Source organism: Salvelinus sp. IW2-2015, linkage group LG10, assembly GCF_002910315.2.
Source record: "Salvelinus sp. IW2-2015 linkage group LG10, ASM291031v2, whole genome shotgun sequence".
In the NCBI taxonomy this organism is placed as follows: domain Eukaryota; kingdom Metazoa; phylum Chordata; class Actinopteri; order Salmoniformes; family Salmonidae; genus Salvelinus; species Salvelinus sp. IW2-2015.
Genome location: NC_036850.1, coordinates 5,832,784 through 5,904,872, shown reverse-complemented (window position 1 = coordinate 5,904,872; position 72,089 = coordinate 5,832,784). Strand labels below are relative to the sequence as shown.

The following is a 72,089-nucleotide window of genomic DNA, read 5'->3' as shown; positions in this document are numbered from 1 at the left end:
AGTTGTATTCCTTCACAATAAGAGATGTAGCATTGACTAGTTGTGTGGTTGTTTCAACAGCCACACAGATCAAAATCTGCTGTTTTCACTCTACAAACAGTGGCGTGTTTAAGCTTGAACAGCGAAAGGAGGTCCTTCAAGGTTAACCTGACATATTGTTCTTACAGTAAATGGGAAGGGGGTAGAGCGTAGTCACTGCAGGTGTTCAGACAGTGAAAMAAGGGGACTGAATAAGGGAGCGTGACGATTACAGTGGTGACTTCAACCCAAGGAGGGTTCCAGCAGTGACTGAATGAGTGGGTGGGTTAAGAACGGAGAATGGATAAGAGTTGGGTTTAAAAGCAGTTTACAACACAGGATGTTAGCTTAGGAGCAAAGAGTAGTATACTATATATCCCTCAAACTCAACTCTGGACCTCAAAGCCAGTTCCACTGCTTTGTTCCCCATTGTTCCCCTCGAAGCAGGCACTGTTTAGACCTGGGACATCAGGTGTGTGCAATTAATTATCAGGTAGAACAGAAAAAAACAGCAGGTTCCGGACCTCGTAGGGCAAGAGTTGAATACCCCTGCTACCTATAAAATGAGTGTATGTGTAGTGTGGGACTTGGTCTTTAATAATCCAGTGAGATTGTGAACTAAATGTTTGAGTAGGCCCTTTTATTCAATATCAAGAGTTGGATATATACTAGGGGTGAGAATGTTTAAACGTTAAAAAGATATTAGGCTTCTTTCTTAACGTTAAGGATCCCAACGGAAAAACAATGTTTATTTTATTTGTTCTACAAAATTAAAATCACAGTGCAGCTGGCTCGCCTGCTATTTCTCTTTCACTAATGGTGCAAGTGTGTGTTCAGCCTTCAGTCTGTTGCGTGTAGAATATCCTAGCCTATTCATTGGTGATAGGCCCTGCTTTACTGAAGTTGCGAGACATTACAAGCCAGGAAATTGCGAAATACAGCATTCCAGTGAGATACAGCTTTGATTGCTGGTAGCCCTAGTGCACGGTTCTGACAGTCTGCCTGGTAACCGACCTTCCTATACTGTGCCTCTCTCCGTCCCTCGCTAGCTAGCTATGAAAGAAGCGAGTGTTAATATTCTCGAAAGTAAGCCACCTAATCAGTCTCCTTCGTTCCAAGAATACTGGATTTTTGGAGTCRATTCCTAGATGAAAATGTGTTTTCTTTCTACTAAATGTCATGGTAAGTCACGGTATTTAGCAAACTAAAGTACTTTTTTGGAGAGAGTGGTTTGTGGGCAGGCAGCAGGCAGGCTTTTTTTGATTGACACCTCTAGTCACCTAGTGATGGACCTTAGTCAAACTTCAAAAGAAGCATTACTTTACAGATTTTCTTTACATTTTATTTCACCAGAYAGGCCAGTTGAGAACCAGTTCTCATTTACAACTGCGACTTGGCCAAGATAAAACAAAGCAGCGCGACAAAAACAACACAGAGTTACAAATGGGATAAACAAACGTACAGTCAATAACACAATAGAAAAATCTGTATACAGTGTGTGCAAATGAAGTAAGGAGGAAAGGCAATAAATAGGCCATAGTGGCAAAGGAATAACAATTTAGCAATTAACACTGGAGTGATAGATGTGCAGATGGGATGTGCAAGTAGAAATACTGGTGCAAAATAGCAGAAAAACTAAAACAAATATGGGGATGAGGTAGGTAGTTGGTTGGGCTATTTACAGATGGGCTGTGTACAGCTGCAGCAAATGGTAAGCTGCTCTGACAGCTAGTGAGGGAGATAAGTCTCCAGGTTCAGTGATTTTTGCAATTCGTTCCCGTCATTGGCAGCAGAGAACTGGAAGGAAAGGGGGCCAAAGTAGGTGTTGGCTTTGGGGATGACCAGTAAAATATACCTGCTGGAGCGTGTGCTACGGGTGGGTGTTGCTATGGTGACCAGTGAGCTGAGATAAGGCGGAGCTTTACCTAGCAAAGTCTTATAGATGACCTGGAGCCAGTGGGTTTGACGACGAATATGTAGCGAGAACCAGCCAACGAGAGCATACAGGTCGCAGTGGTGGGTAGTATATGGGGCTTTGGTGACAAAAAGGATGGCACTGTGATAGACTGCACCCAATTTGCTGAGTAGAGTGTTGAAGGCTATTTTGTAAATGACATCGCCGAAGTCAAGGATCGGTAGGATAGTCAGTTTTACGAGGATATGTTTGGCAGCATGAGTGAAGGAGGCTTTGTTGCGAAATAGGTAGCCGATTCTAGATTTAATTTTGGATTGGAGATGCTTAATATGAGTCTGGAAGGAGAGTTTACAGTCTAACCAGACACCTAGGTATTTGTAGTTGTCCACATATTCTAAGTCAGAACCGTTCAGAGTAGTGATGCTAGGCGGGCGGGCAGGTGCGGGCAGTGATCGGTTGAAGAGCATGCATTTAGTTTTACTTGCATTTAAGAGCAGTTGGAGGCCACGGAAGGAGTGTTGTATGGCACTGAAGCTCGTTTGAAGGTTTGTTAACACAGTATCCAAAGAAGGGCCAGAAGTATACAGAATGGTGTCGTCTGCGTAGAGGAGGATCAAAGAATCACCCGCAGCAAGAGCGACATCATTGATATATACAGAGAAGAGAGTCGGCCCGAGAATTAAACCCTGTGGCATCCCCATAGAGACTGCCAAAGGTCTGGACAACAGGCCCTCTGGTTTGACACACTGAACTCTATCTGAGAAGTAGTTAGTGAACCAGGCGAGGCAGTCATTAGTGAAACCAAGGCTGTTGAGTCTGCCGATAAGAACACGGTGATTGACAAGAGTCGAAAGCCTTGGCAAGGTCGATGAAGACGGCTGCACAGTACTGTTTTCTATCGATGGCGGTTAAAGTAAAATGCCCGTTCAGTGGCGCTTCGAAATTACTTTCTCAGATTGAACAGAAAACAATATTYCCATTTTTGCGTCATAGGTTAACCCTTACCAAACAGGATCTTTAGTTTGGCTTAAAAAGCCTCTCAACCAATCACAATGCTTGTTCACATGCATTTCATTATCCTTGTCAGATAAGCTAGGATACTAGATCTGTTGCACAGTATAGGCGTACAGAAGGAGGCCAAATAGTAATTTTCTATTACAATATTTTTTATAAAGATAGGCATTATATTGTAAGATTATAGGAGTAACTCTGGTAGGCCAAAAACATTCTACCTCACCTCAAGTTCAACTGTCAAGGGTTAGTTGGATTATAGGTGCGCACTGCCTTCTTATCATAGGCCTGCAGGCTAATAGCCACACCAAACCTTCACAAAAGTTTCTAAACTCCATTAATGTAATACTGTATCAAAAGTAAGTCACTCAAACTTTTATATGKAAAATACGAGCAGGATATTATATTGCAGCAAACACAGCATYAGTTGGAATTGAATTTGGCCAAAGAAAATTACACCGAATGAAACAAATCTCATAAAAGTTTTGAACAGCCTGCACTAGGCTACCTGGGGYGGCAGGTAGCCTAGTGGTCAGAGCGTTGGACTTGTAACCGAAAGGTTGCAAAATCGAATCACCGAGCTGACAAGGTAAAAAATCTGTCGTTCTGCCCCTTAATAAAACAAGGCAGTAAACCCACTGTTCCTAGGCCGTCATTGAAAATAAGAATTTGTTCTTAACCGACTTGCCTAGTTAAATAAAGGTCAAAAAATAAAAAAGGCCAATGCCTACYGTACCCAACAAATGACAGCAATAGGCCAATGCTATTAATTTAACAATAGGCCTACTTTGAACCCATCGTAAACTAAATCCGGAGCACACAATTAAAAAGGCAGATTGAAATTAATTTAACCAACAAAAATGTCTCAACAGAATTAAACAAAACACATTTAGCATTTTTAAAGAACTAGTTTAGATGAATAAATATGCATTACAATAACAATGATATACAGTAATGATAAAGTATTATAAATACGAGAAATTTAATTACATTTWAAAAAATTGCATCCTACCTGAATAGCGAGTTGCACAGTAGCTTGGATTTGGCCGCGCCAAAGTTCTTCCCATAATTGTCTACTACAATATTGAAACTATAGGCATAATCTCTATTACTTCAAAGAAAAATGACTATCTTCGCAATCAAAAGTAGCCCAAGGCTCCTTTCTCACTATTTCTCTCTCCTCAGTAGCACGCACTTAAGGCAACACGCAAGGAGTGAGAATGGTGCTGATGGTGAAATCAGGATGTACGATGTGCAATTCCGGACAATTTGACCGGCTACAATTGTATTTATTGGCTTCTAATTAATTTGAACGGAAACCTGCGGTAGATATAACTTAATCGCCCGGCCCTAGCGGTCATACATATGTAATCAGACTATTATTCCGCATTGTGGATTTGAAGTAGAATTTTATGATTTTTAAAAAATGGCAATTTAAACGCTACGCAAAATTGTCCGTTGTTCACAACCCTAACATATAAACTCAGCAAAAAAAGAAACGTCCCTTTTTCAGGACCCTGTCTTTCAAAGATAATTGTAAAAATCCAAAATAACTTCACAGATCTTCATTGTAAAGGGTTTAAACACTGTTTCCCATGCTTGTTCAATGAACCATAAACAATTAATGAACATGCACCTGTGAAACGGTCGTTAAGACACTAACAGCTTACAGACGGTAGGCAATTAAGGTCACAGTTATGAAAACTTAGGACACTAAAGAGGCCTTTCTACTGACTCTGAAAAACACCAAAAGAAAGATGCCCAGGATACCTGCTCATCTGCGTGAACGTGCCTTAGGCATGCTGCAAGGAGGCATGAGGACTGCAGATGTGGCCAGGGCAATAAATTGCAATGTCTGTACTGTGAGACGCTTAAGACAGCGCTACAGGGAGACGTGGCAGACCACGTGTAACAACACCTGCTCAGGACCGGTACATCCAAACCTGGATGGCAAAAACAACTGCACGAGGTACACCAGGAACGCACACTCTCTCCATCCGTGCTCAGACTGTCCGCAATAGGCTGAGAGGCTGGACAGAGCTTGTAGGCCTGTTGTAAGGCAGGTCCTCACCAGCAACAATGTCGCCTATGGGCACAAACCCACCGTCACTGGATCAGACAGGACTGGCAAAAAGTGCTCTTCACTGATGAGTCGCGGTTTTGTCTCACCAGGGGTGATGGCCGGATTTGCGTTTATCGTTGAAGGAATAAGCGTTACACCGAGGCCTGTACTCTGGAGCGGGATCGATTTGGAGGTGGAGGGTCCTTCATGGTCTGGGGCGGTGTGTCAGAGCATCATCGGACTGAGCTTGTTGTCATTGCTGGCAATCTCAACGCTGTGCGTTACAGGGAAGACATCCGCCTCCCTCATGTGATACCCTCCCTGCAGGCTCATCCTGACATGACGCTCCAGCATGACAATGCACCAGCCATACTGCTCGTTGTGTGCGAGATTTCCTGCAAGACACTGCAACAATGTCAGTGTTCTGCCAAGAGCCTGGATCTGAATCCTATTGAGCACATCTGGGACCTGATGGATTGGAGGGTGAGGGCTAGGGCCATTCCTCCCCAGAAATGTCCAGGAACTTGCAGACAATGTGCAGACAATGAGGAGGAGATGCACTGCAGTACTTAATGCAGCTGGTGGCCACACCAGATACTGATTGTTACTTTTGATTTTGACCCATCCCCCCTTTGTTCAGGCAAACATTATTCAATTTCTGTTAGTCACATGTCTGTGGAACTTGTTCAGTTTATGTCTCGGTTGTTGAATCTTGTTATGTTCATACAAATATTTACACATATTAAGTTTGCTGAAAATAAACGCAGTTGACAGTGAGAGGACTTTTTTTGTTGTTGCTGAGTTTAGCTGTTGATGCCAGGGACACACACACACAACAGCACTCATTCCACTGACACACCTAGGAGGCAAATGGGTTGATTTGTGACTGAGCAATAGCCTTATTTAAGGCAGAGGCCGTGCTCGACAGTATCAAAAGCTTGATGTATCATGGGTTAATTGTGACTGACTGATAAACAAATAATATTGAGTAGTTATTTATGATGCAAGGTGATTTGTAGATCAGTCAGTCTCGACTTGCCTTTAAAGTCGGCTGAAATTTCGAACGCACCCAGAGTTGTTTGAGAACATAAATTCTCCTGAGTCGCTGATCACCGACTGCACCAACTGACTGATTTGCAAATCATTTTGCATCCTAAATAACTACTCAGTTCTCAGGGTAAACTCCATTYAAAACGTCCACCCTTTCCCCTAACCTTGTGCTCCAGCAGGATGCAGCTGAGCACCATGAGGCAGGCGTCCACACCCAGCAACTCCAGGGGCAGGTGCAGGGGGAAGTCCACCATGGAGAAGCGAGAGTTGTCGGGCAGGGCRAAGGTGAGTGCCGGCTGCATCTCGTGGGGCAGCACCTCCACATCTACGCGCCGTTGGCCCGCCACGGGCACCGGGGAGCGCAGGAGGCGGTAGACCCAGGACTCGATCTCCCGCAGGTCAGCCAGCAGCTGGCTGCCCTTCTCCTCCACCAACAGGGCCCCCGTGAACACGCGCCACATGGTGTCCCTGATGGCAGAATGACAAGTCAGTCAACAAACTGACAGTTTAGATACACATGTAGAGGCCTCTGTTACATGCAGAGGGAAATGGTGTCCCTGACAGGAGACAGTCAACAAATCATATTACAATCATACTTCTCAACAGGTGATAAAAGCATATCCTGCGAGATAATCCACCCAATCAAACCGTACCGCAACACCACCTGTCCACATACATTATTCTAATATTAAGTGAGTGCTACATCATCAAAGCCTTTTAACTACATTTACACAGACAAAACAGCCTTCCCTCTGCATTCTACTGTACGTTGTCAATGTGTAATGAGCAAACAAGACGCCGATATGAGCCGCCGATATGTCGACAGCCCTCCACTCTGAACTTACACACCTGTACACACAACGTGGCGGCATCAAACCCTCTTTGCAATTGCCTGGCGTCTGTTGGCTAGGAAGGGAGATTAATCATTAGCTCGTCAGAGCTCGCCCCGGGCCGCCGCCCACTGCAGCTGCTCCCTGAAGGCAGTCAGAGACCTCAATCTGTCAGGCGAGCGCTGTGTGTGAATGTGTGTGCGCACGTCATAGACTTCAGGGAGTGTGTAAGTGTGACTGTGTGCGTGTTTGTCTGTGCGCCTGTGTGACTATGTGTGTGTGTGCGCCGCAGCAGCCCGCAACGCAGTAGATCCTCACAGTGTTATGTAAGGCAGCACGGCTAGGGCTCTAAAGTGTGCGCAATTTGGACGCATATACGACTAAATATTTTGCTGTACGACCTGGGGTTTTATTTTGGGAGCACCAGCGCGACTAAAAGAAAATCACAAATAAATAAATGTCTAACAGTATTTCACCGCAACACTTCTCTACACTGCTCAAATAAGACTGCCTCCTGCATCTGCTTGCTTCCAGTTCCCGAACCACACACACACACACACCAAGCTCCACAGCCGTTTTTTCTCTCTCAGCATGGTGTCAATTCATACACTCCACACTCCAAAACAAGAACGATGGCGCTTTCCAGGCTGTTTCTAAATATGAAACTACATGTCTTCTCTATTATACGATTACTTTGTGTATCTTGCCCTCTGCAAAACCCAAGTTAGTCTAAGGAAGCTGGCAATAATGCTAATGCTGATCGCTAACTAGCTAGCTAAAATGCCATTTAGCTAAAAGCTCATGCTAGGGCAAAGCAAACATTAGCTTTCATACAGGTTGTTACCAGTGGTGGTGTAGATCAGCATGTTGTTTGTGCAACGGCATGTTCTGAATCAGATAGCCTATTCTAAAATCTTTGTCCAAATGCAGCATCTAGTTAAATGTGATTAGGGTCCCCTGGGAAACACTGACCAACACGTTGGTTCCCACCCTGTCATAACTCCTAGCTGGCTTTTTAATTTGTTGTCATGCCAAACAACACCAACCATGGAATCATATAAATACTATTCAAAATTCTAACAGTTCACCCAAGTGTTTTGAACTATATCGCAAGTCAAATTACAAGATTCGGTTGAAAAATCACAATGATATTTTTTCCCCCCATATTATCGTGCGGCCCTAGTACCAACCTGGTAACTTTACCAGTATATGCAAACATTTGGTTGCACAGAAAGAAAGAAAAGGTGATATATTTTTCAGGAGCTGTGCTTCAAAAGTAAGTAGGATTTATATAGGCCCAATGCAGGCTATATCTGAATCAATTTACAAATCTATTTTTCTGGTGCTCCTAAGATTGATGTGGTGCTCCTAACTTTTTGAAGTTAGGAGCACAAGTGCTACCATTTTTTTAAATTGTATTTAAATCCCTGGGTCTCTCTCTCGGTCTTCGTCACCGCGCTATACACAGACCAGGGAAAATGTCACGACAGTGAGTGAGGTCTTCATTAACCCGAAGCAGAAGCATCTTTACAGCTCTATCTGTGCTTTACTCCCCTCTGCTTCTGATAGGGTACTGTTGTTTACCGACATCTGCTGCTACTACTACTACTACTACTACTACTACTACTACACACAGGAATTGGTTATGCTGTGCTTTTCATGGAGCTGAGCTACAATTGTTACTGGAGGGACAATTGTTACTATTGTCTGGGCAGACAATATTGTGGTGTTGATCGTTACATATCTCTAAGAAAACATAATAGAACTCGCAAAAATAATAAACATTATTGCATGTAAAACGAAATGCTTTGCATGGGAATGTCTCAATATCCTGTGTGCGTAAAGATGCATGCACACAATGTTCACGGATCTTCATCGATTGCCTTGCATGAACACCAGCTGACAGCAGCATGATAGGCCATGTGTGTGTGTGTGTGTGTGTGTGTGTGTGTGTGTGTGTGTGTGTGTGTGTGTGTGTGTGTGTGTCTTCGAGAGCAGGGGAACCACACATTTCCTGCAACATTTGTTAGGAGACCCCACAATAGGGGATAAGGCAAGGCCCTGCTGACTCACTGACGACACTACCACAAGTTTCTCACTGTCCAGTGTCCATTTCACTTCCAAGAATTGAATCCTCCGGCATTTCAGACCACAGTGTTGTTTTAAAATAGAATGAGTGGGGCAATTCTATCTTGTCCATTAAATATCATGAGGGTGGTTAGTACTGCGGTTGGAAGTGTTCTGGCCTGGGTAGTTTTAGGATAGTTTTAGCAACGTTGTGAATTTACTCAACTAAATCTCCTGAAAGAAATGGAAACCAGGGGGCTCCATCGTTTGATAAGCCTGGCACTATGCATAGGTCTCACCTCTGAGTTGCGCGGGCCAGGCCGGCACGCTGGGTCAACCTGTGGCTGCAGCAGTCCACCATTCTCTTAAGGATGTACAGGCACTCCCTAAAGGTGGAGAAAAAGGGGTAGTGGCTGATCATGCACAGCGAGGTCAGCGTGCTGTCGCGGTTCCGACTGACCATCTTGGCAGTGCTGCGTTTGTGCCGAGGGGACCTGCCGGCATTTGGCTCGCCACCGGGTGGTCCCGGCTCCGTGCCTGGCACAGGTGTGGTTGTTGTGTCAGCACTGGCAGGCGTCGGCAACGTGGAGGCAGTGGTGCAGCCACCGCTGCCATCGGAACCCTCGCTGGTCGCTTCCGCTGTCTGCGCCACCGTTCCACCGCTACCCGCCTTGTCACGGCGGTGCCCCCCTCGCTGGAAGGAGCGGTAGAAGTTGACGCAGATACCATAGCGCGTGATGCCCGAGTCTTTGTCAGTGAGTGCGAAGACGAAGGAGGCGTCGTCTCGCAGGCTGACCCGGCGCTGCCGGATGCTCTGGCATCCCTCAGGCTGACAGAAGAAGACCACGTCCGGGGACAGAGGGAAGTCTGGGTGGTCCTCCAGCGGGTAGCGACGGAGGAGCTGGGGGGTCTGGGATCCGCTGTCAGTGCTGGGCTGCCTGCAAGGTAGCATGGAGGGAGAATGGGCATTAGAAACAGTCTTGAATTTAAAAAAACAAAGGCCTAAAGATATAATGTGAGGTAGTAGAAATCAGTTATCTCCCAACCAACCCTATGAAGTCCTCACCTGGCTCCGACCACCACCAGGTAGTCCAGAAGACGGGGGCACATTTTCTTTTTCTCCATCTTTGATTGATGTCTTTAAGTCATGGCAACACAGACATTTTTCACCTCTCTGGTCAGTYAGCAGCTGTTCAATCACGAAGAGGCAGGGCTAGGTGTGGGWGGAGCATGCAGGACGTTAGTTGTCATTGTGGACACCTGAGAAAAGAAATGGGGAAACCTGCAAAACAAGAAAATKTAGTATGTTACGGTTATCAGCTTTATTCCTTCACTAAAGCCTTGTTCACACTGGTAGTTTGAAGTGACTCTCAACCTATTTTTTGGCACATCCAATTCAAATATTTCATTTTTCCTGCAGTCTGAACAGCCAAAAAGCACATGGAATGGGATATTTCAAGCCACATACAAATCTGAGTCCTGGCCATGCGATTTATTTGCCCTCAAGTGTTTTTTAGATCGTTATTTGGCATATTTTGTTGCTTTCTAGCTACTCTGTTGACAGTTTGACAAKAACATGTGGTAGCTAACTTGCTTGTTAATTGCTAACAAAAAAAATTGTGAATGTGCTTCAAAGCTGAACAGCTACCTAGCTAGGTAGTTGAATGCTGTGGTTAGCCAAAAAGGACTCGTTTTGAAAGTTAGCTTAGCTTGCTACATCACTTCTGAGTGATAGGAAGCACAATCACCACCACCAGTCAACCTACAACACTGCACACACCCGTCGTTACTATGACAACTAGCACAGCCACGTCAGCAAATGACTGAGGTCTGAATACACACAAATGCAATTTGATCACTTGTAACTTACTGTTTGAACAGGCAGCATTCCAAAACGGATTTGAAAAACAAAACTGATTTGAGCATTAAGGCCTGCAGTGTGAACAAGGCTAAAGTAGCAAGGGTAATTGTAAATGTTTTGAATGGAAATCTATTGCCTAAAACTGACGGTAAATTGAAAAATCAGCTAACCACACAAGGCTTATTTGTTTAACCATTTGTTTGTCATTCAAGCTCGTCTAGCTAATACTGCTATGACAACTTGAACACGTCTGTTAAAAATGACTAATTTGAGGTAGCGTGTGCCATGTAGTTTCACAGACTCTACAGAAAAGAGAGTTCCCACCCCACCTCAGCAGTGCGGACAATTACCATTGGTAATATGTCGCCCCCGGGCAAATATCTTAAGAATCTATGATCAGTTGTCTCTTTTTTGTAACCAACTTTTTAGTTAGTTAGCCTTTATGCATCATTACGATTACACYTTTAGTTTTGTTTGGGGCTGATGAAAAAGCAGCCAGTTTGTACAAATGGTTCTCTAYTCTATGCGAGTCCTTTTGAACCAGGTGTGTTTCTTGGAGCATTGCTATATCAACATGGTTTCTTGCTAGGATATCAGTTTCTTGCTAGGATAGCTTTTAATCACGGCAAGGCGACTGGAAACATGACCGAATACAAATAGTGTAGCTATTCCCTCCGCAAAGCAAACAAACAAGCAAAGCGTCAGTATAGAGACAAAGTAGAGTCACAATTCAACAGCTCAAACACGAGACGTATGTGGCAGGGTCTACAGACAATCATGGATTACAAAAGAAAAACCAGCCCCGTCGCGGACATCGACGTCTCGCTCCCAGACAAATTAAACAACTTCTTTGCTCCAACTCAATAATCAAGTTTACAGACGACACTACAGTGGTAGGCTTGATTACCAACAACGACAGGACGCCACAGGGAGTGGTGAGGCCCTCGGGAGTGTGGTGTCAGGAAAATAACCTCTCACTGAACGTCAACAAAACAAAGGAGATACAAATACCACCACTATTGTAAACATGTTTTGTCGATTCAGCTGCTCGATCCTTTGGGAAGAATAAACTTGTTTAAGCTTTCATAGTGTCCGTCAAGTTCTTACTCTGATAATTAGAACCTAGCACCACTTTTGCAGCTTCAAAATGACCAAACAAATATATTTTCATAATGAGCGAGACATAAGGTAATAGAGGAACACTTGGCATCCAGTTTTTGTAGTAACTAATGTGTAGTAACTGATTTTACAATAGCAAAATGGTTGTTAAAGGCCTTTGGAAGTTGCTTTATAATGCAACTTCCAGTGTGATTATGGCCTGCTGGAGGTCATTTTGCAGGGCTCTGGCAGTGCTCCTCCTTGCACAAAGGCGGAGGTAGCGGTCCTTCTGCTGGGTTGTTTTGCCCTCCTCCACGTCTCCTGATGTACTGGCCTGTCTCCTGGTAGCGCCTCCATGCTCTGGACACTACGCTGACAGACACAGCAAACCTTCTTGCCACAGCTCGCATTGATGTGCCATCCTGGATGAGCTGCACTACCTGAGCCACTTGTGTGGGTTGTAGACTCCCGTCTCATGCTACCACTAGAGTGAAAGCACCGCCAGCATTCAAAAATGACCAAAACATCAGCCAGGAAGCATAGGACTGAGAAGTGGTCTGTGGTCACCACCTGCAGAACCACTCCTTTATTGGGGGTGTCTTGCAAATTGCCTATAATTTCCACCTTTTGTCTATTCCATTTGCACAACAGCATGTGAAATTATTGTCAATCAGTGTTGCTTCCTAAGTGGACAGTTTGATTTCACAGAAGTTGTATTGACTTGGAGTTACATTGTGTTGTTTAAGTGTTCCCTTTATTTTTTGAGCATGGTATATATATATATATATATATATATATATATATATATATATATACACACACACAGTTGAAGTCGGAAGTTTACATACACTTAAGTTGGAGTCATTAAAACTCATTTTTCAACCACTCCACAAATTTCTTGTTAACAAACTATACTTTTGGCAAGTCAGTTAGGACATCTACTTTGTGCATGACACAAGTCATTTTTCCAACAATTGTTTATAAACAGATTATTTCACTTTAATTCACTGTATCACAATTCCAGTGGGTCAGAAGTTTACATACACTAAGTTGACTGTGCCTTTAAACAGCTTGGAAAAATCCAGAAAATGATGCCATGGCTTTAGAAGCTTCAGATAGGCTAATTGACATCATTTGAGTCAATTGGAGGTGTATTTCAAAGCCTACCTTCAAACTCAGTGCTTCTTTGCTTGACATCATGGGGGAAAAAAGAAAATAAATCAGCCAATTGTAGACCTGTACAAACAATAGTACACAAGTATAAACACCATGGGCCAAGCAGCCGTCATACCGCTCAGGAAGGCGACGCGTTCTGTCTCCTAGAGATTAACATACATTGGTGCGAAAAGTTTAAATCAATCCAGAACAACAGCAAAGGACCTTGTGAAGATGCTGGAGGAAACAGGTACAAAAGTATCTATATCCACAGTAAAACTAATCCTATAGTGACATAACCTGAAAGGCCGCTCAGCAAGGAAGAAGCCACTGCTCCAAAACCGCCATAAAAGAGCCAGACTACGTTTTGCAACTGCACATGAGGACAAAAGATTGTACTTTTGGTGAAATGTCCTCTGGTCTGATGAAAACAAAAAATAGAACTGTTTGGCCATAATGACCATCGTTATGTTTGGAGGAAAAAGGGGGAGGCTTGCAAGCCGAAGAACACCATCCCAACCGTGAAGCGCAGGGGTGGCAGCATCATGTTGGTGGGGTGCTTTGCTGCAGGAGGACTGGTGCACTTCACAAAATAGATGGCATCATGAGGCAGGAAATTATGTGGATATATTTAAGCAACATCTCAAGACATCAGTCAGGAAGATAAAGTTTGGTCGCAAATGGGTCTTCCAAATGGACAATGACCCCAAGCATCCCTCAGTTTACAATTGCTCATTCATCCCCCTCCTCTCCCCTGTAACTATTCCCAGGTCGTTGCTGCAAATGAGAACGTGTTCTCAGTCAACTTACCTGGTAAAATAACGGTAAAATAAATAAAATAAATAAATAAATACTTCCAAAGTTGTGGCAAAAATGGCTTAAGGAAAACAAGGTCAAGGAATTGAAGTGCCATCACAAGCCCTGACCTCAATCCTATAGAACATTTGTGGGCAAACTGAAAAGCGTATGCGAGCAAGGAGGCGTACAAACTGACTCAGTTACACCAGCTCTGTCAGTAGGAATGGGCCAAAATTCACCCAATTTATTGTGAGAAGCTTGTGAAAAGGCTACCCGAAAACGTTTGCCCAAGTTAAACAATTTTAAAGGCAAAGCTACCAAATACTAATTGAGTTATGTAAACTTCTGACACCCACTGGAATGTGATGAAAGAAATAAAAGCTGAAATAAATCATTCTCTCTACTATTTTTCTGACATTTCACATTCTTAAAAAATAAAGTGGTGATACTAACTGACCTAAAACAGAGAATTTTTACTTGGATTAAATGTCAGGAATTGTGAAAAACTGAGTCGAAATGTATTTGGCTAAGGTGTATGTAAACTTCCGACTTCAACTGTACACACATACATATATATATTAAAATAATAAAATCTTTGAGAACTAACAATGGTGACTGTTAGAGGCAAACTAACCAATAAAAAGGCAAGRTTCCGTGGCTATGTTATATCCTCATATGGCAGACCTACACTGCGGTGTGTGTGTGTGTGTGTGTCCTTCAGTTACCCCAGCGCACAGCCAGCGAATCTGGCAAAACCCTTCAGAAGTGGATGAGACATCAGCATGAGACACTCAGTCAACTGGGCGGGCGCAATCAAGCCTGCAAGGATTAGCCTTGCTCTAGAAACAAACAAAGAGCCCCAATATTCTATACTACCCTCATAAAGTACATTTCAGTTTCAAAACTATGATTTCTACAAACACCTGCCTAGTACATTTAGAAAGGGAAGAACTGTGAGATTCTGATAAAGGTGTCAGAAACAATAGGATTACTACAAAACCCAAAACTAAGATGTAAAAATTGTTTTGTTTGTGTCTTAATTAAGAGACAAGAGATTTGGAAGCCAATTACTGTTCAAAAGGACAAAAAAAAAATAAAAAAAATTGTTGTTGTTGATCTTTTACCTAATGGTGGCGCTCTAAACATGCGCAAATTCACATCGGGACACAGCCATTTTAAAACCGCAGGGCTTGTGCAACATGCCATGCCTTCATTTATATACAGTGCCTTCAGAAAGTATTCACACACCTTGACTTTTTCAATTTTTTGTTGTGTTTCAGCCTGAATTTAAAATKGATTAAATTGAGATTTTGTCACTGGCCTACACAGAATACCTCATAAAGTCAAAACGGAATTATGTTAAGACATTTTTACAAATTCAATAAGTATTCAACACCTTTGTTATGGCAAGCCTAAATAAGTTCAGGAGTGAAAATGTGCTTTAAAAAAAAAAATCTGCCACACTGTACTGTACTGTACTCTAATAACTTTAAACATGATTTTTGAATGACTACCTCATCTCTGTACCCCACACATATAATTATCTGTAAAGGTCCCTCAGTTGAGCAGTAAAATTTCAAACACAGATTAAACCACAAAGACCAGGGAGGTTTTCCAATGCCTAGCAAAGGGCATCTATCGCTAGATGAGTAAAATACCAAAAAAAGTAGACATTGAATATCCATTTGAGCATGGTGAAATTATAAATTACGCTGTGGATGGTGTATCAGTACACCTAGTAACTACAAAGATACAGGCGTCCTTCCTAGCTCAGTTGCCGGAAAAGAAGGAAACCGCTCAGGGATTTCACAATGAGGCCAATGGTGAYTTTAAAACAGTTACASRGTATATTGGCTGTGATAAGAGAAATCTGAGGGTGGATCAACAACATTGTAGTTACTCCACAAYACTAACCTAAATAACAGAGTGAAAAGAAGGAAGCCMGTACATAATACAAATATTTCAAAACATGCATAATATTTGCAAGGGACTRAAGTAAAACTGCAAAAAATGTGACAAAGAAATAAACTATGTCCTCAATACAAAGCGTTAGGTTTGGGGCAAATCCAGCACATCACTGAGTACTACTCTTCATATTTTCAACCAAGGTGGTGGCTGCATCAGGTTATGGGTATGCTAGTCATCGACAAGGACTAGTACATTTTTTAGGATTAAMAGAAACAGAAAAGAGCTAAGCACAGGCAAAATCCTAGAGGAAAACCTGGTTCAGTGTCCTTTAGTAGTGGTTTGTTTGTAGCAATTCGACCATGAAGGTCTGACTCACAGTCTCCTCTKAACAGCTGATGTTGAGATGTGTCTGTTACTTGAACTCTGAAGCATTTATTTGGGCTKCAATTTCTGAGGCTGKTAACTCTAATGAACTTATYCTCTGCAGCAGAGGTAACTCTGGGTCTTCCATTCCTGTGGCGGTCCTCATGAGAGCCAGTTTCATCATAGCGCTTGATGGTTTTTGCGACTGCACTTGAAGAAACTTTCAAAGTTCWTGAAATGTTCCGKATTGACTGACCTTCATGTCTTAAAGTAATGATGGACTGTTTTCTCTTTGCTTATTTGAGCTGTTCTTGCCAGAAATATGGAAAATAAATATGGTMTTTTACRAAATATGGCTATCTTTTGTATACCCCCCTACCTTGTCACAACACAACTGATTGGCTCAAACGCATTGAGGAAGTAAATTCCACAAAATAACTTAAGGCACACCAGTTAATTGAAATGCAATCCAGGTGACTACCTCATGAAGCTGGTTGAGAGAATGTCAAGTGTGTCATCAAAGTGTCATCAAGGCAAAGGGTAGCTACTTTAAATAATCTCAAATATAAAATATATTTGTATAACACTTTCTTGGTTACTACATGATTCCATATGTGTCATTTCATAGTTTTGATATCTTCACTATTATTCTACAAGAAAATGGTACAAATAAAGAAAACCCCTTGAATGAGTAGCTGTGTCCAATCTTTGGACTGGTACTGTATATTTAGAGTACATGCCTATATTTTCCCAGATAGTTCCATGTAGTATATAGACAGTATATACTTATGTCATGCAATAAAATGCAAATTAATTACTTAAAAATCATACAATGTGATTTTCTGGATTTTTGTTTTAGAWTCCGTCTCTCACAGTTGAAGTGTACCWATGATAAAAAWAATTACAGACCTCTACATGCTTTGTAAGTAGGAAAACCTGCAAAATCGACAGTGTATAAAATACTTGTTCTCCCCACTGTATATGCATTTACTTTCTCTGATATTTGTATATCATATTGACAGTACATGTTCTTTTTAAAAATATTTTATTTGAAAGAATTTTATTTTGCAATTTAGTACTAAACAAAAGCACACAAGAAAAAAAACACAGCTGCCTGACATATGAAATTAAGTATTGCTTAGGCAAGACATGTAACAAGAATAGAGCAAGAATGACAGTTACAACAACAGTAAGTATTCCTAGTCTCACACACACACACACACACACACACACACACACACACACACACTGCCTTCAGAAAGTAATCAGACCCTTTGTTATGAGACTCGAAATTGAGCTCAGGTGCATCCTGGTTCCATTGATCATCCTTGGTCCCCAAGAACACAGTGGCCTCCAAGTTTGGAACCACCAAGACTTCCTCGAGCTGGCCGCCCGGCCAAACTGAGCAATTGGGGGAGAAAGGCAGGGAGACGGCCAAAATGGTCACCCAATGGTCACTCACATAGCTCTAGAGTTCCTCTGTGGAGATGGGAGAATCTTCCATAAGGACAACCATCTCTGCAGCGCTCCACCAATCAGGCCAGACGGARGCCACTCCTCAGTAAAAGGCACATGACAGCCCGCTTGGGTATTGCCAAAAGGCACCTAAAGACTCTGACCATGAGAAGCAAGATTCTCTGGTCTGATGAAACCAAGCTTGAACACTTTGGCCTGAATGCCAAGCGTCATGTCTGGAGGAAAGCTGGCACCATGGTGGTGGCAGCATCATGCTGTGGGGATGTTTTTTAGCAGCAGGGACTGGGAGACTAGTCAGGATCGAGGCAAAGATGAACAGAGCAAAGTACAGAGAGATCCTTGATGAAAACCTGCTCCAGAGCGCTCAGGACCTCAGACTGGGGCGAAGGTTSACCTTCCAACAGGACAACAAGCACACAGCCAAGACARCGCAGGAGTCTCTGAATGTCTTTGAGTGGCCTAGCCAGAGCCTGGATTTGAACCCGATCGAACATCTCTGGAGAGACCTGAAAATAGCTGTGCAGCAACGCTCCCCATCCAACCTGACAGAGCTTGAGAGGATCTGCAGAGAGGTATGGGAGAAACTCCCCAAATACAGGTGTGCTAAGCTTGTAGCATCATACCCAAGAAGACTCGAGGCTGTAATCGCTGCCAAAGGTGCTTCAACAAAGTACTGAGTAAAGGGTCTGAATACTTACAGTGGCTTGCAAAAGTATTCACCCCSCTTGGCATTTCCTATTTTGTTGCCTTACAACCTGGAATTAAAATAGATTGAGGGGTTTGTATCATTTGAATTAGACAACATGCCTACGACTTTGAAGATGCAAAACATTTTTTTATTGTGAAACAAGAAATAAGACAAAAAAACTGAAAACTTGAGCGTACATAACTATTCACCCCCCCCAAAGTCAATACTTTGTAGAGACACCTTATGCAGCAACTACAGCTGCAAGTCTCTTGGGTCATGTCTCTCTCTATAAGCTTGGCACATCTAGCCACTGAGATTTTTTCTCATTCTTCAAGGCAAAACTGCTCCAGCTCCTTCAAGGGGTTCTGCTGGTGTACAGCAATCTTTAAGTCATACCACAGACTCTCAATTGGATTGAGGCCTGGGCTTTGACTAGGCCATTCCAAGACATGTAAATGTTTCCCCTTTAACCACTCGAGTGTTGCTTTATCAGTATGCTTAGGGTCATTKTCYTGCTGTTTGTCTTCTCTGGAAGAATTATCAGTGTGGCCCTATCACCTATACTGTAATTATACTCTGTATCTATAATCGTTCTCTAGTAATACTAGTCCTGTGCTAAGTGGTATTTGCGTTGGATACATTTGTCACGTAAAGAGAGCAAGGGTTGAGGGAWTAGGGAATGTTTTTCCTAAACAAATGAAGGATTTCGGTAACAGAACAGACGACTCTTGGTTGGGGGATTTTTTGGAGGACGGCCCTAACTCGCACTCATATTTTTTATAACCGTTGTACACCCACACCATTCTGTTGTTGTGGTACGCCCTAACCATTCCAACACAGAAAAGCTGATTAACAAAAAAAATATGTAAATGGAAGGAAAACTATTTCACTCATATTGTATACTTCATAGAAATATGGAAACACTGGACAGTTACTTAAAGCGAGCTAAATTCATTGTGCATGACACCACAAAGTGATGCCTGCAAGGCCCGTGGCATTCTGGTATGCCTAACAGGTATCTAGTATTCCCAGAAAAACTGTGCTGATGTTGAATTATAGGCCCATCTGACGAGGCACTTATCTAACCCTAGAGAGGGCATTTGCTGAGCTACAGTACTGCAATTATCTCACAGAAGACAGATCAGGTGTGTCAAATAATCTGTCGTGAGGACTGCAAACTCAAGTGTTTGAGAGCATGAGAAGTAATCTAGCTAAGGATTTATGGAGATGTAGCCCAAAGGACAGAGGATATGAAATGTGGAAATAAGCTTTCTCCACATCCACCTTTACAACTTCACCAACCCATGACTAAGATGTAGGAATTCAAAATACACATTGCAATTCAACATAAAATCAGGAAATGGACCAGTGAGTTTATTTTGTATCATAGGCTATAGGTCACATTGTGTCACATTCAAACACCTAGTACTCCTCTTCCAATACAACACATTTCGATAAGATGAATACTACTATAATATAATGAAATACTCTGATTAGATCCTGCTTGTGGAGAATCGCTCGGGCTGCAAGTCTCTCGCAGCTCTCGAACCAGCAAAACAATCAATCTGCCTCGTTGGCAATGAGGTGGAAATGAAGGCATGATTCAGTGATTAGTGCAGACACTTCTGCTCGTATAGCAGTTTTTGCTAAGAGGCAAAATAGCTCACAAATCAACCTGTGGACAGAGATCGGAGATTGATAGCTGGGATGACATAGTAAGTTACCAGTAATGGGCCATTTGGATAGTAAATACCACAAGACATAAACATGTCTCCAAGTACCGTTTAGGCTACAGGACAGATTTTAACATACTAAAAGAGACTGAATCAACTTAATGGAGGTGTGTGTCTGACATGTGGAATCGAGGACTGTAGTCTAAAACCAGTGCTACAGCACCCATCAGAGGAGTAATTGGAGAGTCAGGAGACAATACAAACAAAGGTAAACTATAGCCTAATTGACAGACAACCCAACCCCATCTAGTAGTGTGCGCTCTCAAAGTGGACACTTACCACAGCTCTGCATTATGTTATATTAAACTCCAGTACTTGTCCGTCATAGCTTGTTCTCCATATCCCTTTTAAATAGGGAGCACAATTTGTTTTCAACCCTCATTTCCGCCATGACTAATCAAAACTCGTTCTCTCATGGCTCTCTGGTCCCTCTGCAGCAGACATATGGTGAGCAATATGTTTGGAACATCGAATCGCAATAAAATCACAATACATACAGAATTGTGAAAAATCATAAAAATCGAGAGCACGGACCTCCACATGACAACATCAAAAAACTAGGGCACCCATCTTGGTGTAATCCACCCCCTTTATCAAAATTGTTCTAATTAAAACAATATTAGCTACATAGTAAATTATGTTAAAAAATAAATGGTTATTGCCCTGCTGAAAAGATGAATTAATCTTCCAGTGTCTGTTGGAAAGCAGACTAAACCAGGTTTTCCCTCTAGGATTTTGCCTGTGTTTGGCTCTATTCTGTTTCTTTTTATCCTTAAAAAAACCTAGTCCTTGCCAATGACAAGCATGTCCATTACATGACGCATCCACTACCATGCTTGAAAATATGAAGAGAGGTGTTGTGTTTGCCCCAAACATAATGCTTGGTATTGAGGACATAAAGTTAATTTCTTTGACATATTCTTTGCAGTTTTACTTTAGTGCCTGATTGCAAACAGGATGCATGTTTTGGAAATAGTTTATTCTGTACAGTCTTCCTTCTTTTCACTCTGTCGTTTAAGTTAGTATTGTGGAGTAACTACAGCCATTAACTTCTTTAGTAGCTTGGATAAAAAGATGCCCAGAGTAAACTGCCTGCTACTCTGTCCTAAAAGCTAAAATATGCATATAATTAGTATATTTGGATAGAAAACTCTGAAGTTTCTAAAACTGTTTGAATGATGTCTGTGAGTATAAACAGAACTCATATGGCAGGCAAAACCCTGAGAAAAAATCCAACCAGGAAGTGGGAAATCTGAGGTTTGTAGTGTTTCAACTCTTTGCCTATCCAAGATACAGTGGAAATGGGGTCATGTTGCACTTCCTAAGGCTTCCACTAGATGTCAACAGTCTTTAGAACCTTGTTTGATGCCTCTACTATAAAGGAGGGGGGAATGAGAGGGGATTGAGTCAGAGGTCTGGCAGAGTGTCACGAGCTGGTCACGCGAATTCACATGAGGTAGCTTGTGTTCCATCGCATTTCTGAAGACAAAGGAATTCTCCGGTTGGAACATTATTGAAGATTTATGATAAAAACATCCTAAAGATTGATTCTATACTTAGTTTGACATGTTTCTACGGACTGTAATATGACTTTTCGCCTGGACCTGCCAGCRCGTCGGCAGTTTGGATTGTGTACTAAACGCGCGAACAAAAGGAGGTGTTTGGACATAAATGATGGACTTTATCTAACAAATCAAACATTTATTGTGGAACTGGGATTCCTGGGAGTGCATTCTGATGAAGATCATCAAAGGTAAGTGAATATTTATAATGCTCTTTCTGACTTTGTTGACTCCACAACATGGCGGATATCTCTTTGGCTTGCTGGGCTCTGAGCGCTGTACTCAGATTATTGCATGGTGTGCTTTTTCGGTAAAGCTTTTTTGAAATCTGACACAGCGGTTGCATGAAGGAGAAGTTTATCTAAAGTTCCATGCATAACACATATCTTCATCAACATTTATAATGAGTATTTCTGTAAATTGATGTGGCTCTCTGCAAAATCACCGGATGTTTTGGAAGCAAAACATTACTGAACGTAACGCGCCAATGTAAACTGAGATCTTTGGATATAAATATGAACTTTATCGAACAAAACATACATGTATTGTGTAACATGAAGTCCTATGAGTGTCATCTGATGAAGATCATCAAAGATTAGTGATTCATTTTATCTCTATTTATGCTTTTTGTGACTCCTCTCTTTGACTGGAAAAATTGCTGTGTTTTTCTGTGGCTATGTACTGACCTAACATAATCATTTGGTGTGCTTTCGTCATAAAGCCTTTTTGAAATCTGACACGTTGGCTGGATTCACAACAAGTGTAGGTTTAATTTGGTGTATTGCATGTGTGATTTCATGAAAGTTACAGTTTTATAGTAATTTATTTGAATTTGGCGATCTGCATTTTCACTGGATGTTGGCCATGTGGGACGCTATCCCAGAGAGGTTAAACGCCGTAAGTGTTTTAAAAAGTCACCAATGGCCTCATGGTGACATCCCAGAATGGTTTCCTTCTTCTCCGGCAACTGAGTTAGGAAGGACAACTGTATCTTTGTAGTGACTGGGTGTATTGATACACCATCCAAAATGTAATTAATAGCTTCACCATGCTCAAAGTGATATTCATTGACTGTTTTTTTTTTTTTACCCATCTACAAATATGAGCCCTTCTTTGCGAGGCATTGGAAAACCTTCCTGGTCTTTGTGGTTGAATCTGGGTTTGAAATTCACTGCTCAACTGAGGGGCCTTACAGATAATTATATGTGTGGGGTACAGAGATGAGGTAGTCATTCAAAAATCATGTTTAAAGCTATTATTCCGCTCACAGTGAGTCTGTGGCCTACTTTTTAAGCACATTTTTACTCCTGAACTTATTTAGGCTTGCCATACCTTTCCCATCTAAAAGAATTAGGGCTGGTTTCTAAATTACGTACGCAACACAAAAACAGTACGCATTCGTGTCAAATTATGAATTGTGGGGCTGCACATGTCTGTGTAGGTTTCCTACGCAACACCATTGTGTATAGCTACTTGTAGTTCTTCAATGCGTCTGTACATAGGGTATAAACTAGGCTTAAGGCATAATTCATTGAGGAAATATTAGCCTACTGAGTGTGAAAAACAAGGTGGATCTGAGAGAAAAATCTCTAAAAAGATAGAGAATGGAAGTCTAACGTCCTTGCTCAACTGGTCATGTGACCTACTTGCCTCCCAGTCGATCATTTTTTATTCCGCCTACAGCCCTATCGGCCTGAGGTAATAACATTCAGCATAGTCGTCATAGCAACCCAACTCTGCTTTCTTCTTGTGCAGCTGTGTGTCGGCTATTCTTAAATCAGAGAACGCTAGTGAGCAGGGCACCATGTTATCAGCGGCACCAAAGGTTTTCTTATCGAGGCTAATGGGCCATTTTACAAAATATGATGAGGTCAAATTAGGAAATTTACCATGACAGCTACAAAGCAAAAACCAGGAAGAATGTAGCCTATATATGGCTCTGGACAAGGCCTGACCAAATGGCAAGCATTAACAAAAAACCTGACAGGCAAAGAACGGAAGAGGACAAGTACCTCAAGTAGACTCAAAGAATAATGTGAAATGGTTCATAAAAAGTGAGGCTGTGATCTAAAATAGGCATAACTGGCCATTCACTGAAAAGGTAGCCTAATGTTTGATTACAACAGCTCTAGTTCATTCAATTTCCTCAATGACGCCTGTGGCTCATTTCTTAAGTTGCTCCTTTCACAATAAAACCTAATTACCTACCCACAGGCCTGGGATATTGATAAAGCTTAATTGCGTGCTCAATTTCAGGTCATACCCTTACAATATTACGCAGACGTCAAAGGCTGGTATAAACAAATGTCCATGGAAGGTTATTCTCAGTTGTCAAAAAAGGCCCACTAGGCTTACTACTATAAATTGTCAACAAAGTAACTAGGCCTATAAACGGTCTAGAATCTTCATTTAAGATGCCACCGCATGTACGTAGGCCTAGCTTTTCCTCCCTATCAATAACAGAGCAAATATTGCCTGAGCCGCCTTCACTGGTTTGTTTACATTCCTTCTCGGAGTAGCATAATTAACTTACAAATGTGTGGGCGCTAATGCACCTCAGCAGTGAAGTGTCAGCAAATAACAAATCTACGTGGCCATGTAAAAACTGTGCACGCTTATATCTTGTTCCCAGTAGCCTTCTTAAATGGTGATAAAATCTCAGCTACACCTAGCATCTACAATTCAAACTAGGCTTAGGTTACATCTAGAGCCAGACAACGTGATCATTTAACAAAGTAGTCCAGTACCTACATCTGGACTACTCGGTGCATTCTGCACTAGAAACTAGATACATTTGCAAGTGGTGCCTTTGAAACTACACCCAGAAAGACAAACACTCCACAACCAGATCAGCCTACCAGTAGCCTATATGTTAAAGTTGGTTGTGTTTGATCTGATGGGTAAAGGCATCCTCAAATATTAGCCTACTAGGCCCAAGTGCTCAGCAAAAAGAAATAGCCACGGAGAATGGAGTAAAAGCACCAGACCGTCTGGATAGTACCTGTACCCGGAGATGGAGACATGAAATACAGGCTGTTCGTGCCATTCATTTTCTAACAGTTTGCCATTTGGAGTGGCTATGACTGAAACAGCCTGTAGCACACAACAGACTGCAAAAGACTGATATTCAGCCGCTGAATTTCAATGCCTCAGGGGCCTTGACAACATTTACAAAATAATTCAAACCTGTACAAGAAACAAGCCACTGTTAGGCTGCCTTCCTCCAATTGGATTCAACTTGGGATGCACGATATATCGGTGAACATATCGGAATCGGACGATATTAGCTAAAAATGCCAACATCAGTATCGGCCGATGTCTAGTTTAACGCCGATGTGCAAAACCAATGTCGAAGCTGACGTGCATACCTCTATAACCTAGGTACATGACGTAATGACGCCAGGTAAAATGTTGAGCTATACGTGCAACACAGCATTCCTAACCTAGCCCACAATGTCTGCTGTGTGGATCGAGCAGTCAACAAGTCGAGCAGTCATTCGAAAGAGAAACAAAATTTCAGCGAGACAACTCAAAGGCAAAATCCATTAAAGCCAAGATAATGGAATTCATTGCCCTTGACAATAAACCGTTCTCCGTCGTGGGTAATGTTGGATTTCGCCGACTGGTCGAGCACCGCAACACACTACCAAGTGCGCAATTTTTCAGATGTTGCCCTACCGGAGTTACACAGTGATAGCGCCACTGCTGTTAGCTTCACGACATACATACTATGTAACGCCGTTTGGGTCTTTGCGTGTCAAAAAAGAAACAGTACCACTATCAAAGCTGTACAAAAAAAGTCTGCAAACAAGCAAACACCAGACACGAACGATGTGTTTACAATACCGCATTGGTAATGAATAATAATTAGTTTGACCGCAACTTCTTGGTACCTAGCTAGCACTAATACAACCAGCCTGAAAACAATGACCAGTAGAAACTGCAGTCTTTTTCATTATTCTTAGCAATGATTTAGGAATCCTTGTGATTAAGTATTAGCTAGGTTTCCAATTGTTGTTCGTCTATTAAAATTGAACTTCAGTTTGTGAAAATAAATAGCTAGCCAGCTACTTAACCCTGTTGCCCAAAGCTAAAGTTATAAGCAGCCAGCTAGCTTCATCTGGCTAGTGAGGCTCGACCGCACCGGGTTATGTGTTGTGAAGCTAGCCACAATAAGAATTAGTCACAAAAGTGGAATTTGTGACTTGCCTTTAAAATAAAAGTATGTCATTGACAGTGATGCAAATTAATACAAATAGTAGAATTATGCCATACTTTTATTTTGAAGGCTAACCGCAAAGCCACTATTGTGGCTAGCTTCACAGATGGGTCTGACCACCATTAATCAAATAATAACTGTTTAATAAATTAGGGTTATTTTAGATKATGACACCTAGCTATATATTTAGCTAGCTAACTATAGCTACTGAAACAGTTGTCGTTTTGCTATGCATTTGAAGGAAGAACATTATTTGAATCCATGAGCTAGCTTTTCTTTTTATGGCCAGCATTGTAGGGGCGCAAGACAACTTTACCAGCATCATAGCATACGTATCGATGAATCGCTGTGACATATGAAATACGAGTGATAGTGTAATCAATGTGTAATAACTACATAAAATGTATGAACGCGTTAAATTATTATGTGACGTGCAGTCATATTCAGGTCCTGATTCGTCAAATAGTGTTATGTTATTTGACACGTCAAATAGTGTTAAATAGTATATTTTTTGAAACTCAAACACCCAAACGGCGTTCCATAACAATCCTGGTTGAGAATGAACCGACTGAACAAATGAACAATGAAACAGCACAGCAAGTAAGTGAAAGAAATGTTTTACTTGTAATGGGGACATACGTAAATGCAAACAAAATAACCTTTTGGTCAGTGTGGTGTGTGTGTGTGTAACCTTTATTTAACTCGGCAAGTCAGTTAAGAACAAACTCTTATTTACAATGATGGCCTAACCCGGACGACGCTGGGCCAATTGTGCGCCACCCTATGGGACTCCCAATCACGGCCGGATGTGATACAGCCTGGATTCGACCCCAGGGACTGTAGTGACGCCTCTTGCACTGAGATGCAGTGATTTAGACCGCTGCGTCCATGTGTGTGTGTTAACTATTTAACTGTACTAGAATGCTTAAAAAGGAAGCTAAAAGTATTTCGGTATTGGCGAAAAATGTCATATAGGTGCATCACTAGATTCAACTCTAATGAATCTATGGGCAAAAACTAGGGCTGGGAATCGCCAGGGACCTCACGATATAATATTACCACAATACTTAGCTGCCGATAACAGATATATTGCGATTCTCACAATTCTATATGTATTGCGATTTGATACTGCAAATATACTGCTATTTGACATTCCAAATACACTACCGGTCAAAAGTTTTAGAACACTCATTCAAGGGTTTTTCTTTATTTTCACTATTTTCTACATTGTAGAATCATAGTGAAGACATCAAAACTATGAAATTACACACTTGGAATCATGTAGTAACCAAAAAAAGTGTTAAACAAATCAAAATATATTTTTATATTTAAGATTCTTCAAAACAGCCTTGAGGACAGCTTGCACACTCTTGGCATTCTCTCAACCAGCTTCATGGAGGTAGTCACCTGGAATGCATTTCAAGGTGTGCCTTGTTAAAAGTTAATTTGTGGAATTTCTTTCCTTCTTAATGCATTTGAGCCAATCAATTGTGTTGTGACAAGGTAGGGGGTATACAAAAGATAGCCCTATTTGGTAAAAGACAAAGTCCATATTATGGCAAGAACAGCTCAAATAAACAAAGAGAAACAATAGTCCATCGTTCCTTTAAGATAAGGTCAGTCAATATGGAAAACTTCAAGAACTTTGTTAGTATCTTCAAGTGGGTTTGGCAGATGACAGGAGAACGCATCGTACCATCTGTAAAGTTTGGTGAAGGAAGAATAATGGTCTGGGGATGTTTTTCATGGTTTAGGCTAAGGTCCCTTAGTTCCAGTGAAGGGAAATCTTAATGCTACAGCATACAATGACAATCTAGACAATTCTGTGCTTCCAACTTTGTTGCAACAGTTTGGGGAAGCACTTTCCTGTTTCAGCATGACAATGCACAAAGCAAGGTCCATACAGAATTGGTTTGTTGAGATCGGTGTGGAAGAACTTGACTGGCCTGCACAGAGCCCTGACCTCAACCACATCGAACAGCTTCTTGATATGCCACACCTGTCAGGTGGATGTATTATCTTGGCGAATGAGAAATACTCACTAACAGGGATGTCAACACATTTGTGCATAAAATTTGAGAGAAATAAGCATTTTGTGCATATGGAAAATTTCGGGGATCTTTATTTCATCTCATACAACCAACACTTTACATGTTGCATTTAGATTTTTGTTCAGTGTATATAAAAATTAATCGATACTTGGAGTCAAAGTATCAATATAAATTAGTCCAAAATAATATCAATCCCCCCCATCACTAGCAAATTCTGTTTGGAAATGCCACATAGCCAAGCTKATTAAGAAATGTCCTTTTGATTGGGCAATTTATTGTTTTATGTTTATAGTTAGGGCCTAGCTAGGCCGGTATTTCTGTCCAGTATATAGCAAAACATTTGTAACTGCCACCTTCAGTATGCCACATTAAATGACAACACCAGAGTTTTTATATCTGGCCTGGACGTGAAGGCCCCCAGCATCAACATACAGAGCTAACAACATACACAATTTCCCCACCAAAACCAATAACCCTTCTTCACTATGCATAGTGTACGTCACTGTGTACACTATGCGTTGCATGCCATGTTTCAATAGCTGCACAATTTTAACATTGTGACATATTGAAATAGAGTTATTGAAAATACACATTTTAGGGTAGGGGTAACAGAGCTAGAGCTCCAGGTCAAAGTGTACCAATGCAACAGCAACACTGGCAAAACACAAGATACACTGTAAACCTCTCAGCTGCCTCATCTGACAAGAGGTGAGATCTGGGTCGAGCAATCAAAGCCTTCCTTTCTCGGAGAGCAGGAAATCAGAGTAGGCTGGCGTAATGACTGAGCCATGTGAGAGAAAGCAAGCCCCCACAAATCGAATCATCTTCACAGTCTAAATAATGGCACAGGTTAAGGCAACAGCTGAATCTGGTCAGAGCGGTCTACTCTGCAGGAGGCACTGACTGGTTATGTAAGCATTGAGGGGAGATATGATTCACACAACATGCAAACCAACTTTTACCAGTAACACTGAATTGCAACCAAGGTGGAAAGGATGTAGCCTATTGCAGTTGCCTCACATTTTTAAACTGGCCAGATTGTCCCTTTATTGGACAAGACAACGTCTTGATAGTTTTGCTGCGAACAAAACTAAAACTGCGGAAAGACACCTAGAAACAGTAAACATAGGTACACAAAAGTGCTGTACAGTTGGGAATATTCTGAAGTACTGCATTTTCACCATTCACTGGAAATTGGTGCTCTTGATGGTGTTTCAAAACATGAAAATGACTCCATCACACCAGCTGGCTGGCCATGGTCTCATAGTAAATAAACAAATGTGGCTCTCTCTCTTGGTCCCTAAAGGGACGGATCTTGATGTTGTGGCTAGTGTGTCAGCATTCAGACATAGGCCTAATATAGTTAAATAAAGGTTAAATAAATAAATAAATAAATAAATATTATATTATGCCTTCTATCAAATGAAGAAGACACCGACTAGTACAAGCAAAACTGCTTGAGTAGTACTCATGCAAGTATTTAAGCTATAGGCTTGAGCGTCTTCCTCATTCTTGCAATGTCATCATAATTTGCCTGACGTGCAACTGCACTAGACAGTGCAAGACCGTGTCCTTTGCTCCCGCCTGCCCTCGCAGTTGTTGACAGAACTGCGGGAAAGCAGTTCGACAGGCGGTGGCCAAATACACCTTCTACTGGTGTCCTAGCTATTGTTAGCTACCTAGGTAGCACCCAGCGTCCTTCACTAAACACCTGCCCTCGCCTTTGTTAACAGACAAGCGGGAGTGAAGTACAGTCTACCGGTGTGCTAGCTAGCTACCTTTCCCACCTGCTGTGTACAGGAGTCCTAGCTAGCTAGAGGGCTCACACAGTGTCCTTCGCTCCCGCATGCCGAACACCTGCCCTCGCCATCGTTAACAAAACTGCCGGAAAGGAGTGCCCGATCAGGGACGCAAACTGGTGAGGGCCCAAAAAGGTGACACTTTTTTTCTTCTTCACGGAAACATGTGGGAAAAAATCCCTGCTAGGGGGAAATGCAGGTTTTAGCTAATTAAACAACAAAGAATATGCTCTACATGCTCAGTCTGTGTGTGTAAAATAAAAAGTGGTTAATGTGAACCTAACTCACAGCTGAAAAATGTAAAGAAAGCAACCCGATGTTATTTGTTGCCTAGACTAGACTCAAAACAATACACTAATATTGCAGTTAGCCATGACAGCCTTTATAATAGAACGCTTGTGACCACACACATCTAAATATTGCACTTGGGTAAAAAAAACATCTTAAAGTGGAACAAACAGGCATTCTATTTTGCTCTATTATAGTGGCCACTATAGTAGACATTGATAAGTGCACAAGGCTACATGTGTGCAAAAATAACGTTCACAGAGTAAAAAATGTAATAATCCCCACTCACTTACACACAAGTGGTACTGTCAAGTTCAACACAACAAAAGCAATATATTGGGCTACACTGCAGGTTATTACATTGTACACTTTCTGCCTGTGGACATCTGTTCTACAATGTGCCAGCAGAGCATGATGCCCTTTGTTGGCATAATTGATCTCTTTCAGGCAGAGAGTACACCTGGCATACCCCTTTTTATCCACTGTATTGGAAAAGTGAGAAAGAGGGAAAGTGTGTGGTGTTCCTTTCACCTCTATAGTGTCATCCAGTTTAAGATCGAGCTTAAGCCTCGATCCAGCTAGCAGGATAATTAACAATGCTAACAATACTTGTTCCACCACACCTTCTCCCTCACCTCAAATTTTCCAAATGCCAGTTGTTTTTCGGTTACAGCTCATGAAGTACGCTTCATCACCTTCTCACCCCCGTCTCCATGGACAGGCTTTACACCTACCTCTTCGTTATCATTCAGAGGACGTGCTGCTGTAAATGGCAAACGGCCGTCCTACTCTCTGCTGTCTTTCCAGAGCACGCGCTGATGCTGTAACTTGCAAATCGGTTGTCTCTTCTCTCTTCAGTCGCATGCTGCATTCTGTTATGTGAACGATTGGCTGAGCCTTGGATACAGCCAGTATTGCTCCAAACGCACATCACTCGTCAGATCTACACGAACACGTAGGTCATCTATTTTGGATTCTAAACGGCGAATTTCGCCAAAAGGTGACTAGTTTGCATCCCTGCCGATAGGCCGGGGCAAAGGACACTGTCTACCTAGTGATGCTACGTTTGATACTGGAGCTCAGAGGCACACGTCGCAATCGATAAGTGTACTTCAAAGCAGGGTGCCGATGACTGTATCAATTTATCAGAAGCATGTGATCAATGACATCCGAAGCTTCGTTTCGTTGAACAACCACCTGAAGACAAAAAGGCTACCTTGCGCACACGCTTACAGGATGTGGGACCTCATCTATAATAATTTGGCTGCTCTAAATTCTTTTGACCAGCAGGTGCCAATAGTAACCGTGTTGGTCAAAGACTCGAGTAATGGACATATTTGACAGAATATTGTGAAAACTTCAATGCTTCAGGAAGCTTTGTTTCCCCATCACTAACTAAGGTTTGCTGCCCCGTCACTTCTTCTGTGGGGTTTATCAGCGGTTGGCATCCAATGTTATGGTGCATTACCGCCACTTACTGTACTGGAGCGCTAGCTTAAAGTCCTAGCTTAAAAATTGACCAATAGAAGTATAAAGAGAGGTTCCTGCTAATGCGGGTCTCAATGGCACCATTCTCGGCTAGCTACACATAGTTTAGCTCTATCTAGCCAGCAAACCAGGCTATGACACTACCTCACGCTGTCTTGACGGAATAAGGAAGACAGTGGTGAAGGTGACTTAATTATGTGAAACGGAAAAGTTACCTCCAAATGGTTGACAAGTCCCATGTTTAATTGCAATAAGGACGTGGATATTCTATCTACAACGACCCGTATGTAATTGTTGTTCCAGTGTTTAGCACCATCTATAATCAGCGTCCTTCAGGACAGGTAGAGAGCAAACAACTCCATCACGTATACGTACGTCACGAGTGATTTAACTAACAGCTATCGTAGGTAGCTAGCTATCATAAGTAGCTGACTGTCTATCTTTAAGTTTGTTTACCATGGCAAGTAATATAATATTTGATCGATCTGTACTCATTGACGTTGTCACATTTGTGATAGTTGTGAAATTATCAACCAAGATACGAATTGAAAATGCAAGAACATCTTACCAGTAGCTAGCAGTATGTTAGCTAGGTGGCTAGCAATACACGCTAGCTGTCGTCGACGTCGGCCTGGTATGTTGTTGGTGGTAGAAAGAAAGCCAGCGAGGAGATGAATTGAGACGTATTTCAAATAGCGAGGTGTAACAAGTATCCTGGATCCATTTTCCAGAGATGGTGATTCAACAGCTCTTCAATGTGTATTTTAAATCCACACCTAATTTTAGCCTGTGAAATGCTAGTTGCTTGCACACGTATGATTATTGGCATAAAACCCGTCTTCATAACATTTCCTCCAGATCATCTGCAGGGACTGGAGTTCCGCGGGTGGGGGCAGACTGTACAATTGTGAGACCTATGTGAAGCTAGCCACAATAGTGGAATTTGCGGTTTGTCTTCAACATAAAAGTCCCTAATTGAAAGTAATGCAAACGGATACAAATAGTTGAATCATGTAATATTTGGACAATATGTTAAACAAGGTGGGCATGTTATATACATTTAACAATCAGTTGAAATCGCACTGTGGATGTATTAGACTTCATCATTGCATTGGGGGCATACTTATTTATCTGTACAGCCTTACCTATAGCTTGTGGATCAATGACATGGGGTATCAGTCTACTCAGTGACACCTACAGAACTGTGAATAGTTTACACAAATATTAGTATCATAGCTCTTATTGTAGGACTTTGACTATGGGCTCAGTCAGCCTACTGTGGATATTTATATTCATAATGATATTGCACTGTACAGTCTTACCCCATTTCATTGATCCACAATCCATAGGTATCAGTCTGCTCAGTGACATCCAGGGCTACAGATATTAGCGGTGTAGCTCTTATTGCAGGACATTGACTGTGGGAAATCACTTCAGTACAATATGAATGTCAATACGCACAGTAGGCTGACAGGGGAGGTGATTTCCCACAGTCAAAAGTCCCGCAATATGAGCTACGAGACTCATATTTGTGTAATCCTTCACAGTTGTGTTCTGTGGGTGTCACTGAGTGAACTGATACCCAATTCCATTGATCGCCAATCCATAGGTAAGGCTGTACAGTGAAATACAAGTATGCCCCCAATGCAATTCTGAAGTTTATTTGTATCCATTTGCATCACTTTCAATGAGGGACTTTGTTTTTTGTAGGTAGGTAATCCTTACTATGGCTAGCTTCACATAGGTTATTGGGAGAACAGGGCAGAGAGCTAGAAAGTCCCTTTGCTGCCACTACAGCAGAACACACCCTTTTTTTATACACGTTTTACATGCATTTGTCAAATGATTGTATTGTGCCACATTGGGTGGATTTGTTATTGTCAGTTCTTAGTCCAATCTCAAATGCAGGGCCTTGACATCCATTTAAATGAAATTAGTTAATGGACAAAAAAGGTCCCCTAAATGGCCAGAAATTTTTATGTTTAAGAAAACATTGCCAACACTGAATTCATTAGCAACTAAAACTTGCTTAGTGTACCTTTAGTCATCGTTACAATGTATACTGAACAAAAACAATTTCAAAGATTTTACTGAGTTCATAAGGAAATCAGTCAACTAAATATATTCATTAAACCCTAATCTATGGATTTCACATGACTGGGCAGGGGTGCAGCCATGGGTGGGTCTGAGAGGGCATAGGCCCACCCACTGGGGAGCCAGGCCTAGCCAATCAGAATGAGTTTTTCCCCACAAAAGGGCTTTAGTACAGAGAGAAATACTCCAGTTTCATCAGCTGTCCGGGTGGCTAGCCTCGAACGATCCCACAGGTGAAGAAGCTGGATGTGTTGGTCCTGGGATGGCTTGGTTACACGTGGTCTGCAGTTGTGAGGTCGATTGGACGTACTGACAAATGCTCTAAAATGACATTGGAGGCAGCTTATGGTAGAGAAATGAACATTCAGTTCTGGGTGGACATTCCTGCAGTCAGCATGCCAATTGCACACTCACTCAAAACATCTTTGGCATTGTTGACAAAACTGCACATTTTACACTATCCTTTTGTCCCCAGCACAAGGTACACCAGTGTAATGATCATGCTGTTTAATCAGCTTCTTGATATGCCACACCTGTCACGTGGATGGATTATCTTGGCAAAGGAGAAATGCTCACTAACAGGGATGTAAACAAATATTTGCACAACTTTAAAAAATACGCTTTTGTGCGCATGGAACATTTCTGGGATCGTTTATTTCAGCTCATGAAACCAACACTTTACATGTTGCGTTTATATTTTTGTTCAGTATATTTGGGAGTTGTCACTAAGCATAACATTTAAATGACAAGAAAATAGACCCCGAAAGGACTAGAACTATAAATTGCATGAAGCCCGCTGTGTCATAAAGTAAATACTTGTCAATGCAGTAAAATTCCAAGTTGCCCAAATTCATTCTGTGTTTTCCAAGCTCTTCTGATAAAAATGAATAAATAGCCACAACTGTTGACTGCTCTATTTGACAACAGAACAAATAAATTCATTTTACTGGCCGTGATATATTTAAGAGAACTAATTACAATAAAGCATTTATTTTGTATAAGCATAACTCAAATCACTTTGAAATTGTAATAAAACAAAAATCGGAAAAATTAGTGGTTTTTGGTTTCAGTTCGTACACAAATATATAATCTGGCAATAGGCTACAATATCTGTCAGGTTTTAATTTATACATATAAAGCAGAATATACATGTCTTAAAGTGTTAAAATATTCAAATAAGTTTGCATTTCTATGTCAATATGGTTTACAGCTTCACCCTTTAAGATGTAGAGAAGGGAATTAAATGGGTTCTGCACACCAGAAGGTCATAAATGCTATTACAGTCAACTTTCAGTTACCTACAGTATTAACAATAATTAACATTGTGTATTCTAAACAACTGAAAACATTATTTAGACTTAAGACCCCATACTTTGTGTTAATGCTTAGGTTTTCTATTCAGACTGAAAATACTGATGTCATTTCAATGTAGACAATCATTTGCTGGTATGAGTTACATATTGAAAGGAAAAATAGGAAAACTGGGATTGTATGGTTTTGCAATTTAAGTCTCAAGAGTAGTTCAAATTAGATGGCTCCACACACGCATGCCCAGGGAAGAGCAAACCCTTTGAATAATGTGAACTTTGAACCATCTTCAGGTTATGAGTCAGCTCCATCAAAGACAATCAATCTCAATATCAACCGAACTAAATAAAACAAAGCCATAAAAACCTGATGTTTGACATCAGACTACAAATAGAAGACACCAACCCTAATATTACACATATTTGTTAAAAAATTGCATTGATTTTCTTCTCCTAACTGAAAGCTCCGTCTAGTAATTGTTCCATATAGCTTACTCCCTTATCTCTGTGCTACTTTGACATATTGTGCAACTGTTATGATAATCTCCCTATTTTGTCTTGGAGTCATCAACTCTCCTCTGTTTCACACTGATCTGAGTTGTAAAGTGGGGTCAGTAATGGACAAAACTGTCTTGTCAATCAGAAATCGCATTTTTTTTAAAAGAAGCTTTCCTTCTCTAATTCCTTCTGAACGTTTGTTTTCAAAAGTGTCACATTACATCATTACATCACATCATCATACAAAGGACTGTGATAGAAACAGAATCATGGGGGAAAAAACTGATGAGTAACAGCTTAGTCGAGTATGACCTTATTAGCAATCAGAAATGGGTAAGACCATTATAACATTCACGAACAACCATTTATAAATAGTGTAAAACTATTGAGTTTTTTATTATTATTTGTAAGCATTTCTAAACATTTACAATGGTTTATTCATGAAAGTTATAGTGTAACCCAAAAATGTTACCGTTGCAGAAAGTACTGCAGGAGCGCAATTTAACTTATTTTGCTATTGTGGGATGCAAAGCACATTTTAGACATCTGGATGAAATTGCCACTCAGATGTCTGGAACCATGCTGATTTGGGGGACGGGAGGACAGTACATACAACTAGACCAGGGATGTACAACTGGTGGACCCTCGGACTAATTTGTCGGGGTCTCAACTTACTGTTCAGAGTTTGTATATTCTATGTGCAATTTTGAAATTTGGTTGTGCATCAGCAGTCAATTTGCTCATGTCAGCTAAGTTACTCTAGCGGCCAGCTATCTAAACTTGTAGTAGGCATGGCCGAATTACCGACCGGTGTCGCTAAAATGTTTTGCTCGCAAGGTAGGCGGGGGAGATTTTTGTGCCACCAGCCGCATCAAAGAAGCCTATCCCTGGCCTAAGCTTACTACTCCCTAGCGTAGCATTGAAGTTGTTCCAGTGTATAAGGCCTCAGCTTGGACCTCACATATCCAGTGATGCTTTAAAAAAATACAATTTAAAAATTCACTGCTTGCTTGTGCGTAAGTGAGTGATTGTACAAGTCATTTTGTATGGATGTCTTCACTTGTGGGCATACTAAATATATATATTTTGTCATATTAATATATACTTTGTACATGTAAATCAATGTTTGAGTGCATTTACAAAATGGTTGGTGGGGGTCCTGCACTCGAAAGTGGTAGGCTACGCATCTCTATACCAACACTTCCAATCACTTTACCTTAAACAATTCAACACCAATCAGAATTGCTTTCTTGTTCCTTCACCGAGAGGAGAACAAATCAGATGGCTGACTATTAAACTGCTAAATCACAACAATAATCAAGCAGGTGACCTACCATTCTAAAATACATCTGGACAGTGGACACCAATAAGACACATTGCTTAACATTGGCCAGCAGTTAGGATACCTCTGTATCCTATCCCATTGCAACACGGGGCTATAACGTCTTTGTTTATTTCCACTTTGGGGTTATCATCCATGATGTTGAGGGGGGGGGGGGGGGGGGGGGGGCATTGCCAAAACCTTCATGGTAATTGTCGTTATAGATAGGCCGATCACGAGACTATCAACAGATATCAGTAGATGTAATGGTGAACACTGGCTAGCAAGTCTGAGCCACACTGACCATGGCAGCACAATCTCACCACAAGCCTGTCTCACCTTTAATAACGAAATGGGCGAGGGAGAGAAATCAGGTGTACACAATCCTCAACCCATAGAAATAGAATGAATATAATTGGTAATTCTATTTCTTTGCCCCAACCTCCCCATGAGATTAGTATCCCAGTCTGCAGGACAGAGGGCCATCACTATCCTCCCAAACTGCATAGAAGATACAGAAGAAAAAAAGTTCCTCCAATCTGGCAACCGATCAGTAGGTTTGATCCGTCGTGTTTGGGTATCCTGGGAGGCATCGATTCATTCTCAAGTCTTTTTTTCGACACTCGAAAGACTTTCTGTCCATCCCAGTACGCAGGTTTGCGGAGCGCGGCAGAGTTCCGCAAGGGTGTCGGCGAAGTTACTCGTGGACGTCCCAGATTTCAGATAACAGCGGCGGGAGCTTCTTGTCCTGGAGGCGTAGGGCGAAGACCTGCTCAGAGTGGACGCTGCTGAGGGTGCGGAGGCTGACCAGCTTCATGAGCATGCGTGGAAACATCAGGTGATCCTAGAAGGAAGAGAGATTAATATAACCCCACTCATCATTCAGGGTTGGGGACCATTACATTTTGTATTTTTAAACATTTTCCTATTACTTTCAATTTGGATTTTCCCACTCATGACCTGAATTTCAATACATTTTCTGTACTGACTGGAATTGAAAATTGAATTCAACTCAACACGGACTCAAGTGTGTGTGAAACTGAAACATCCTCAAAACCTACACATGGCGGCTTGTGCAAGTTAAATCATATGTAACTAGGGCACTCACGTTTGGTCTCTTTATCATGATGTAAGAACGAAGTGCGTCCACGTACGGCTGCTGCAGTCGCTCCACCAGTTCATGGTCCTGCACATTGGGCCGGTCTGGGGAACATACGAATACAGCTTAACGTTTTATACCTAATGCATAGATATGTTGAATGTTACTTCCTACATATGGGCAAGGTCTCTGTAGTACCCAGGTCAAGACATTAATAGTTTGAAATCCCATAACTCTTCGCATAAATGCGGAAGAACTCTAAACGAAGGGACCAGCGAGGCGAGTGAAAATAACTGAGTGAATGGCACGGAAAGTTCACCAAAGTGGAAAATAAACACATTCATAGTGAACTCCTCAACAAACACATGCAGTGCCTTCAGAAGGTATTCACACCCTTCGACTTTTTCCACATTTTAGTATGTGTACAGCCTGAATTTAAAACTGATTCAATTTAGACTTTGTGTCACTGGCCTACACACACACACACACACAATACACCATAATGTCAAAGTGGAATGTTTAAAAAAAATAATCTTAAATATTATTTGAAAATAAGTATTCAACCCATTTGTTATGGCAAGCCAAAATAAGAAAATTGCTTAACAAGTCACATAATAAGTTGCATGGTGTTTAACATGATTTTCTAATGACTACCTCGTCTCTGTACCCCACACATACAGATAATTGTAAGATCCTTCAGTCGAGCAGTGAATTTCAAACAGATTCAACCACAAAGACCATAGGTTTTCTTATGCCTCGCAAAGAAGTGCACCTATTGGTAGATGGGTAAAAATGTAAAAAGCAGACATTGAATATCCCTTTGAGGATGTTGAAGTTATTATTCATTCTACTTTGGATGGTATATCAATACACCCTGTCACTACAAAGATACTTCCTAACTCAGTTGCCAGAGAGGAAGGAAACCGCTCAGGGATTTCACCATGAGGCCAATGGTGTCTTTAAAACCGTTAAGAGTTTAGTGGCTGTGGTAGGGAGGTCAACAACATTGTGAAATAATCTGTCTAAACAATTGTTGGAAAAGTTACTTGTGTCATGCACAAAGTAAATGTCCTAACCGACTTGCCAAAACTATAGTTTGTTAACAAGAAATTTGCAAAGTGGTTGAAAAATGAGTTTTAATGACTCCAACCTAAGTGTATGTAAACTTCCAACTTCAACTGTATAGTTTTGGCAAATCGGTTAGGACATCTACTTTGTGCATGACACAAGTAACTTTTCCAACAATTGTATCACAATTCCAGTGGGTCAGAAGTTTAAATACACTAAGTTGACTGTGCCTTTAAACAGCTTGGAACATTCCAGAAAATGATGACATGGCTTTAGAAGCTTCTGATAGGCTAATTGACGTCAATTGGAGGTGTACCTGTGGATGTGTAACGGATGTGAAATGGCTAGCTAGTTAGCGGGTACGCGCTACTAGCATTTCAATCAGTTACGTCACTTGCTCTGAGACTTAAGTAGGGTTTCCCCTTGCTCTGCAAGGGCCGCGGCCTTTGTGGCGCGATGGGTAACGATGCTTCGTGGGTGACCGTTGTTGATGTGTGCAGAGGGTCCCTGGTTCGCGCCCGTGTCGGGGCGAGGGGACGTACTAAAGTTATACTGTTACAGATGCATTTCAAGGCCTACCTTCAAACTCAGTGCCTCTTTACTTGACATCATGGGAAAATCGAAAGAAATTAGCCAAGACCTCAAAAACAATCGTAGACCTCCACAAGTCTGGTTCATCCTTGGGAGCAATTTCCAAAGGCCTGAAGGCACCACGTTCATCTGTACAAACAATAGTACGCAAGTATAAACACCATGGGACCACGCAGTTGTCATACCGCTCAGGAAGGAGACGCTTTGTCTCCTAGAGATGAACGTACTTTGGTGCGAAAAGTGCAAATCAATCTCAGAACAGCAGCAAAGGACCTTGTGAAGATGCTGGAGGAAACAGGTACAAACGCATCTATATCCACAGTAAAACAAGTCCTATAGTGACATAACCTGAAAGGCCGCTCAGCAAAAAAGAAGCCACTGCTCCAAAACCACCATTAAAAAAAGACAGACTACGGTTCGCAACTGCACATGGGGACAAAGATTGTACTTTTGAGAAATTTCCTCTGGTCTGATGAAACAAAAATGGAACTGTATGGCCATAATGACCATCGTTATGCTTTGGAGGAAAAAGGGGGAGGCTTGCAAGTTTTAGAACACCATCCCAACCGTGAAGCACGGGGGCGGCAGCATCATGTTGTGGGGGTGCTTTGCTGCAGGAGGGACTGGTGCACTTCACAAAATAGATGGCATCATGAGGGAGGAAAATTATGTGGATATATTTAAGCAACATCTCACGACACAGTCAGGAAGTTAAAGCTTGGTCGCAAATGGGTCTTCCAAATGGACAATGACCCCAAGCATACTTCCAAAGTTGTGGTAAAATGGCTTAAGGACAACAAAGTCAAGGTATATCGGAGGAGTGGCCATCACAAAGCCCTGACCTCAATCCTATAGAAAATTTGTGGGCAGAACTAAAAAAATCGTGTGCGAGCAAGGAGGCCTACAAACCTGACTCCGCTACACCAGCTCTGTCAGGAGGAATGGGCCAAAATTCACCCAACTTATTGTGGGAAGCTTGTGGAAGGCTACCTGAAACATTTGACCAAAGTTAAACAATTTAAAGGCAATGCTACCAAATACTAATTGAGTGTATGTAAACTTCTGACCCACTGGGAATGTGATGAAAGAAATAAAAGCTGAAATAAATCCCTCTACTATTATTCGGACATTTCCCATTCTTAAAATAAAGTGGTGATCCTAACGGACCTAAGACAGGGAATCTTTACTAGGATTAAATGTCAGGAATTGTGATAAACTGAGTTTAAATGTGTATTTGGCTAAGGTGTATGTAAACCGCCGACTTCAACTGTATGCTTGTCATCAGCAAGAACTAGGAATTTTGTGGGCATAAAAAGAAACAATAGAGTCAAGCACAAGTAAAATCCAAGAGGAAAACCTGGTTCAGTCTTTTTTCCAACAGACAGTGGGAGACAAATTCACTTTTCAGCAGGACAATAAACACACAAGGCCAAATATACACTGGCGTTGCTTACCAAGATGACACTGAATATTCCTGAGTGGCCTAGTTACAGATTTAACTTAAATAGACGTAATCTATGGCAAAACTTGAAAATGGCTGTCTAGCAATGATCAACAACCAACTTGACAGAGCTATAAGAACTTTCAATATTTGCACAATCCAGGTGTGCAAAGCTCAGACTTACCCAGAAAGACTCACAGCTGTAATCGCTGCCTAAGGTGATACTAACATGTATTGACTCAGGGGTGTGAATATTCATGTAAATGAGATATCTGTATTTAATTTTCAATACATTTGCAACAATTTCTAAAAACTTGTTTTCACTGTCATTATGTGAGTATTATGTGTAGATGGGTGAGAAATGATCTATTCAGTCCATTTTTWATTCAGGCTGTAACAATTCTAAATAGGTCAAGGAGTAGGAATACTTTCTGAAGGCACCATATCATTAACTGTTTTACTGTCATTCTATTTACTGAAAAGTTTTTCGAAATATCTACAGCCACCTTTACTTAACTTCATATTTTACACTGCAAACCCTGTAGAATCTTTGAAAACACGCCCTGTTTCTATAAATGTGTTTGTTTTTGGAAGCTTTCGCATATGATTACTCGGGATGCACAATATATCAGTGACCATATTGGTATAGGCCGATGATGGCTTAAAAATCGATATTGCAAAGGAAATATTTAATATTGGTATCGCCCCAGAATATCCACATCAGTGAATCCCTAATGATTACTTCGATGTCCAGACCTTCGTAATAAAGGTACCTTGCATATGGGCTCTGTTCCACACTAGCATACCACTTGACCTCTGACCTGCAGAGAAGATGTTGATGGCGATGAGCAGAGCGTACTCCGCCTCGTCCAGGTGCAGGTCGTTCATGCCCTTGGAGAACTCAAAGATGGGGTTGATAAACTCCAACTGCAGCCCTGAGGGGGATGAGGGCGAGAGAGGGAAATCCAGACAGAGGGATACAAATATGGGTTAAGGGTAAGAGGTCAATGTCTCCACAGAGTATGGCAAGGGTTCCCTACCTAGGGGTTGCACCAAAGTTTCCTTGAGTGGGTGCGGGACCTTCCTTGACTTCAGGGGTGTGTGTGTGTGTGATTATTTTTATATATGCATATAAAAAGAAAATCACATACACACACAAATACCTCCAGCCTGTGTACTGTATGTATGCATGTATGCATGTATAAAACACACACAGTACCAGTCAAAAGWTGACACCTACTTATTCCAGGGTTTTTCAGTATTTTCTACATTGTAGAATAAGTGTAGACATCAAAACTATGAAATAACACACACATGGACTCATGTAGTGTGCAAAAAAATATAAAAATGTTTGAAATTCTTCAATGTAGCCACCCTGTGCCTTGATGACAGCTTTGCACACTCTTGGCATTCTCTCAACCAGCATCATGAGGTAGTCACCTGGAATGCATTTCAATTAACAGATGCGCCTTGTTAAGTTACAGTAATTTGAGGAATTTTATTCCTTAGTGCATTTGAGCCAATCAGCTGTGTTGTGACAAGGTAGGGGTGTATACAGAAGATGCCATATTTGGTAAAGTCCATATTATGGCAAGAATAGCTCAAATAAGCAAAGAGAAACGACAGTTCATCATTACTTTAAGACATGAAGGTCAGTCAATGCAGAACTTTTCAAGAACTTTGTAAGTTTCTTCAAGTGCAGTCACAAAAACCATCAACCATTATAATGAAACTGGCTCTCATGAGGACCGCCACAGGAAAGGAAGACTGAGAGTTACCTCTGCTGCAGAGGATAAGTTGATTAGAGTTACCAGCCTCAGAAATTGCAGCCCAAATAAATGCTTCACAGAGTTCAAGTAACAGACACATCTCAACATCAACTGTTCAGAGGAGACTGCATGAATCAGGCTTTCATGGTCAAATTGCTGCAAAGAAACCACTACTAAAGGACACCAATAAGAAGAGACTTGCTTGGGCCAAGAAACACAAGCAATGGACATTAGACCGGTGGAAATCTGTCCTTTGGTCTGATGAGTCCAAATGTGAGATTTTTGGTTCCAGAGTAGGTTAACGGATGATCTTCGCATGTGTATTTCCCACCGTGAAGCATGGGGAGAGGTGTGATGGTGCTTTGCTGGTAACACTGATTTATTTTGAATTCAAGGTACACTTAACCAGCATGGCTACCACAGCACTCTGCAGCAATATGCCATCCCATCTGGTTTGCGCATTTGTTTTTCAAGAGGACAATGACCCAATACACCTCCAGCCTGTGTAAGGGCTATTTGACCAAGGAGGAGAGTGATGAGTGCTACATCAGATGGAAAAACCCTTGAATGAGTAGGTGTCCAAACTTTTGACTAGTACTGTATAAAAAAACAAGCTGTAAAATAGAGGAAGATGCAACTGAAGCACACGGGGAGATCTTTGGTTTGTCTCCATGACATTCAGAAGCTGAGCTACAACCTAAAGTGGAGTCCAAGAAATTGGACCTTGCTTGATTAGTAATCTTGTGTGTGTGACTGTCGCTTTCAATTAATCTATTCACTTTTTGTAAAAGAATATGTATAATTAAATTGAGGGTTCAAATAAATTATAGTAATAAAACATTTGGGGAAATTGGGTATAAACTTCATTTTCCTTATCCATTATTATCATCAAATAGCCTACCTACAATATGTTATGAATCTTGTTAAACGACATGGAATTGCAGGAAATGAGCTTCAAAAACAACAAATGACCTTTTTTTTATGTTAAAAAGGGGGCCATGAGGAAAAAAGGGTGGGAGACCCTGGAGTATGGGGTACAGAACAGGAGGGAGTTGAAGGTGAGCAGCTTGTTTTTGACTGATTGCAGTTTGAATGTGGATCATAAACATCTCAGACAAAAAGGAAAGATGATGCTGTACCTGCTTTGGCAAAATCCTCCTTGTTATAACTGAAGTCCTTCAGGAACGTGATGCTCTCAATGGCAGGGTTATATCTCCGCGATGTTTCCAGCAGCATGATCTGCAGAAAAACAAGGCACATCAGTGACAGGGGATCAAGTGAGAGACATCCTGCAAAGTAGATAATCTACTTGACATATTGAGACATGTGATCCTGAAAACCAACATAATGATAGAGCCAGACAGGATTTACCCTCCTCCCAGTGGTCTTGACTAGAAGTGAATTATTATTWTTWTTWTTTTTTTTTAAATAGGCGAAAGRGTGTTTAAAATAGGCAAAAAACAATATCAAGCCGGCATTTGTTATTACTGTATTTACCACTTTAACAAATCAGTCTGAGAATATGAGGGGAAAGACGGTAAACGGTGAGGAGATAGAGTAATACACTAGAAAAACCATGACTCACCTCAATGGTTGAGGTCTTCAGCAGGGCAATCTGGTCCTCTCTGGTGAGCTCTAGGAAGCCAGGCAACTGCTTGGCAAAGTCCACTATCTCCTGGACCGACATGATGGCCAGCTCGGTGAAGTGGGCAAAGCGCTGCTGCCGCGCCTCCCTGTTCTGGGGGTCCTGACTCTGGGGCCACGGCTGGAAATTAGATGGAGACAAAGACGTCAATAGATGAATGAATTAACAAATTATTCAATAAAAAAAATTAACACCTAATACAATGCAGAGATTTCACCATGTGCTCAGAGCTGCAGACCTACCAAAAATTGGCTAGATGACAAAGTTAATTTTCCCAAAATTCAACAGTAACAATATTTTGTGCAGTATTCTTGGCTAACATGTCTTTGAACATGCGGAGGTGTTGTRTAAATGTTGTGCAATGCAGAAATGTTGTATTCCACCTCCATATCAAGATGAAGATTTCATACCAATCCCTACATTAGTGCAACTGTCAATCAAGCAAAACTGTTTAAGATATCTAGCATGCCATATGTTAGTAGCTTGCCCTGTGGCGTCACAAAAGGATTGGGACACTCAGAGACAATCACCGTGACTTTGGGCCGGTCGATGAACGAGCGCTTGTTGCACTGCTTCTGCATGGCCACCAGCTTCTCGATCATCTCCAACTGCTCGGGCGCCAGCGGGACCACCTCCGGCACCGGGGTGGGGGTCACCACGGCAGACGTGCGTGCAGTCTCTTCCTCGTTCTTCTTCATTTTCTTCACTCGGATCTGCTCCTCTGAGAGAACGCCTGGGAATGCCAGGAACACATCAAATCAGCACAGTAATGACAAGTAGGAAAAAGACATACTACCATAGTTTGGGAGGTCAATTTCAATGATGTACTATAGCTTTTTATAGAGCTCTTGCCAAGCCATCTCCAATCAGTATCTATACATTTAATATTAGTGCATCTTCTACTGTTTTTTAGCACAACCCCTACATATCTAGGGTAAAAAAAAAAAGCACAGGTGTTTGAAGATGAATGTGTATATAAAAAATAAAAATGTCTGCCACAGGGAACTGTAGCTCAGAGACAACTCACATTGCTCCAGCATGCCCGCTTCACGGCACTTGCGCAGCCGGCACTGTTGGCACTTGCGGCGCATGTACATGTCCATCTCACAGCGGCCGTTGTTCTTGCACGAGTACTGGGCGCTCTTGATGACGCTGCGGCGGAAGAAGCCCTTGCAGCCCTCGCAGCTCAGCACGTTGTAGTGGAAGCCTGAGGCCTTGTCCCCGCACACGCTGCACACCTCGTTACCCAGCATCTTGGGTGCTGGACCCTTCTTCCTCTTCACCCGCTGACCCTCTGTGGAAACATAGAAAATGTATGTACTGAGGGGGGCGCTAGTGCGCATGGAGTAGAAGCGCTCCTTCAGATCTCCTCTCCTCTTATTTTGAAATCTTGAATTGTTATCGTTTCATTTCCAAGTTTGCAACAACAAAAAATATACACACAGTTGAAGTCGGAAGTTTACATACACTTAGGTTTGAGTCATTAAAACTTGTTTTTTAACCACTCCACAAAATTCTTGTTAACAAACTATAGTTTTGGCAAGTCGGTTAGGACATCTACTTTGTGCATGACAAGTCATTTTTCCAACAATTGTTTACAGATTATTTCACTCAATATTCACTGTATCACAATTCCGGTGGGTCAGAAGTTACATCATGGGGAAATCAAAAGAAAATCAGAAAAAGCCCTCAGAAAAAAAAATTGTAGAGTTCCTCTGTCCAGTGTCTGTGTTCTTTTGCCCATCTTCATCTTTTCTTTTTATTGGCCAGTCTGAGATATGGCTTTTTCTTTGCAGCATCTCGGAGTCGCCTCTTCACTGTTGACGTTGAGACTGGTGTTTTGCGGGTAATATTTAATGAAGCTGCCAGTTGAGGACTTGTGAGGCGACTTTTATACATCTTGGACCCAGTAGCCTCTGTCCCTAACCCGCTAGACTTATAATCAATTAATTTTGCAAACTATCTGGCTATTCAATAAATTGGGGGAAAGTGATCATGTGCATCTCAGATAATTTTACGACAAGTGAGCTAGAGAGGATACCATTTAAAGTGGTGCATGACCACTTAACTTACATGGCACTAAAAATACCTAGAAATCCAAAGCTCATCTTCAAGCTTAACTACTACAGTGAACTGGTTGCAAAGCTACAACAAAAAACAGAGCAGGAGTATGCCTCTTTCCATGATGGGGTTTCTCTTCTCAGGTTCCTTTATCTTTTCCAGAATCTTCAAATTTCTCACATCAATTTTTTAAGACATTGGACTCAACAACCTTGTCATTTGTCTGGGGTTACTAAAACCACCGTATTCATAAAGGCCCACTTGCAAAAGCCCAAGGAAAGTTGCAGCTTAGGCCTACCCATCTTTAAGCATTATTACTGGGCTGCAAATGCCAGGGCATTAACATACTGGCAACTGGGTTTCCCTGATAAGTTTGACATTATTCCCCCGTGGCTAAATATGCAACTCAAGTCTGTCACAAATTCCTCTCTTCCAGTCTTGCTTTTCTCCAAAGCAGAGTGCCCACACAAACTGACAACATTTCTTTGAGAAATTCTTTAAGAATTTAAGAAACCAGATGTTTGTAAGGTGCCTGATACCTCTGTATACACCCCGATATGCTTTAATCATTATTTTGTTCCATCTCAGTGTGATAAGGTATTTCTTGAATGGAGGGAGAAGGGACTGGCCACAGTTGAAGACTTATACATAGATAAGCAATTAGCATCATTTGTCCAATTTAAAGAATACATTCACTCCCCCATTCACATTACTTCCAAGACAGACACTATATCAAAGGGAAAATTCAAAATGCTGACACCCTCCCTGTACAACATTTATTTTATGCTTTGCTACAGCACCCTCCCAATTCAAAACACCTAATCTCAGTTTTTCTCCAAATACACAGGCCTTTACTGGTCATCAAGGAGACTTGGGGTAAAAATTGTTAAATATTGAGATCTCAGATGAACTATGGAGAGAAGCCCGGTCTAGAATTCACACGTTCCATCAATGCCAGATATCAATTGATACAATACAAAGTTGTGCATAAACTTCATTACTCCAAAACCAAATTACATATAATTTACCCCAAGGCCTCCCCACTGTGTGACAAGTGTAAAGCCTCAGAGGGTTCCTTAACTCATCTGTTTTGGCTCTGCCCCCTTCTCAATAATTATTGGAGGAACATCTTTGATTGGTACTCAAAAAGGTATATGAGAGGGCCACTGATCCTGACGCAGAACTCGCTCTCTTTGGTTCCTCAGTCTGTTCTAAGATCGTCCTACGGAGGAACAGGCTCTGATGTAGGGAATGGTGGCTGCAGAATTTAAGTCACCCACCCCCCTTGCTTCAGTAGATGGCTAGCAGAAATGTTTTACACCATTAACTTAGAAAATATTATATATATATWTTTTTTTTAAACCAACCCCTCCAGCAGATTTCTCAAGATTTGGGGTCTGTTTCTGGACCATCTGGACAGAGACTGACGAGGAACACTTACTGTTGTTGTAACTGTCATTCTTGCTCTATTCTTGTTACATGTCTTGCCTAAGCAATACTTCATTTCATATGTCTGGCAGCTGTGTTTTTTTGTTGTTGTGTGCTTTTGTTTTGTACTAAATTGCAAAAGAAAATCCTTTGAAATAAAATATTTTTAAAAAAGAACATGTACTGTCAATATGATATACAAATATCAGAGAAAGTAAATGCATATATGTAATGTCAATATTAGAGGTCAACTGATTAATCGGAATGGCTGATTAATTAGGGCCGATTTCAAGTTTATAACAATCGGTAATCGGCATTTTTGGACACCGATTGTGGCCGATTACATTGCACTCCCCGAGGAGCCTGCGTGACCTGTTATGCGAGTGCAGCAAGAAGCCAAGGTAAGTTGCTAGCTAGCATTAAACTTATCTTATGAAAACCAATCAATCTTAACATATTCACTAGTTAACTACACATGGTTGATTGATATATTACTAGTTTATCTAGCTTGTCCTGCATTGCATATATTCGATGCGGTGGATGTTCATTTCTCATCAAATCACAGCCTACTTTGCCAAACGGGTAATGATTTAACAAGCGCATTCGCGAAAAAAGCACTGTCGTTGCACCAATGTGTATCTAACCATAAACATCAATGCCTTTCTTTAAAATCAATACACAAGTATATATTTTTAAACCTGCATATTTAGTTAATATTACCCGCTAACATTAATTTMTTTTAACTAGGGAAATGGTGTCACTTCTCTTGCGTTCTGTGCAAGCAGAGTCAGGGTATATGCAGCAGTTTGGGCCGCCTGGCTCGTTGAACTGTGAAGGCCATTTCATCCTAACAAAGACCGTAATTAAATTTGCCAGAATTGTACATAATTATGACATAACATTGAAGGTTGTGCAATGTAACAGGAATATTTAGACTTAGGGAAATACAGAACGGTTCCGTATTTCACTGAAAGAATAAATGTTTTTTTTTCGAAATTATAGTTTCTGGATTTGACCATATTAATGACCTAATGCTCGTATTTCTGTGTGTTATCATTTTATAATTAAGTCTATGATTTGATATAGCAGTCTGAGCGGTGGTAGGCAGGGTCGTAAGCATTCATTCAAACAGCACTTTGTGCGTTTGCCAGCAGCTCTTCGCTGTGCTTCAAGCATTGAGCTGTTTATGACTTCAAGCCTATCAACTCCCAAGATTAGGTTGGTGTAACTGATGTGGAATGGCTAGCTAGTTAGCGGGGTGCGCGCTAACTTTAGTATTGCCAGTGTAACAGTATAGCTTCCGTCCACGCTAACTAGCACCACGCTAACCAGCGTTTCAATCGGTGACGTCACTCGCTCAGACCTTGAAGTAGTTGCTCTGCAAGGGCGGCGGCTTTTGTGGAGCGATGGGTAACGATGCTTCAAGGGTGGCTGTTGTCGATGTGTTCCTGATTCGAGCCCAGGTAGGGGCGAGGAGAGGGACAGAAGCTATACTGTTACACTGGCAATACTAAAGTGCCTATAAGAACACCCAATAGTCAAAGGTATATGAAATACAAATGGTAGAGAGAGAAATAGTCCTATAATTCCTATAATAACTACAACCTAAAACTTCTAACCTGGGAATATTGAAGACTCATGTTAAAAAGGAACCACCAGCTTTCATATGTTCTCATGTTCTGAGCAAGGAACTTAAACGTTAGCTTTTTTACATGGCACATATTGCACTTTTACTTTCTTCTCCAACACTTTGTTTTTGCATTATTTAAACCAAATTGAACATGTTTCATTATTTATTTGAGGCTAAATAGATTTTATTGATGTATTAAGTTAAAATAAGTGTTCATTCAGTATTGTTGTAATTGTCATTACAAATAGAATAAAATAGTAAAATAAATGTAAAAATAAATTTTATTTTTTATTAAATCGCCATTGGCTTTTTTGGTCCTCCAATAATCGGCATCGCTGTTGAAAAATCATAATCGGCCGACCTCTAGTTAATATACTACATGGAACTATCTGGGAAAATATAGGCATGTACTCTAAATATACAGTACCAGTTTGGACACAGCTACTCATTCAAGGGTTTTCTTTATATGTAYCATTTTCTACATTGTATAATAATAGTGAAGACATCAAAACTATGAAATAACACATATGGAATCATGTAGTAACCAAAAATAAATAAATAAATAAAAATCAGAACATATTTTATATTTGAGATTCTTCAAAGGAGCCACCCTTTGCCTTGATGGCAGCTTTACACACTTGGCATTCTCTCAACCAGCATTTTGAGGTAGTCACCTGGAATGCATTTCAATGAACAGGTGTGCCTTGTTAAAAGTTAATTTGTGAAATATCTTTGATGCATTTGAGCCAATCAGTTGTGTTGCGACAAGGTAGGGGTGGTATACAGAAGATGGTCTTTTACAAAATAGGGCTAAGCCCATATTATGCCAAGATCAGCTCAAATAAGCAAAGAGAAACAACAGTCCATCATTACTTTAAGACATGAAGGTCAGTCAATACTGACAATTTCAAGAACTTTGAAAGTTTCTTCAAGTGTAGTTGCAAAAACCATCAAGCACTATGATTAAACTGGCTCTCATGAGGAAAGGAAGAYGCAGAATTACATCTGCTGCAGAGGATATTGGAGTTACCAGCCTCAGAAATTGCAGTCCAAATAAATGCAGAGTTCAAGTAACAGACACATCTCAACATCAACTGTTCAGAGGAGACTGCGTGAATCAGGCCTTCATGGTCAAATTGCTGCAAAGAAACCACTACTAAAGGACACCAATAAGAAGAAGAGACTCGCTTGGGCCAAGAAACACAAGCAATGGACATTAGATTGGTGGAAATCTGTCCTTTGGTCTGATGAGTCCAAATGGGAGATTTTTGGTTCCAACTGCCATGTCTATGTGAGACACTGAGTAGGTGAATGGATGATCTCTCCATGTGTGGTTCCCACAGTGAAGCATGGAGGTGGGGGTGCTTTGTTGGTGACACTGATTTATTTAGAATTCAAGGCACTCTTAACCAGGATGGCTACCACAGCATTCTGCAGCGATACACCATCCCATCTGGTTTGCGCTTAGTGGGACTATCATTTGTTTTTCAACAGGATAATGACCCAACACACCTCCAGGCTGTGTAAGGGCTTTCTGACCAAGAAGGAGAGTGATGGCGTGCTGCATCAGATGACCTGGCCTCCACAGTCACCCGACCTCAACCCAATTGAGATGGTTTGGGATGAGTCGGACCGCAGAGTGAAGGAAAAGCAGCCAACAAGTGCTCAGCATACTTGGGAACTCCTTCAAGACTGTTGGAAAAGCATTCCAGGTGAAGCTGGTTGAGAGTGACAAGTGTGCAAAGCTGTCATCAAGGCAAAGGGTGGCTACTTTGAAGAATATATATTTGGATTTGTTTAACGCTTTTTTGGTTGCTACATGATTCCATGAGTGTCATTTCATAGTTTTGATGTAGAAAATAGTACAAATAAAGAAAAACCCTTTAAATGAGTAGGTGTCCAAAATTTGGACTGGTACTGTATAAGATGAGACTTCTACTACTGTCGAAAACAAACGGATTAGCCTGACGCTTGGACCAGTCCGACTGGTTTGATGACATCACTGAAAACACAGGTGCTAGGTCTCCCTCACAAAATATGTATCTTGACCTCAATGGGACTTTGTGGATAAATAAAGGTTAAATAAATACAAAAACATGCGCACCTGTGTTGGCAGGCATGTCGCCGGCGGGGTCGGCCTTGATGTTGCTGGGCTCCATGAGCAGCGGGCTGCTCTTCTCAGCTAGTGAGGAAGGCCCTTTCTGGGGGGGGCTGGAAAACCCTGCATGGTGGGGTAGTTCCAGGGGGAGGAGGTTGCCCTCATGCTTCATTTCTGCACTGCTGCGGTCGTCACCACTGCAGAGGCAGTCCAGTTGCAGCTCTGGGGCCCCGTCAAACACCTCACCTGCGATACAGAAACACACATTGCAGGGTGTCCAATCAAAAACGCATTTTTTGACCAATGGGTAAAATAATCATGTTAATTGTGTAGATCAGTGGTTCTCAACTGGGTTTTGCCTCAGGACCCAAATTGAACCAGGTTGTCTCAGTCGTGACCCAATATTCACACTTTTTTTTGTTGCCAAAATACATTCTGGAAAACAATTTTTTTAATGCTATATTGATAGTAAATGTAGCAATTATATGACAAGGGAACAACCTTTCCACCTCTCATTGTGGATGACACAATTTTCCCATATTCTTGATGAACTCACTGGTTTAAGACCACAATCTACCAAAAATAGCACTCCTAATAGCACTATATTGAAAATACTGTGATTGAAGAACAATTGTTCAAAGATTAAAACATTTAAAATGTGTCATTTATCTTATCAAGAGTGACTTGAGTCCTTACTTTTTTTCCTAATGTAAGTTCATTATTATTCTACATACCTGGTTWAAGTTTAGACTGGAGTATTATTTTACCCACGACCCATTCAAAACCTCCAGTTGAGAATTGCCGGTATAGATAATCCTGTAAGAAAGCCAATGGTCCAAACCGCATGTCCCTATCATAATCTGTTCAAAATGTAATAATTTAGGCAACCGGCTACCTGACAGGCTCACTTTCCTGTTGAACTCATTATCTTTCTTCTCGAATCCGCAGGACATAACAATAGAGGTTAGATGGATAGCGATTTTCAGACACGTCATGTAATATTTTAGTATATGCTTTTCATATTAATTCAAAATTCCTGTAATTTTTCAAAGATTTCTTACAAAAACAAGCGCATCTCTGAAATTTCAACTGAGCATATACCAAGCTTTTCATTTTCAAATCCTTTTACATTTAATTCTGCTTGTGTCATGCTAAAATTAGCTTTTTGCAACTTGCGGAAACAACTTTGATGACAACCACAAAAATGTAAAATCCTCAATAGCTATGTCAACAGAGCCCGGTGCTTATTATTGGATGCATTAGACATAATGTTAAATTATGTTTTCGAGAAAGACCCCACTGAACCATTCAGAACAAGAATAATCATATTTGCCTTGGTAAAATGTATTTTATACCATAAGAAAACATTTCGCCCACTGTAGGCAGAGTGGGCGGACAACCTACACATTGAGATGTTAGACCACTTTACGGTCACTTGCTGTGGCTTTACTTTTGAAATCATACATGACCACATCACCTTTCACATAGGACACTCAGTTCTAATAAAGTCACAAGATTGTGAGACGTTCACATTTAGGCCTAAATGTGCTCTGACTTCATACAACAATTACACCTGAAAACAGTCCTAAATGTCAATGATATAGGCCTATCTGTAGTAGTAAAAGAAATTATAATTTAACAACTTGAAGCTATAAAAAGTAGATGTTTTACTGCCGATCGGCTGGTAACGCTAGGTTCTATGACAATGTATACAAATAGCAACGTCTTCCTGTTACACTGTTGGTTCTAGGAGGTTGAAAACAAACAATATAATACTTCACATCCCTGAAACAGATGGGTTTTGGATTATGACAGGGTAAAAAAGTCATACTGAGCTAATAAATTTCTTTAAACATTTTATATTTTCATAACATGACTAAGCCAGTTCAAATATATATTTTTTTAAAGAATAGATATCATTTTTAATCTAAAATTGTCGCTATATATTTTTTTTTCATTCTGTAGTGTACTATGTGGGGTAACCTACAATGTCAGTGCAATGACAAGCGGGGGTCGACTGAGAACCCAGCTGATGAATGGGCGTTAAGGACAAGTACCCAGTCAGAGCATGACTAAAACAACATGGGGCTCTTAACCATGACCAACATCTGTGATATCAGTCCCAGACAGTGTGGACATCTGCACAGCAGCTTGTCATTACAAAATCAAATCTGCACCTGGGGTTAATGCAATAATATCATATAACTATGAGAGCCAATAGACCGTACTTTAACGCCATAAAGAAGTGAAAGTAGAAAACGTGCAATATCAAGTGCGCCTATACGTGTGGTCTCAGTTATATAGCCTGTAGACTAGGTTATATGGGGCAGGGAAGCACGGCGCAGTCGTCTTTAACTTCCTAAATATGATAGGCTATAGTTTAGACTCCAACGTCGACTGGAAATACATTTTACACTGCTTGAAAAATCATCCGGCTCACATTTGTCATTTAGAGGATGCTCTTATCAAGGGCTCAGAGGCACAGACAGGTTTTCACCTTGTAGGCTCAGGGATTCGAACCAGCAGCCTTTCAGTTACTGGCCCAACTAACCGCTCAGCTTCCTGCCACCACCACTTATACAAAATGCTCCTAAAAGTTATGCAAAACGTAGCTCTAGTCAAGTAAGTAAGTGTCCACTCTCCTATATTTCACCCAAACTACGTCTACACTATTGGCTGATATAGCCCAAAAAGACAGCTAGCCTAATATATAAAAATTGGCCACTTAAGAATCTCTAGTATTTTAACCTATTTCTTGTGCAAAAATAGCCTATTAGAAATTTTGACTAGGTGGCAAAATTGCTGGGACCGGGGCTGCGGTTTTCACCATTCACTTGGTATAGGCTTCCTTCTTTTCACTCTGTCATTTAGGTTAGTATTGTGGTGTAAGTACAATGCTGTCGATCAGATTTCTCCTATCAAAGCCTTTAAACTCTACACTGTTTTAAACCATGGCCTCACCATGGCCTCATGGTGAAATCTCTGAGCGGTTTCCTTCCTCCCTGGCAACGGAGTTAGGAAGTATCTTAGTAGTGACAGGGTATATTGATATACAATCCAAAGTGGAATGAATAGCTTCAACATGCTCAAAGGGATATTCAATGTCTGCTTTTTACATTTTTACCCATCTACCAATAGGTGCCCTTCTTCGCGAGGCATTAGGAAACCTCTGGTCTTTGTGGTTGACTGTTAGAAATTCACTGCTTGACTGAAGGATCTTACAGATAATTTCATGTATGAGGTACAGAGATGAGGTAGTCATTCAAAAATCATTTTAAACACTTATTGCACACAGAGAGTCCATGCGACTTGAGCTAATTTCTAGGAGTTGAATACCTGACTGAAGACATTTTAGCTTTTCATTCATTTCAAAACTAGTTTTGAAACTATAGACCATTCATTTCAAAAACGTCTAAAAACATAATTCCACTTTGACATTAAGCCAGTGACACAAAATCTCAATTTAATTCATTTTAAATTCAGGCTGGAACAACATTTGGTCAAGTCAAGGTGTATGAATACTTTCTGAATGTATTGTAGTTGAAATTGTCGGTCCGTCACCTGGCCTTAATTTCAACGTCCACAAAAAAAATGTTGGTCCTTAATTGGCTAAACCTAGACGTCTATGATTGGTTCAGATTTGGACCGGACGAAATCTGAACCAATCATGGACGTCTAGGTTTCGAAAGTTTGGACAGTACAGTACTTGACTACACTACTTTTCTTTACTGTATTAGAGTATAGATCAGAACAGTCCTTGTACAATAGAATGGAATAGAATGGAGTTTAGTAGACAGTAGAGCACACTAGAGTTGAGAGGTCCAGAAATCTGAAAAAAAAAAAAAAAAAACACCTTGAAAAATACAAAAAAATAAAAAAAGAAGTCACCTGTGTTTCATATTGAAAGTCAGTGTATTTCCTGCGTCAATAGAGTGATCAGGGGTGTTAGAATATAGTTTTTCTTCAAAGAAAATACATTAGCGCAACACATTCGGCAGAAAATAGCTTCCTTTTCATCAGGATGGCCACCAAAGTGCAATTCTATTTATAGGAGCCACATTTCAAATGAGCTTAGAATGAAAAAAATTATTTTTGGCAAAAACGATGCATGTTTATCATAAAAATAATGTAGCCAGCTACATATAGCCCTTAAATTTCCTAATTTTCACATATTACCAGAGAAAAGGAGAAAAGGTAGGTTACACTGAGAAAAGTAGCTACACATTAGTCAGAGCATGGTCTGCTGATAAAATGCCCGTTTGTGAATTCTCATCCAATTGGAGAAGTGCAACTGATGTACAAAATGTGTGCTGACAATATGCACCATTTTAGATCTGATTTACAAAACGCAGCAAGATATTTCTTATGTGGCAAAAAAAAATCTCAAAAATGCAGAATTCTGCATTAACACGACCCCTGTTGAGTACACTATAATGTAGTGTAGTATACTTTACTTGAATATAGTGTGCTGTACTCCGATGTCTGTTGCACACGTTTGGACATCTATGAATGGTTCAGATTTGGTCCGGTCCAAAGCAACCAAATTTGGTCTTGTTTTGTGGTGGAGCTCATTAAATTAATAGCCAGTGTAGAATAATACCCAAATATTTCTACCTTTGTGTACCTATTTAGGATACATCACCATGAAGAGAATGACATTCATATCCATAATTATGCAGGGACGGACCTATGATGAAATTCCGTTAACACAATTCTGTTACCAGGTGTAAATCCACTAGTGTAGTTTAATAACCAAATTAGATGCTTTCAAACGCAACATGTCATAGTTGACACCCCATTCTTTCTGCAGACGTCTTTGAATCTKAACTTGAAGCCTATATGTAACAGTTCTGGCAAAAAGTGGTCACTTGGGGGGGGGGGGCTGAAATTCTGCTACCAAACTTTGCATCTCCACAGTTCTTCAAGTAATTGTGTTTTTATAAAATGTTCTTGGTCAAATCTTAAAAGTAGCCTGTGCATAGAGTTTGAAATCAAATGGTTATTGATTGGTATACATTTTAAGTGTCTCAGTGCAACTCTATTACAGTGGAATTGTCTGTAGCTAGGAGACATGTTGTGGTTTAGTGGGTTGAAATTGATTTATTGAAATGTCCATGTGGTCTATATTAAAAGGGCACTTTGTAATAACTTAGAACAGGCTTTAAAATATTCAAGGGATTCGAATAGTACTCTTTGTGGAATGATTGATTGATACCCATTGATTCTTTCAAGAACATAACGTAGAAATGCCTCACGAAGCTTGCTTTACTCCAATGTTTGTAAACAACGTACGTGTAAACAAACTGTATAGCCTAAAAACGAATGATGATGGGGGGGGGGGGGTCGATAGTTACTTATAAGGACATTGTTTTTGAGATATCGTATAATTTTGACAATGGCACAATTTAATTTCTGCACTAGTTGGCTGTACCTGCAACAAAACGCCAGTATTTGTGCTACATCACCTTTGTTCAAATGTGAGCAATTAAGAAGAAAAAGCAGGGCGGCAGATGGCCTAGATTAAGAGCGTTTGCGCAAGTAACCGAAAAGTCACTGGTTTGAATCCCCGAGCCGATTAGGCCCAAAATCTGCCGATGTGCCCTTGAGTAAGGCACTTAACTCTAATTGCTCCTGTAAATCTCTGAATAAGAGCGTCTGATAAATTCCTATGATGTAAATGGAAAATGCCATCTGCCCCATATTCATTGACTCAATTCAACCATTTTGGCAAATGTAGGCATAATAAAAATGTACAAAATTAAAGAAACAGACTTACTTAGCATAGTCCTGTTATTCGTTTGAGCAGCACAAGTGTATTGCATGTCAGTAACTTGTCAGTGTGTTTAAGAGATTGACCAGAGAGACAGTTAAACTGGGCATCTGGTGTTCAACATACCTTTGAAGTAATGTCTTGTTATGATCTGTYCATCTTGCCCATGTGAGACTGAAACCTCATTCAATGTGGCTGCTACCCTGGCATTGACAAGCGAACGGCTTTAAGGACAGGCCCGTTTGTGTTCCACGCTAAAAAAAAAGAATAATAAATTAAATACTACATCCTTCTGTCCTCGGTCTCGTGGAAGTTTTATGACTCAAGAATATCTTGAGAGAAACGCAAACCCTTCTGCTAGCCAATATCCTGTGGGAGACAGAAACAGAGAGATGGAGGAAAGGGAGGGGAGGCAGGGTGGAAACAGGAACACAGGCGAGGTAACTATTGGTCGTTTGCATGGCTCTGAAATCCCCATAGGGCCTTGTGCTGCTCAAATATGTTCATCTTGGAGTGTGTCTAACCAGCCACTTCTCACAAACACAATACAAAAAAAGGGCCTTCTCAAAGTCTAAAGTAGGCTTGTGAACAGAGAACTAACAAATCACAAGTTAGGGTGTAATAGTACACCCTTTGTACTGAACCGTTCGGTATGGGGACCTCAGGTCTGTCCGCACTGAACCCCAATTAATACATTTTTTTAAATGTACAAAATAAAAATACACTAGGCCTATAAGCTATTGTAGGCCTATGCCTCAAGTAAATCTGAACTGAAAAACATTTCAGGCTATTCCATAAAACATTTTATCTTAATTGTCGCATTTGAAACTGTGCTTTTGTGAGGCGCAGCCAGGAACTAGTTTAAATCTCCAGTTTGGGAACATTATGTCTTGCCAGATTACAACAGCGATGGACAGATAGTGGATAAAACGTTAACAGTACGTCGCCACGCTCAAAGAGAATAGCCTATGCATGTTGACACATTTCAGGGCTCCACAGTGCAACCATTTCTCACATTTCAATAAAAATGTTAATGGTGTACCAGCTAAATTGCAGTGGTCCATTGCAGGAATAGGTCCATTCTATGAATTATGTTTCTATAATTGAAATGACAGCCACCTTGTATTCAAGAGCATGTCTCAACCGATGGCAGGCACAACACAAAAACCTCAGATGATGTAAAGTAGGGTCTAAGCTTTAATATAAGTGAATGTAAGGCAATGCTAGAGGTGTCTCTAGAGACCTGGGTTCAATCCCGGGCTGTGTCGCAGCCGGGAGACCCGTGAGGCGGCGCACAATTGTCCCAGCGACGTCCCGGTTAAGGGAAGGTTTGGGCCACCGGGATGTCCTTGTCCCATCGCGCTCTAGTGACTCCTTGTGGCGGACAGGGCGCAGGCACGCTGACCTCAGTCGCCAGCTGTATGGTGTTTCCACCGACACATTTGTGACGACCCTCCCACTCTGTCTGCCGTATTCTCTCTTTGTTCTTGTTTCCTTATTAGGATGTCGGTGGGCGGAGTTGGGAGGGTCGTCAGCTACATGGGAAACACCTGGGCCCGGTGTCTCCCAGGATAAATACACCACTTCCCCATTCATGGAGGGGACTCTCTCCATGCAGACACCGTCATAGATTTTGTTGTGGTTTTTTGTGACTTTTTGGTTGTTTGCTTTAGCACCTTTCAACACACTGCATTATCACATTCATGCATGCAAACCACTCACTTACACTACTGATTACTGATTACACACACCATTGTTAATTGCATTTAGGTTTATTTTAATTAAATATATTTTGTTACTCCTTATCTCCACGTTGTCTCTCTTTGTTACGGGCTTTGAGCCGGTTCGTGACACATTGGTGTGGCTGGCTTCCGGGTTAAGAAGCAGTGTGGGCTGGCGTGGCTCGCTACCTTCGCCTCTACCGAGTCGGTACGGGAGTTGCAGCGATGGGAGAGACTACTACAATGGATATCACGAAATTGGAGGGGGAAAAGGGGGGGGGGGGATATATATAATAACACCTCACGGTGTCCTGTGTGAATTTAAGTATGCTCTCTCTAATTCTCTCTTTCTCGGAGGACCTGAGCTCTAGGACCATGCCTCAGGACTACCTGGCATGATGACTCCTTGCTGTCCCCAGTCCACCTGGCCGTGCTGCTGCTCCAGTTTCAACTGTTCTGCCTGCGGCTATGGAACCCTGACCTGTTCACCGGACGTGCTACCTGAGCGGAACTGAACTTTAGTCATTTCGGTAATGAGAAGGACAAGTGTCATAAAGGTTATTTTTGAGAAATATATCCTCATTCTGAAAACAGAAGTGAAGAAATTAAATGAATCGGTGCTCAACTAAGGACTACTCCAATGGATGATGCATCATGGGTGAATAGAAATTTATTGAAAAAAAATGAGTTTGTACAGCAACTTCAAACAGTGTTATGAGAAACATGTCCACAGGTGTTGAAGTAATAAACATTATAGTTTAATGTAAACAATTTATGGCCAAACTACAGCAGCCGTGTTTTATTCAAATAAACTTAATAAAGATGACCCGAAGATTTCATGATTTGGTAATGAGACTTTGGGGTGACATTTTTTCCCCATTATAATAAAGACAGTGCCATAAACTAGGCATCTTAGTCTTCAGAATTATAGTTCACCGTTGCAGATGCATCACGGATTTCGAACTCAATTTGCTAAGCCACGGTTAAAGCTGGTTTCATGAGAATCACAGTTGTAAAAAAAAAAAAAAAAAAATGTGATTCTTAAAAGAACCACAGCTACGCTAGACTCCACATGAGCTTAGTACAACCGTCTTACCAAGATAACTAGGGCTAGGAATTGCCAGGGACCTCACGACCTGATCAAGACACTTTGGTGCCCCGATTTAATATGTATTTAAATTCTCATAATTCTAGATGTGTTGCGATTAGATACTGCGATTTAATTGCAATTTGATGTTCCAAACATATTGCTCACTACATGTCCTCTGCTGAGAAACAAGACAGAACATAAGAACATTTATTTTGATCAGTCATGGAAGTAAAAGTGCTGAAAATGTGTTGGCTCACTGTTTAAAAAGGAAGATGGGTAAAAAGCTATAGGATGAAAAATACCCGTGTTAATGTGCAGGTAAAGCCAACTAACATTAGCTAACGAATCTTAGCACCAGTGGTAGAAAAAGTACCCAAATGTCATACTTGTGTAAAAGATACCTTAATAGAAAAATCAGTCAAAATCAGTAAAATACAACCAGTAAAATTCTACTTGAGTAAAAATATTTGGTTTTAAATATACTTGAGCATAAAAAGTTTATGTAATTGCTAAAATATACTTAAGCATCAAAACTATAAATCATTTCAAATTCCTTATATTAAGCAAACCAGATGGCACACTCCAACACTAGGATATTACATACAAACCAAGCATTTGTGATTAGTGAGTCCTCCAGATCAGAGGCAGTAGGGATGACCAGGGATGTTCTCTTGATAAGTGTGTGAATTAGGCCATTTTCTGGTCCTGCTAAGCATTCAAAATGTAACGAGTACTTTTGGGTGTCAGGGAAAAATCTATGGCGTAAAAAGTACATTGTTTTCTTTAGGAATGCAGGGAAGTAAAAGTTGTCAAATATAAATAGTAAAGTATCAAAAACTACTGAAGTAGTACTTTAAAGTATTTTTAATTAAGTACATTACACCCCTGCTTTTTACAAATCGAGTCAAATGAGTCAATATAATATTGTGATATGTAACTATTGATTTTACCCGCACCACTATTGACAACCCCAAATAAAATAGGCTATACTTGTTTGTAAAAAAGCTTCAAAATAAGTTTAAAACGATGTTTTTGATATCGTGGACTGTCAGTTGTATCCAAGTACCATCTATGAATGTAAGAGAGATTAGGCCTACATTTCTCCAGGCCCATTTCTAAGTTATGGCAAAACAAGTGCCTGGGCTGTCGTTGATGAAAAACTAAAGAAGGATTGTTCCTTTCAAGACTTTTTGCCTATTTAAATGTACTGTGTCCTAGGCTAACAATTTCCACTTTAGAGGACAGGAARGCTGCAGCTGGTTTGAAAGCTTGAGTTGACTGGGTGAATGAGGATCATTGGGCTGTGGGCCACTGACCTAAAGTAACCTCACTCCCTTGCTCATTACAAGTCCAATGTTCTGTAGAGCTTATCAGGAACCTTTGTCCAGGAAATGGGTGCTACTGTTCTCAAAGACTGGTGGAATTTAAATCATAGGAGGCATTCCCAATACATTATAAAATCTTTTTTTTTTTTTAAAGGGGATATCTGCATTTGCTACATCCATTTATTTTATTTTATTCATGATATACGCCCATTGATTCCTGAAGAGGCCTAATTCAAAAACCTTACTTAAAAAAAATAATTTTGGTCAAATAGATTACATTAATTTAGTTCCATGTCTAGGGGGAGCAGACATTCTGAGGTAGGAAATTAGGAATATGCCCTTTAATCCATTTTATTCTGTACTTTATTCGAAGCCTGTCATGAGAGCTATAGGGAACGGTCCCCTCATTTGTAAACATAGGATTGTTACTCAGCAATGGTGAAGATGCCATACAAAGGTTTAAGAGAACTCGTGTTGCTTATGCCAAAGTTTCAGTACCTCCTTTGATGGTGAGCACGCATGGGAGTGTGTGTGTGTACGTGCAATCTCACAGTGAAAGGCAGCAAGAGACTGAGTTCCATCACAGTAGAACATCGAGTGGCAGTAAGCAAATTGGGTGTAACTTTTGTTTTCTCCTGAATGTCACAACATCAGCGGATGTAACTCTACTGGTTAAGCGAAAAGTCTTCCATACTCAGCACCAACAACAGCGTGTGAAAGATAACATTAGCAGATTTTGACCATCCATAATCACACTTCAAGGAATTCTGGGTACAGAACTAGTTGGGAGTTCTAGTCATTATATKTATATGAGTTTGGCCTCTAATGACCCACTGAGGAAAGAAAAAAGTCACCTCAAATTAAAATCCCCCCCCACACACACGTAGAATTGGACATGGACACAATTACTACCGTTGCTAGCTAGTAACGGGCTAATGCGACGCTCCATTAGCCGGTACAGGATAGGTACGGTTTGGCGAAGCACCGAAAATTTTTGACCAACCATAACGATACTATCTTCATTCTCGATTCGGTCAAACCTTTATCCACATTTTGTTACAGCCTCATTCTAAAATGTATTAAAAAAATATATAATAATTAAATAGCAATCTACACACAATAACCCATAAAGACAAAGCAAAAACAGGTTTGACATTTTTACAAATGTATTAAACATAACAGAAATACCTTGTTTACATAAGGTATTACATAGTATTCAGACCCATTTCCATGAGACTAAATTGAGCTCAGGTGTATCCGGTTACCATTGATCATCCTTGAGATGTTTCTACAACTTGATTGGAATCCAATTCAATTGATTGGACATGATTTGGAAAGGCACACAACTGTCTATATAAGGTCCCACAGTTGACAGTGCATGTCAGAGCAAAAACCAAGCAATGAGGTCGAAGGAATTGTCCGTTGAGCTCCGAGATAGGATTGTGTCGAGGCACAGATTTGGGGACAGGTACCAAAACATTTCTGTAGCATTGAAGGTCCACAAGAACAGTGGCCTCCATCATTCTTAAATGGAAGGAGTTTGAAACCACCAAGACTCTTCCTAGAGCTGGCCGCCTGGCCAAACTGAGCAATCAGGGGAGAAGGTCCTTGGTCAGTGAGGTGACCGAGAACCCAATGGTCACTCTGAACCCGATGGTCACTCTGACAGAGATCCAGAGTTCCTCTGTGGTGATTGGAAAACCTTCCAGAAAGACAACCATCTCTGCAGCACTCCACTAATCAGGCGTTTATGGTAGGGTGGCCAGACGGAAGCCACTCCTCAGTAAAAAGCAGATGACAGCCCGCTCGGAGTTTGTGAAAAGGCAGCTGAAGGACTCTAAGACCATGAGAAACAAGAATCTCTGGTCTGATGAAACCAAAATTGAACTCTTTGGCCTTAATGCCAAGCGTCATGTTTGGAGGAAACCTTATACCATCATGCTGTGGGGAGGTTTTTCAGCGGCAGGGACTGGGAGACTAGTCAGGATCCTTGATAAAAACCTGCTCCAGAGCGCTCAGACTAAGGTTCACCTCCCAACAGGACAACGACCCTAAACACACAGCCAAGACAATGCAGGAGTGTGGCCCAGCCGGAGCCCGGACTTGAACCCGATCAAACATCTCTGGAGAGACGTGAAAATAGCTGTGCAGCGACACTTCCCATCCAACCTGACAGAGCTTGTGAGGATCTGCAGAGAACGGGAGAAACACCTTAAATACAGGTGTGCCAAGCTAGTAGCGTCATACCCAAGATGACTCCAGGCTGTAATCGCTGACAAAGGTGCTTCAACAAAGTACTGAGTAAAGGGTCTAAATACTTACGTAAATGTAACCTGTTTTTGCTTTGTCATTATGGGACATTATGTGTAGATTGCGGGGAAAAAACAAATACATTTTAGAATAAAGGCTGTTAACAAAATGTGGAAAAAGTCAAGGGGTCTGAATACTTTCCCAATGCACTGTATCTTCTAAAAAGTCAGTGTCCAGTTGCAGGTGGTTAGTTTGAATTTAGAAAACGCTCTGTTATTAAAATAAATCCATGTTTTCCTTCATGAAGTAATCCAACAATGTGTACGCAGCCATCTTGTCTTTTTAAAATATTCTCTCATTAATCGAGACAGGTGAGTGTCATAATGACATACTGCACTTTGGGGTGGACCCACTGGAGTGTATGGTTGATGAAACAGTGAAGCATGTGTTGGTGTATTGTTCTAAGTACCAGTATGTGGAAGAGAGGGATAGATTGATGGTCATTGAGGATGGACAGGGATGGATGATTGACTACACACTCCAGTACAGTAGGTGGCGGCATGCACCTCTAACGTTTGTTTGCGGACCGCCATAATCTTATAGAAGGGGTGGACACACCTGTCTCAATCAATTACTATTATAACCTACCCATAACCAGAAACCATGGATAGATGGCAGAATTCGCGCTAAACTGAAAGTGCAAACCACCGCATTTAACCATGGTTGAATACAAACATTTTAATTATTCCCTCCGTAAGGTAATCAAACAGACAAAACGTCAGTACAGAGATACTTTAATAATGGAAAAATGGTTGTAATCAATTTATCACTAGCCACTTTATATAATGTTTACATAACCTACATTACTCATCTCATATGTATATACTGTACGCTATACCATCTACTGCATCTTGCCTATGCCATTCGGCCATCACTCATTTATATATTTTTATGTACATATTCATTCCTTTACACTTGTGTGTATAAGGTAGTTGTTGTGAAATTGTTCGGTTATATTACTTGTTAGATATTACTGCATGGTCGGAACTAGAAGCACAAGCATTTTGCTACACTTGCATTAACATCTGCTAACCATGTGTATGTGACAAATAAATTTGATTTGAAAGTGGAGTCACAATTCAACGGCTCAGACATTAGACGTATGTGGCAGGGTCTACAGACAGGGTCTACAGACAATCACAGATTACAAAGGGAAAACCAGCCACATCGGACACCGACGTCCTGCTCCCAGACAAGCTAAACACCTTCTTTGCCAGCTTTGAGGACAACACAGTGCAACACTCTTCAACCTCATTAGGCTGAGAAAAAAATTTGGCTTGGCCCCTAAGACCCTCAAACTTTTACAGATGCACAATTGAGAGCATCCTGTCGGGCTGTATCACTGCCTGGTACGGCAACTGCATCGCCCGCAACAACAGGGCTCTCCAGAGGGTGGTGCGGTCTACCCAACGCATCACCGGGGGACACACTACCTGCCCTTCAGGACACCTACAGAACCTGATATCACAGGCACGCCAAAAAGATCAACCTCCCAAGCCAAGGCCTGTTCACCCCGTTATCATCCAGAAGGTGAGGTCAATACAGGAGCAACAAAGCTGGGACAGAGAGACTGAAAAACCACTGTCTCAAGGTCATCAGGAATGTTAAGTAGCCATCACTAGCTGCCTACCACCCGGTTACTCAACCCTGCAACTTAGAGGCTGCTGCCCTATATACATAGATATGGAATCACTGGTCACCTTAATGTTTACATACTTCTTTACACATTTCATATGTATATACTGTATTCTATTTTAGTCAATGCCACTCCCACATTGCTCATCCTAATATTTATATATTTCTTAATTCCATTTTAGATGTGTGTATTGTTAGATAATACTGCACTGTTGAAGCTAGGAACACAAGCATTTTGCTACACCATCTGCTAAATATGTGTATGTAACCAATAAAGTTTGATTTGATGAGAGAAGATTTGAAATAGACAAGATGGCAGCATACACATTGTTGGATTACTTCGTGGAGCCCCCAAAAAAAGTATCTGAGCATTTTCGAAATTCAAACGAACCACCTGGAATTAGACATTTTTAAATATACATGTTTGGCCAAATCGAGAACTAAGATAGTGTTGCCAAGTTAAAGTTGATTGTAAATTATCTGTGCTAAGCCAAACAGTACCTATCCTGTAACCGCTAATGGAACATCACAACATTGTTAGCCCGTTGCAATCTGCTAGCTATGTATCACAATCACATTTAACAACCATGATCAAAAACACAACTAATCTCATTTGTAAAAATTCAGAGTCTGACAAATTGAGCACAGACTTCATTAGTCACCATCAAGTTGTCAAATGCAGCACGGGGCAGCAGGGTGGCCCAGCTGTGAAGAGCGTTGGGCCAGTAACCTAAAGATTGCTTGTTCGAATCCCCTAGCCGACTAGGTGAACAATCAGTCGATGTGCCTTTGTGACAACACTGTCCAGCTATTGAAGTTGTGTTGCAATCTTATGGCAAGATCCCAACTTACTATTTCGCAATCATGTCATCATGACCATTGGGGTAGTTAGATAACAATATAGTTTGCTAGCAGTTAGCTAACTCGCTTTCTGATGACAGTGATGTTGGCGTTAGTTAACTAAATAACTAGGTAGCGTTTGCTAGGTAACTACTAGTAGCTAACGTTAGCAAGTTGTTTAACGCAGAAAGCTAGCCACATAACTCATTTAAACTTCATAAACGCTTCACATTTTAACTGTTAGGCATTGCCTTAACCATGTTATTCTGTGGCTCGTACGCTGTTTTTCTATAACTAGCTATTTAGAAGAGCTAACTAGCTAATGTTAGCTCTATCGGTAAACAAATACATGCCTGCTTAGCACGCTAACGTTAGCTATGGCCCAAGGGCTAACTCTGGCTGGTGGTGGTGGATTCTAGCTACCAAGTTCGTCAGCTAGCTATTCGAGTAGACAGAAGTAGAAAAAGACAACTGTATCATGTCCAAACTGGCATTTCAAGAAAACAAACTATCCTACGCAACACAAAAAGTCAGATTTGGTGGCTTGCCTGAGTTTGTTACCGATAGTCACCCCGTTTCGTAGCGACTAGCCAGACAGATCCCACGAAGTCCTGCTGCACGGTCGGTGTAGTCAATCATGTGACTTGAGCAGGAAACAGGTAGAGCTAGGCCTAAATACATTTAAGCCGAAGCCACAAAGATTTATCAATGTTAACACACATAGCCTAGATACAACTAAAAGGAATACATTATTGCGAATGCCACATATTTAACTGCACCACCCCCGGCCTTGACCAAAAMTGATCTGATCGATTGCACATGACGTCACGACGACAATTTGTAAACTCGATCCATTTTGAAGAGGGGTCGCAATGTATGCTACGTTCAAAACAACTGTGAACTCGGACAAATACGGTGAAATCATGACCTCAGTGATCCTCGTGTCGGAAAGTCGGAGATCTAGAATGAGGCCCGAGTTCTGGAGTTGGAATTCCAAGTCGGATGACCGTTCAAGTCGAGTTCGGGTTTTTCCGGAGATCCCAGTTGTTTTGAACGCACTGAAGTCCGATATTTCGGAGTTCCAAGCCCGCAGTTGTTCTGTGCGTGGCAATATTTCTGGAAGATGTGGGCACTTTAGCAAACGATATCATTCATGCATTATTTATTTAACCGTTATCAGGGAGTCATACTTTTTTACATATGAGCCCTGGATTACATAAATTGCAAAAAATAGAAATGCAAGCAGAAAGAAAACACGGTCATAAAGAATGTATTTCCATGTTTCTCTTGCTGCTTTGGAATAGAAGTTGGCACAAATTTGGGCCATGGAGAATAAACAATATCATTTCCGGTAGGTTGTGCACACTAAAGTAAACAAAGATTATCTATTAGATTGATAGAATAGTCGAGTGACCGCTCTAAAGTGAGGAAATGGAATGGAGTCCCTGGAGAAGGCGGTCAGGAGTAGTGCAGTTTTATCATGAGGAGACRTATACTTGGAAAACGGAGGAGGAATGAAGGGAAATTGAGAGGGAGAGAAGGTCTAACAGAAAGAGAGGGTGAGATTGAGTCGGATAAGAATGGTGGGGGGAAAAGGGAGATGGTTTGTTAAAGAAGAAGGGGGGAAAATGTAAGCAGAGGGAGCTGAAGACAGGAGGAGAAATGGAAGTGAATGAGGGTGAAGTATCAGAGGTGGTAAATGCGGGAAAGTTATCGGAGACCGAGGGATGCACCGATGATCAGGATAAAGAAGAGTCTGTGACAGTAGGAGTGACGTTTATGGAAAAAGTGGACTCTTGCCTTTTGGCTGATCCATTTGTGGTTTTACGGTGGGTGAAAAAAGAGTTGGGTCATGTGGAATCGGTGAGGGTAACTAGAAGTGGTCTAGTGATAATTGTTTCTGTTTCTGTTGGGCAGAGGGAGAATGCGCCTGAAGCAAAACGAATGGGGCAATAAAAGTGAATCGTTTCGTTCTCAAGAAAGGGGCACCAATGAAAAAAGTGATAACTGGGGTAGCAGTAGATATAAAAGTTGACCAGCTGAGGGCAAAGATTCCCGGTGTATATGATGCTCGTCGTTTGATGCGACGCAGACGGGGTGACGAGAGTGGGTAAACAGAAGGGTCATTGTCTGTTCTTTTGAGTTTTAAAGTTGAGTCTTTGCCTGACAAAGTGAATTTAGGATATATAAGTTATCCTTTACGAGCGTATGTGCCGAAGACATTAAGATGTTACAGGTGTCAAGCTTATGGGCATGTGGCAGCAGTGTGTAGGAGGGAGGGTCCAAGGTCTGGGAAATATGCAGAAGGGCATGCGACAAAGGAATGTGTAGTATTGGGGAACGTAGTGGAATGTGTTAATAGTAATGTCCCATATTACATTTTACATTTTAGTCATTTAGCAGACGCTCTTATCCAGAGCGACTTACAGTAGAGTGCATACATTTTATTACATTTTTATTTTTTTATTTTCTTTACATACTGAGACAAGGATATCCCTACCGGCCAAACCCTCCCTAACCCGGACGACGCTATGCCAATTGTGCGTCGCCCCACGGACCTCCCGGTTGCGGCCGGCTGCGACAGAGCCTGGGCGCGAACCCAGCCCAGCCTGGGCGCGAACCCAGAGACTCTGGTGGCGCAGCTAGGACTGCGATGCAGTGCCCTAGACCACTGCGCCACCCGGGAGGTCGGGTGGTCGGGAGGCCACCCATATGCGAGGTCGGGAGGCCACCCATATGCGAGAGAGGTAGGTTGAGGTTTCCAGGGTTAGAGTAGTGCAGAAGTTGTCATATGCTGAGGCAGTGAAGAAAGTTGAGGAAGATGGGTTAAGGGGGAGGAGTGGTGAGAGTAGTAGAGATATACCAGTACAGAGGGATAGGCCAAACAGTGAAATAAGTTTCAGTAAGATTGGATTTATAGCAATGGTTATCAATTGTACTGTAGGCATGGAACGGAATTCTCTGAAAATTGAGGTTGTGGTGGCAGCTGCAGAGAGGTATTTGGGTGTGCGAGACTTGACATCAGAAGAGTTACAGGGTGTGTTAAGTGGTGATCTCCCATCCTTTCAGGATGATGGCATGAAGTAGGAATAAATACATTTAATTAGTGGAGTAGGGTGGTGTTAATTTTATTTGATCATTTTGAAATGAGTGAGTGTAGTGTTAGATGGTAGGGTATTTATTTAGTTATTATTTATTTATTTTTTCAAGCAAGTATAAGGGAGTTGTACTCCAGTCTAGTAGGTGGCGGTAATGCAACAATTTGGATGCCAACCGCCGTTAAACCTCATAGAAGAAGAAGAAGAAGAAGTGACCGCTCTAACAATGGAAATGCATTTACATTTACATTTAAGTCATTTAGCAGACGCTCTTATCCAGAGCGACTTACAAATTGGTGCATTCACCTTATGATATCCAGTGGAACAACCACTTTACAATAGTAAATGTCCTCAAATGCATGTCCTCAAAGATGGAAGGCAGGCAGGAGGAGGCGCGTGTGAACAGGCACAACTCCGATATAAAGTCGGTTTGGCGAAATGCTACGTGTGTCCACTTAGATCATTGCAATCGTAACAACCTAACCATTACGACACTTCTATTCGAACAAATTAGCAATTACATTTTTTGTTTAGGAAATTTCGACACTAATGGACCTTTACTCACTTCATGGTCTTATTTTCGTAGACAGATTTTGGGCGGAGTAAACCCTATTGCTTCTCCTCTTCCTCTCTGAAGAAAAGCAAACAGGGGCAAAAAGGAAGGTGGTTCCTTGGTGGACTGAAGAGTGCACTGCTCCTATTCGAGGAATAAATAGGGCTTACAATGTTGTGTAGGAATATGACTCCAGAGAATCAACTTGATTTCCAAAGGAAGAGAGGTTTAGTACGTGGGGTCATTAAGTCTGTCGAGAGAAATGCATGGAGACAGCTCTGCTCTACAATAGGCAGGGGTACTGAGCTGGGGCATGTATTGTCTATGTTAAAGAAGATGACTGGAATAAGCAAGTCCACTCGAATTCCAGTTTTGGTTGTGGGTCAGAAAATGTCTGTAACTGATCAAGAAAAAGATGACTTGTTCAGGAAGACATTTGCTTGGGCACATAGTGGGGGTTACTTTGGATTAAGTATAAGCAACGTTTGAGATTTTAAATGCTCATGTTAACGTGTATAAGAAAAGGGATACTGTTACCGTATATGAGATGTGTTCCGTCTTAAAAGGCTGTGGATATACAGCCCCAGCTCATGAACAGCTGTTCTATGTAATGTTTAAGCATCTACCTGATGAGGTCATACATGTTCTGGAATTATTTAATACGAGTTAGAGTGAGGTGGTTATACCTTCTGGTTGGAAGCGTGCCGTAATATGACCTTTTGTAAAGCCTGGTAAGAACCCTTCATGGTGCTGATAGTTATAGACCAATAGCACTGACCTCTAACTTGTGTAAACGGATGGAAAAGAGGATAGTCTACAGATTGTCATGTTTCCTGGAACATAGAGGTTTATTGAGTTAATGTAAAAGTGAATTCCGTAAAGGTAGATCTACTTTGGATGCGTTAGTAAAGGTGAGCAATTAAATTGAAAAAACTCTGGTTATGATAGAATGAATGCCTACTGTCTGTTTTGGCATTGAAAAGGCATAGGACACCATGTGGAGAGCAGGCCTACTTTATTTTATTTAACTAGGCAAGTCGGTTAAGAACAAATTCTTATTTACAGTGACGGCCTACCCCGGACAAACCCTAACGACGCTGGGCCAATTGTGTGCCGCCCTATGGGACTCCCAATCACAGCTGGTTGTGATACAGCCTGGATTTTTTATTTTTTATTTAACTTTATTTAACTAGGCAAGTCAGTTAAGTTAAGAACAAATTCTTATTTACAATTACAGCCTACGAACAGTGCCTTGTTCAAGGGCAGAACAACATATTTTTACCTTACCTTGTCAGCTCGGGGATTTGATCTAGCAACCTTTCGGTTACTGGCCAAACACTCTAACCACTAGGCTACCTGCCAGAATCAAACCAGGGTCTGTAGTGACGCCTCTAGCACTGAGATGCAGTGCCTTAGACTGCTGCGCCAATCGGGAGCCCCACTGATTAAGATAGAAAGACTTGGTATTGGTGGGAGACGATTGTAATGGGAATTTTAATGTTTGTGCTTTTCTTTATAACACATTTCTGTGTTCTATTCATATGCTGTTCTAATAACCAATGTCTGTGTTCATGCAAGTGGCTGACTGTACAAATCACCCCTATCAGTGGCTGCAATTTGACAGTACGCCCAGACCGTGTTTTGAAAACAAATGACGTTGTTTTGAGAACAAACTAAAGATATCTCCGTTTCAAAGTCTCAGCTTAGAGAGGAGAACCCTCGTGAGGTATTGGTCTGTCACGTGTTATGAAACAGTATTGGTCGGTTACATGAATGAAACAAAACGGTAATGATTCATTAGTTATGCTAAATCATGCAAATATAACTTGTCTGTGTATAGCCAAAATATAAGACAACTGCTGGGTCAGCCCAGGAAGAGCTCCTGATTGATGTCTCTGTAACACAATATCCACGACACTATATAACTGGGTTTTGGCCTTATTTAATCGCTCTTTGCATTTTATTTTATTTCACTAGACAAATCCGTTAAGAACAAAGCCCTATGGGACTCCCAATCACAGCCGGTTGTGATACAGCCCTGAAATGAAACCAGGGTCTGTAGTTACGCCTCTAGCACTGAGATGCAGTGCCTTAGACTGCTGCCCCACTCGGGAGCCCCACTGATTAATATATAAATAATTGGTATTGGTGGGAGACTATATAACTGTCTTTTGGCCTTATTTAATTGCGTTAAAATAGGATCCAATATATCTGATGCCCATGGAGTTGACAACGCTATTCCTCAARGCAGTGCTAT

At 41.2% G+C, this 72,089-nt stretch overlaps 2 protein-coding genes across 22 annotated transcripts in view; both read right to left on the bottom strand.

The window, feature by feature from the left end:
• madd (MAP-kinase activating death domain) overlaps nt 1–32,341 on the bottom strand; it is a 79,367-nt gene extending 47,026 nt beyond the window's left edge. For 14 of the 15 annotated variants that reach the window (XM_070445322.1, XM_070445323.1, XM_070445330.1 and 11 more), the window contains exons 1-4: nt 32,009–32,340; nt 10,020–10,235; nt 9,253–9,891; nt 6,221–6,524 (exon numbers count right to left, since the gene is read on the bottom strand). In XM_070445322.1, coding sequence (XP_070301423.1) covers nt 6,221–6,524; nt 9,253–9,891; nt 10,020–10,078 — 1,002 coding nt within the window. In that variant the 5' untranslated portion in view covers nt 10,079–10,235; nt 32,009–32,340. Of the gene's footprint in view, nt 1–6,220; nt 6,525–9,252; nt 9,892–10,019; nt 10,236–32,008 lie in introns of all 15 variants that reach the window. The other variant, XM_070445331.1, reaches the window with a different exon arrangement.
• A 4,491-nt stretch (nt 32,342–36,832) lies between these two features.
• Nucleotides 36,833–68,291, bottom strand: LOC111969202 (oxysterols receptor LXR-alpha). 7 transcript variants are annotated; one of them, XM_070445316.1, is made up of 11 exons: nt 67,110–68,290; nt 66,730–66,852; nt 57,387–57,514; nt 51,497–51,736; nt 45,301–45,567; nt 44,798–45,006; nt 44,214–44,393; nt 43,768–43,867; nt 41,633–41,794; nt 37,769–37,863; nt 36,833–37,504 (listed from the first exon to the last, which is right to left on the bottom strand). In XM_070445316.1, the coding sequence occupies exons 4-11, from the start codon at nt 51,660–51,662 to the stop codon at nt 37,358–37,360; spliced, it is 1,326 nt and encodes a 441-aa protein (XP_070301417.1). In that variant the 5' UTR covers nt 51,663–51,736; nt 57,387–57,514; nt 66,730–66,852; nt 67,110–68,290; the 3' UTR covers nt 36,833–37,357. The 7 variants fall into 7 exon arrangements, with proteins under 7 accessions (XP_070301417.1, XP_023850918.1, XP_070301420.1 ...); XM_023995150.2 differs by having other exon boundaries at nt 66,753–68,290; XM_070445319.1 differs by having other exon boundaries at nt 41,666–41,794; nt 66,730–68,289.
• Nucleotides 68,292–72,089: the final 3,798 nt, after the last annotated feature.

Excerpts from the sequence above, each read along its gene's own strand:
- LOC111969202 (XM_070445317.1), bottom strand. The coding sequence starts at position 51,662 with ATGAAGCATGAGGGCAACCTCCTCCCCCTGGAACTACCCCACCATGCA. Across the intron at positions 45,568-51,496 it reads CGACATGCCTGCCAACACAG|AGGGTCAGCGGGTGAAGAGG; the intron begins GTGCGCATGTTT and ends ATGTTTCCACAG. Across the intron at positions 37,505-37,768 it reads TCATGATAAAGAGACCAAAC|GATCACCTGATGTTTCCACG; the intron begins GTGAGTGCCCTA and ends TCTTCCTTCTAG.